Below are 72089 nucleotides of genomic sequence, written 5' to 3' on the forward strand. Positions count from 1 at the left end.
GTACAAGACGCCTTAATCCACTTGACCATCACGACCAGACATAATGAGGTGATAGCCTAAGCTATTTGAACCACCCCACCGCCGGCACTCGGATAGTAATCTTGGGCATAGCATTTTACCAAATCACCTCATTCTTTGGGGCACACGTGAGGAACACAAATGCGAACAAGCCTGAATGGTCCCCAGGACAATATGCAACTGAAAACTCACACCCCAGAAGTGACTCGAACCCATACTCCCAGAAGCAACGCAACTGGTATGTACAAGACGCCTTAATCCACTTGACCATCACGACCGGACATAATGAGGAGATAGCCTAAGCTATTTGAACCACCCCACCGCCGGCACTCGGATAGTAATCTTGGGCATAGCATTTTACCAAATCACCTCATTCTTTGGGGCACACGTGAGGAACACAAATGCGAACAAGCCTGAATGGTCCCCAGGACAATATGCAACTGAAAACTCACACCCCAGAAGTGACTCGAACCCATACTCCCAGAAGCAACGCAACTGGTATGTACAAGACGCCTTAATCCACTTGACCATCACGACCGGACATAATGAGGTGATAGCCTAAGCTATTTGAACCACCCCACCGCCGGCACTCGGATAGTAATCTTGGGCATAGCATTTTACCAAATCACCTCATTCTTTGGGGCACACGTGAGGAACACAAATGCGAACAAGCCTGAATGGTCCCCAGGACAATATGCAACTGAAAACTCACACCCCAGAAGTGACTCGAACCCATACTCCCAGAAGCAACGCAACTGGTATGTACAAGACGCCTTAATCCACTTGACCATCACGACCGGACATAATGAGGTGATAGCCTAAGCTATTTGAACCACCCCACCGCCGGCACTCGGATAGTAATCTTGGGCATAGCATTTGCTATGCACTATCCGCTAATTAGATTACTATCCGAGTGCCGGCGGTGGGGTGGTTCAAATAGCTTAGGCTATCACCTCATTATGTCCGGTCGTGATGGTCAAGTGGATTAAGGCGTCTTGTACATACCAGTTGCGTTGCTTCTGGGAGTATGGGTTCGAGTCACTTCTGGGGTGTGAGTTTTCAGTTGCATATTGTCCTGGGGACCATTCAGGCTTGTTCGCATTTGTGTTCCTCACGTGTGCCCCAAAGAATGAGGTGATTTGGTAAAATGCTATGCCCAAGATTACTATCCGAGTGCCGGCGGTGGGGTGGTTCAAATAGCTTAGGCTATCACCTCATTATGTCCGGTCGTGATGGTCAAGTGGATTAAGGCGTCTTGTACATACCAGTTGCGTTGCTTCTGGGAGTATGGGTTCGAGTCACTTCTGGGGTGTGAGTTTTCAGTTGCATATTGTCCTGGGGACCATTCAGGCTTGTTCGCATTTGTGTTCCTCACGTGTGCCCCAAAGAATGAGGTGATTTGGTAAAATGCTATGCCCAAGATTACTATCCGAGTGCCGGCGGTGGGGTGGTTCAAATAGCTTAGGCTATCACCTCATTATGTCCGGTCGTGATGGTCAAGTGGATTAAGGCGTCTTGTACATACCAGTTGCGTTGCTTCTGGGAGTATGGGTTCGAGTCACTTCTGGGGTGTGAGTTTTCAGTTGCATATTGTCCTGGGGACCATTCAGGCTTGTTCGCATTTGTGTTCCTCACGTGTGCCCCAAAGAATGAGGTGATTTGGTAAAATGCTATGCCCAAGATTACTATCCGAGTGCCGGCGGTGGGGTGGTTCAAATAGCTTAGGCTATCACCTCATTATGTCCGGTCGTGATGGTCAAGTGGATTAAGGCGTCTTGTACATACCAGTTGCGTTGCTTCTGGGAGTATGGGTTCGAGTCACTTCTGGGGTGTGAGTTTTCAGTTGCATATTGTCCTGGGGACCATTCAGGCTTGTTCGCATTTGTGTTCCTCACGTGTGCCCCAAAGAATGAGGTGATTTGGTAAAATGCTATGCCCAAGATTACTATCCGAGTGCCGGCGGTGGGGTGGTTCAAATAGCTTAGGCTATCACCTCATTATGTCCGGTCGTGATGGTCAAGTGGATTAAGGCGTCTTGTACATACCAGTTGCGTTGCTTCTGGGAGTATGGGTTCGAGTCACTTCTGGGGTGTGAGTTTTCAGTTGCATATTGTCCTGGGGACCATTCAGGCTTGTTCGCATTTGTGTTCCTCACGTGTGCCCCAAAGAATGAGGTGATTTGGTAAAATGCTATGCCCAAGATTACTATCCGAGTGCCGGCGGTGGGGTGGTTCAAATAGCTTAGGCTATCACCTCATTATGTCCGGTCGTGATGGTCAAGTGGATTAAGGCGTCTTGTACATACCAGTTGCGTTGCTTCTGGGAGTATGGGTTCGAGTCACTTCTGGGGTGTGAGTTTTCAGTTATATATATATATATATATATATATATATATATATATATATATATATATATATATATATATATATATATATATATATATATATATATATATATGTAGTTGTGCCAACCAAAAAAAGAAATCAATCTCTCACCTTACACTGCCAATATGCAATCAAGCATTCCCTCAAACACCTCAATGTGTCCATATGATCTGTTCTATTCCTCGAGGCCCACTATTAAGAACACCTATATGGGTCCTCAAAATCAGGTAGGTACTCCTGCAGTTCGTCCAATCTGTTGCACATGAAGTCCCACTCAAATGTCAGTGAAGCTCTTCCAAACGGATTCACAAAAGAAACGTGTAGCTCCCCTACACTCAAAGTTCCACTATGCCGATGGAGTTCTATTCCTCCCTTGAAGTCCTGCTCAACACTTGAAGTTCAGCTCCCACTTGGAGTTCAGCATATACTTTTCTTTAGACGAAAAGTTCCTTCATTTACTTCTCCCATACAAATCTGTAATTCCATTATCAATCCATAATAACATGTCCTCTTAATAAAATATAAATAAATGTATTTACAATAAATAAACTTCTTGGTTCGACATCCAATTCAACACTCCGGCTGTGCCGCAATGGGTCCTCCCCCATCCTCGGGAGAGTCCACACCGAAATTAAGCTGCGCAGGCCGCTCGGGGCTCCGCCCTCTCAGTTGCTCATTGACCTTCAGCGCGTGAGGATGTGCTGCTCCTCTTTCCAGCATGTACACTTATCTCTAACTCCTTATATACCTACCCTATATTCATATACGTTCTCTATGATCGCTGGGCATACGATCAAGCACTTACAAATATTCTACCAACTAATTAAATGAGCTTACCACAGAATTCCAGACATGAGGGCGTCCACCCTCTGGCGTTCCAAGATGGCATCACTCTCGGCCGCCCAACAAAATCACTTCAAGAATGCCTCTCACAGTTTCTCTCCTCCTGACTTGAGCACACAAAGTCACCTGGCAGGCTCCACACAGAAATACCTGCTTACTCTCCTCCATTCGAGGATATAACACATTAAGAGTCCGTCCTCCTAAGGGTTTCCCACTGTCAAGAAAATGGTCAATTTAAAGTGGTCTCTCCTAACCTACCGGAAGACCCACAACAGAAAACGGGACGGTACGTCACTTTCGCCAGCCGCTTCCATTTTCTAGTACGACCATTTTTTACCCTTATGTAACACATACGAGCGAAAAAGCGACGTTCTTTGCAGGGGTTAAAAAAAAAACAGTGCCGAACGCTTTAACTACAAACGTATAGTCATACCACCGACCAATCCAAGCCCCGATCACAAGACTACCTGCCAACAGTATTTAGTACAAGATGACGAGGGCCAATAATGGGTCAAATTATCTTTTGAGGAGTGATCACCCTCACCGTCCCACTAACTACCACATAATACAGCCAATCACGGTCGCAAGTGAATGAATTAGCACAAAATCCTGAGCACTATTAACTCTACAATTCAACAATGAGCCAACAGTTGGCTAATTACGATATATCGAGTTAATTATTCTGAACCTACATTAATAAACTTGAATTATGTATTCATAGCAATATGCTCTATGTCTGTCAACGTATTGAAGCATGAATTAAGCTTTGCAAGTATATATGTGTACATTAATACGATTATATGGATGCATATATATATATAATATATATATATATATATATATATATATATATATATATATATATATATATATATATATATATATATATATATATATATATATATATATATATATAATATATATATATATATATATATATATATATATATATATATATATGTATATATATATATATATATATATATATATATATATATATATATATATATATATATATATATATATATGTCGTACCTAGTAGCCAGAACGCACTTCTCAGCCTACTATGCAAGGCCCGATTTGCCTAATAAGCCAAGTTTTCATGAATTAATATATTTTCTCTAATTTTTTTCTTATGAAATGATAAAGCTACCCATTTCATTATGTATGAGGTAAATTTTTTTTTATTGGAGTTAAAATTAACGTAGATATATGACCGAACCTAACCAACCCTACCTAACCTAACCTAACCTATCTTTATAGGTTAGGTTAGGTTAGGTAGCCGAAAAAGTTAGGTTAGGTAGGTTAGGTAGCCGAAAAAACATTAATTCATGAAAACTTGGCATATTAGGCAAATCGGGCCTTGCATAGTAGGCTGAGAAGTGCGTTCTGGCTACTAGGTACGACATATATATATATATATATATATATATATATATATATATATATATATATATATATATATATATATATATATATATATATATATATATATATATATATATATATATATATATATACACATAATCTGTGAGCATTAATATGTGAAGTGTTGTTATGTTGACAGATAAGGTGGTAGGAGTGAGGGCGTCGTGGGCGCCAGGTGGATTCTACACCTTCCTCGGGTGGCCATGTGGATTCTACAGCTTCCTGAAGTGCGGCAGGTGGCTTCTACAGCTTCCTGAAGTGCGGCAGGTGGCTTCTACAGCTTCCTGAAGTGCGGCAGGTGGCTTCTACAGCTTCCTGAAGTGCGGCAGGTGGCTTTCTACAGCTTCCTGAAGTGCGGCAGGTGGCTTCTACAGCTTCCTGAAGTGCGGCAGGTGGCTTCTACAGCTTCCTGAAGTGCGGCAGGTGGCTTCTACAACTTCCACCACCACACCAAGCCTCCGAGGCTTCCCAGAGTTCCTTGTCTGTATACTCTGAATGGTTGACACACTGAATGACTTATAGATCTGTAGGAAACGTTTAAATGTGTTCAGTTTGAATGCAGTGGTGTGCCTGTGCGTGTGTGTGTGTCATTGTACGTACATTATACGTCGTATTGGCTTTCTTACCAAACATTAGCAGAAGTCTTCACATACAAGGTTGAGCTCTCTTTCTCTCTCCTGTATGTAACTCACTGACAGGTTGTACTCGACTCTGGTGCCTTTTTATACTATGTATATGGGTCAGTTTTATCTGGCTGGACTCGAGCTTCATATCAGATAGGTTAAGAGCAGGTAGGAGGCTTTAGCCAGCCAGCAAGCACCGTGTTGACCCTGGTTCGGCCTTGACCTTCCGCTCGCAGCTGACCTGCTGCCCTCTCAGCGTGTCAGCTGCAGGGGGCGCGCTAACACAGCGGGGTTGTAAAAAAAAATTATATGATGTGTTTACAGGTTTCCTGCTTAAGCTAAGGCGTCGAACTGGCACCTCGTAAGATATGTCGTACAGCCGGCAAGGGGAATAGGTGAGTGGGTCTGTTATACTCCCCTGTGGGTCTGTTATACTCCCCTGTGGGTCTGTTATACTTCCCTGTTGATGGCAGCGCCAATATAACGATTCCCAGCTTGTAAAATACTCTCCAGTAACGTTTAATCAACGTTTCAACAACTGTAGTTAACGTTGATTCATTGGTACATTAACGACTTGTCTTTCCCCCAGAAATACCCGGGAATAACGCCCATCATCACAAGGTCTTACTGACTGAGAATGCTCTTCTACAGCAAAGATATAACATACTGAGGTGGAAACACATTACCCTTTTAGAATATTCACAGTTCCTAAACCGAAGAGATCATATATATTTCAGTCATTTCTGCGAGGTGGAGTAATATCTACGAGGGGACAGATTTATTTTTGTTTATATATACAAGAGTTCTTACATTCTTGTACAGCCGCTAGCACGCATAGCGTTTCGGGCAGGTCCTTAATCCTAATGTTCCCTGGAATACGACCCGCCAAGTTGTTTAACAGCCAGATGCGTCCCGCCCTTCTCTGCTAGTCATGTTGTGTTGTGTGGCCGTGCTGGTGTCAGTTGTAGTGGGTGTCCAGGGGGTAGTGTGCTCTTCTGTGGCTCCTTCACTTCTGTGCTGCGGTGCTCTGACGGCTGGGGTGTGACTGGCGTCTGTGGTGTGGCTCTTGGATCCTGGTTCCGTACAACTTTGTTCGTCATACGCACCCAAAGGTATCTGAACTGTCTTTACACTCCCCGCCCCAGGCTTCTTCTTTCTCTTCCTCCTCCTCTTCTTCTTCTTCTTCTTCTTCTTCTTCTTCATCATCTATTCCTCCTCCTCCTCCTTCTCCTCCGCGACCCCCTCTTCTTCCTCTGTGTATTTCGTCGTGGTCGTCGTCGTCTGGTCCTTCACACAGTGAAGACTCATCGTGTCCCTCTAGCTCTTCGTCCTTTTCCTTTGATTCATCCACTTTCCCTCCATCTTCATCTTTCTCCTGTTCCTCCTCTTCTCTCATCTCTCCTTCATTTTCTGACTCTTCCTCCTCCTCACTTCCTGCTCCACAAAATGTCCATTCAGCTTCTACGACACGTGTGTGGGCCAGTGATGACGTGGGTGCTTGGCCCCGTAGCCCCTCTAACGCTCCCTCTAACGCTCCTTCCCGCTCTTCCCCGCCAACTGCTTCTCTTGCCTTCCTCGCCGCCCGGGCACCTTCATCTTTCATCTTCACTTGCCTTCCAAACTCGTGTGATCTCTTACCCTTGTGTCTCCTGGCTTCTGCTGTCGTAGTATTGATCCTCTCATCTTCACTCACCTTCCTACTAGTGTTACACTCCTACCTCACCTTCCTCTTGGCCTGGTCACTCTCGGCTCTGTCCTGCCTCTTCATCTGCGCTGCCCTCGGTGGCTCGCTCTTCTGCGCATGCTGCCTCGCTCTTGTCGTGGACTTCATTTCCTGCATCATTCTTCACTCGCTGTTCCTGCGTCACAGTGCCAAGGATGCCTTGTCACTCAGGTGAGAACTGGACTGGCATGAGCCTCAGCCGAAGGATAGTTTTGACCCTTAGCTGGTATACACGTGTGTACGTTAATAACAGGACACAGGTAGCAAAACTCCCACCACAACAGGGTTGAAGGATCAGGTAGCACCACAAACTCCCACCACAACAGGGTTGAAGGATCAGGTAGCACCACAAACTCCCACCACAACAGGTTGAAGTATCAGGTAGCACCAGAACAATATCACGGCACAAAGGATGAGTCAAGATTGGCACAGCTGGTTGACAGATGGTGGGGGCGGCCGTGGTGGTGAGGACAGACAGACAGACACGCGCGCCACCTGCCCGGCCTTGCCTGAATCACTGCCTTCAACTGAATGCCTTACAACTATGTAGAGTGTACTGTATTTTCTATACCATGTAAGACGCATTCTTTGCCTTTTTTTTGCATGCTGTTTAAATGTTCTTGAATTTTATATATATGTGTATACAAGGAAATTTTTTGTATTAAGTTTGTGTATGTGTTTGTGGCATAGTATGTTAAGTGACTGGTGATAGCACTGTATTAAATAGTAAAGATACTGTGTAAGACCAGTTGATATTCAGAGTATCTGCTTTATCAATAAAGTAGCTAATGTCAGCTTCGCCCATTTTTATGACAATATTCTGCTTGCCAATAAATTTATGTAAAAATCAACATGATTCTTTTACTTCCCCGCTCAAGAGTAATAAAATGGTACTACAGTTATTGTTGATTATTTGTTTACCTCCAATACAGTGATCTCATTTTAGCTGGATGGACTTAAGGGTGTAGTCTGCTGTAGTCTTATGGACGTACTTCTTTGTATCTGTCACTGGCTAGGCTCTCACACAAGGGTAACTGAGTGCCATTGGTTTGGCTCTCACACAAATGCAACAATGAGTGTCACTGGCTTGGCTCTCACACAAATGCAACAATGAGTGCCACTGGCTTGGCTCTCACACAAATGCAACAATGAGTGCCATTGGCTTGGCTCTCACACAAATGCAACAATGAGTGCCACTGGCTTGGCTCTCACACAAATGCAACAATGAGTGTCACTGGCTTGGCTCTCACACAAATGCAACAATGAGTGCCACTGGCTTGGCTCTCACACAAATGCAACAATGAGTGCCATTGGCTTGGCTCTCACACAAATGCAACAATGAGTGCCACTGGCTTGGCTCTCACACAAATGCAACAATGAGTGCCATTGGCTTGGCTCTCACACAAATGCAACAATGAGTGCCACTGGCTTGGTTCTCACACAAATGCAACAATGAGTGCCATTGGCTTGGCTCTCACACAAATGCAACAATGAGTGCCACTGGCTTGGCTCTCACACAAATGCAACAATGAATGCATCTGGCTTGGCTCTCACACAAATGCAACAATGAGTGCCACTGGCTTGGCTCTCACGCAAAGGCATCAACAAGAAACTGTAACTTGCAAGAAGGACTATCTCAGGAAGCGTGAAAACACGGTAGAGTTGAGAAGGCACCTTGCCAATTAGCCCAGGAATGTTCATCCCATCCAGTGGACACAATATTCAAGAGCAACGCCGAACCAACGTCATCAGCGTTGATTTAGCGTCGAACCAACGCCACACTTGGATATTATGCCCACGTGGGATAAGGCAAAACATAGTCTAGTAACGTTTAATCAACGTTGGATCGGTATTTAACGTTGAACCAACGTTTTCAATGTCGATTCATAATTACATCACTCATATGATATGCCGAGAGGGGAGGCGGCAGGCTGCTCGGGCAAGCAAAGTTACACTCAAGACTAAATTGCAAATTCGTTTGTAAAACATCAGTGAAAATGCCTCAAAAGTACAAAAAAGCACAGAATGGAACAGACAAGTAGAGACAGGGGCGAGATAAGTGTCATAAATGAAATATCAATTGTAAACAAAGCCTCAACTGTGCTAGAAATCATCCTAGCCACTTAGTTATACGGTTTTCTGGAATTCAGAATATTTTGGAAAATAATCATAAACAACCACTATTTTGTTCTTCATTTTGTGTAAAGCAGAGAGAGGTAGTTGGTCCAATACCCAACCCATATCCTGTAAAACAATTAATTTACCCTTAAGACCTGTTGATTAACAACTAGTTAGGAAGTTCAGCCTAGTAAAGCCTAGTAGAGCTTAGAGCTTTAAGACCTAGCCTAGTAAAGCTTACGGTTCCACCTATGAGGTCAATGCTTCGGTTTATGCCTAAAGCTGGTTTATAGGAGAGGTACTGGGATTGGAAAAACAATTTGTAAGCCCTGGATTGAAAGACCGGGTTGTAGGAGAGATTGGAATTGGGAGACCAATTTGTAAGATGGCTTGACATATATGAATGAGATTGGGTGGATATAAATAGGAGGTGCCTCTTATGGGCCAATAGGCCTTCTGCAGTTACCTTCTTCATTCTTATGTTCTTATGAATTGGAAGTTAATCTTGGATCGGAAGGCCAGTTTGTAAGATAATCTAGGATTGGAAAGCCAGTTTGTGAGATAATCTAGGATTGGAAAGCCAGTTTGTAAGATAATCTGGAATTGGAAAGCCAGTTTAGAAAGCACTATGAGTTGTAAGAAGAGTGAGAGGAGCTATCCTGCCGGCTGTGAGTGATGACAGGATAGCGTAGCATTATAGTGAGGCCCCTGGGCTTAGTGCTGCGGGGTCGGCTAACAATTATAACCTACTTTAGCTGATCAATGTGAACTCTTCAGTGGTGAGACGACATATGTTTTTCATGTGATTTAAACAGAGGCATTTGGTAAAAGAAAACGCGAACTCGGAATCCTCGATTGTGAGTCGAGAACATAAAACGCGGTACTATCTTATATATACGGAAGCTTTCAGCGTGTGGTGGTAGAAGTTAAACCATTCAGGTTGTTTTAATTATTATAAATATTCTGGATGTTAAACTATGAGGACTATAGCAGGTTTGTTTACGTTTATAATATAACTATTTACGCAAGATTCCGCTGACGCAGGAGAATGCAACACATACAGCTGACGCAACATATGCAGCTGACGCAAGAGACGGCAACATTCACAGCTGACGCAAGGAATGCGACACACTGCTGATGCTCTCGGGACAAAAACACCCACGTAGTTGTTTTTGTGTCTGTATGATAACATGCATGTTAAGAAATTTACGCAAGTCTCATCATTCTAACCTTAATCAATCAACTGAAACGGGTGTTTCAGTTGATTGATTTCAGTTTCAGTTTCAGACCCTATAACCAAGGGTCTAGGGGGATAAAAGAGGTATTGGTGGTATGTGTTAGTGATGGGGGCAGGATGGTTCAAGGGGTATAGGTGGTATACAGTGTATTTTAATGGATGTTATGGATGTAATTATAAGGGAAAAGGGCAGACTTATACTATATGAAGGCACAGACAATATGTATGAAGGGAGTTTGCACATAGCTCATGTTCTCATTTCACAAGTTTGATATATCAATAAGTTGGGTTGTGATAGGTTGGCCTGGGTGTATGGGGTGTGTATGTGTATAGGGGTTATAGGTAGGGAAGGGGTAGGCAGGTTCAAGTTCAAGTATGTTTATTGAGACAAGAAAGAAATACATCTCAAAGGGATAGAGTAGCTTAGGCTACTTCTACCCCCCTCCCCCCCTGGTAGGCAGGTGCTTGGGGGTTAAAAGGATTAAAAGATTCAATAGCCTCTCTGAACACCCAAAAACAGTCAACAATAACCAATGTTTTCAGGAGGCTACTGGTTGTGGAGATGATGTATTTTTATCAGCAATCACTGGGACTGGACAGTAGAACAACGGTCTCACTTCTTGCAGGTCGGCGTTCAATCCCCGATGGTCCAAGTGGTTGGGCACCATTCCTTTTCCCCCTCCCTCGCCCAAATTCTTATCTTGACCTTTCCATGTCCTATATAGTCATAATGGCTTGGCGTTTTCCCATTTTGTTCTATTATTACTTTACTCACATGCTGTATGATAATGGCATAGTGCTTTCTCTTCATAATTACCTTACCTTACCTCTATTTCATTTAAATTCTTAATTTTTACCATTCCTCAGTATAGTATCTGGAATCTATTACTGTTAACATAATCTTTAATTGGGGAAAGGAAAATAACTATCAGTATCAGCATTTACTTTTTCAACTTCTCTGTAAAATAGTTTTCAAGCTGATTTTTGTATTGTCTAGCAAGGATAACATGAAGGTGTGACATGTGTTTGTGTCTGTGTGTATATAAGAGAGAATGTCTGCCTATGTGTTCAGGGCTGGAGGCCAGATGCTTGGGTCTAGCCTCACCAAACTTAGCAGAGTGAATGGTCTGGAGTACGGGACGGACATAGGCTGGTTGGAGTCAGTCCTATTGGTGCTCTGAAGAGGCACCTCCCCCCCCCCCCAACATAATCAGTGAAAATTCCAAGCCAACTTACAACTTCATTTATCTTGCTAAATACTAGACACCTTCCTAAGATTCATTGAACATACTATATTCAACATGATTAAATGTTAGCTTATCTTATGTAGTTTATTTATTGATGGCGACAGTGTACAGTACATTGAAGATACTGTAGTTACAGTGATGAAGGGAAAGTTATGAAAAGTAGAGGTGAAAGGGTGGAAAGGTAGTGATGGGTAGGGAAGATGAGGGTGAAGGTGGTGGTGATGAGCAAGGAAGGTGGTGTAAGGTAGGATGGGAAGGTCATGAGGGTAAGGAAGATGGCGAAGGGTAGGAAAGGTAATGAAGGGTAAGTTAAGTGGTGAATGGTAGGGAAGGTGGTGTAGAGAGGGAAGGTTGTAGAAGGGAAACCCAGCAGTGCCCTGGTAGTGATGATGGTTATAGAGGTGAAGACAGTAGTTAATGAAGATGGTTACAGTAATGTTGATAGTCCATGTGTAGTGTAGTTTGTGTTACAAGTTGTGTATAGTGAAGATGGTTACAGTGACGATGGTTGTGAGTTAATTAAGATGTTTATAGTGGTGAAAATAGTGTAATGTAAAGATGATTAGTGATGATGGTCATTTGCAGTGAATATTGATACAGTATAATAATGATGGTTGTGTATTAAGAGATGATAAAAGTGATGAATATAGCGAGTAGTAAAGATGCGCAGAGATGAAGCTCGTTCGTAGTAAAGTTGTGGTCATGCAGACAATGAATGTGAATGTAGTATTGCATTTTTTGAGACAAAGACAGAGGAGAGAGGGGGTGGTAGAGGAGGGATGTTAGGGGAAAGGGAAGGATAGGGGGAAGAGAGGGGGGGGGGAGGGGGGAATATTCTAATTTACAGGAAATTGAAATATCTATCACCCTACTTTACCTATTATTGCTAATAATCATATTTTATGAGCCATCATTCCATGATGACATTTATCAAAAGCTTTGTAAAGTCCGTGTATATCACATCTGAATTTTACTTGTTGAGTAATTGCAAAATTCAAAATCTTCCTGCTCTTCATCCATGTTGACTTGGGTTATGAAGTTCATTGTTCTCCATGAAATTAGAGATTTGACTATTGATCACTCGTTCAGAAACTTGATTTATGTCATGATGTTAGTGCAACTGGTCTCTAGTTTTTCAGCTAATGCTTTGCACCCTCTCTTATGTACTGGAGCTGTATCTACAAATATATCTATTGCTGGTGCTTCTGGTATATCCCTGTATATCCAAGCTTTTTCCTCCAAACTACACCGATATTCAAACCTCCATGGCCAAGACAGTAACCTATACACAGCAGTCAAACAGTTGCATGGTCATGTGAAATCAAAGGCGACGGCGACGACATTCTTTCCAGCGAGCAGCGATATGGTCTTTGATCCCGGGTCTGAAATATTACCTGTCGTCGGTGGAAGCGAGGGGTAATATCAGGCCTCTGAAGGACTCGTCGAGGAAGCCATCTTGGTCGACTGTCTTCTGTTTCTCGTCAAAGCGATGTTGACACGACTTACGTGGGGTGCACGTTTCGAGTCGTAGCTTCGAACATGGTCACGTCGGCCATAAGTCAAATATTGCTTTAACATACCTAAATTTACCTGAATTTATCTGAGGGTCACTAATACTAGTGGCCCTGATGAGGACAGGAAGCCGGTGGCTTGTCAAAGGCCCCCCATTTGCCCTGATGATCTTTTCCAGCTCTATTTTAAAACCCAGCAGAGTTTTAGCGCTTGCGGCCTCGGCGGGTAGGCGGTTCCATTTTTTTTCCCCAGGAGCAGAGTTGACGAGTGTGCCGTCAGGTGGTGCCACCTGGTGAGTGATACCCTCACCTGTACCCTGCCTCGTGCCCTCACCTGAGGGCATGAGTGTTACAAGTGTACAACCACTTATGAATAAAGTTTTTGGTTTTATTTTTTGTAATTTAAACTATGTGAAGAAGAGCTGGGACACATTCTCCATCACTATATCTGTGACTGCTCTGTTAGCTGTCACTTCAGACCAAATGGTAATTTGAGCGCTGTAATTAATTCATACTCTCGCGAATTTTGGAAGATATTCTTATGCTTTACCAAGAGTTTACTAGTACGGACTAGTATATTAGACTAGCATCTTATGTTTCTTCTCATCCCGTGTATAATAATAATTACCATGTATAGCAATAATAACCATGCATAATAATAATAATAATAATAATAATAATAATAATAATAATAATAATAATAATACTAATACTAATAATAATAATAATAATAATTAGCATGTATAATAAGGTAGGTAGTTATCAAGGGAAAGCGCCAAGCCATCCTGACTATATAGCACTGGAAGTTACGGGCTCACCATAGCCCATGCTACTTGGAACTTGTTCCGAGTAGCTGAATCTATAACAACAACAACTTGGAAAGGGTCAGGATAAGGAATTGGGATGGGACGGGGGAATGGTGCCCAACCACTTGGACGGTTGGGGATTGAACGCAGACCTGCATGAAGCGAGACCGTCCAGTCAAAGTGGCTGGGCATGTATAATACTAATTCATTGTGTTGTGGGACAGAGAGCCAGTGTATATATACATGTTAGGCTTATATCGAGGTCTCTCTTAAGACCCTCCCAAGGATGCAACACCACAACAGTTGACTAACTCTCGGGTACCTATTTACTGCTGGGTGAACAGACGCATTAGGTGACAGGAAACGTCCCCAGCCATTTCTGTCCTGCTTGGGCTGATCTTGGCAGTTCCCGTGGCGCAGTGGTAAGACACTCGACCGGCACATCGCGAGCACTTTGGCCTCGGTTCGTATCCTGGCAGCCCGCCAAACACACACCGAAACTACGACGTTGATACAACGTTCGAACAAGTTTTAACACTTCCTAACCAGTTATAACAAAAAATATAGCAAGTTGTAACAACGTTCTAATACGTCATAAACACGTTAAGCCAAGATGTAACAACTTTATTACATGTTGTAACAAGCGGAAAATAGAGACAGTTTCGGTTTGTGTTTCCAGGGAGGGGAGGATTGACTAGGCGCTAATCCTTAACTGTAGCTTCTGTTCACCCAGCATGATTTGGCGGGGTCATATTCCAGGGAAAATTAGGATTAAGGACTTGCCCAAGACGCTATGCGTGCTAGTGGCTGTACAAGAATGTACGAACTCTTGTATATATAAATAAATAAAAAAATAAAACGCCTCTAATTCCTGAGAGATGGTGGATAAATAGATAAACTCATGGCTAGCTCTTGATCTATACTCTGTAATCCATCATATAGGAGAGGGTAGCAGCAGCATTGCTGTGTCTACCTCAGTTTGTTAATAATAAAACAAAATTGATTGAAGGTTGAACTAAAACATGTGACCGGCCCAAAGTATGCCGGAGAGGTTAAATATTATCCCTCAACAGACGTCTATTACTTACATTTACGCTTCTATTAAGCATTCCTATTGGATTTATAAATAATTAATTAAATTTAATTTGAATTTTAAATTAATTTGAAACTGTTATGTGTAATATATTGTGTGTAAGTATATTAATTCCAACTCATGGGAAGAGAGTTTGGGCCAGCTGGCGCCGGGCTACCAAATGACAACACTGGAGCAGGCGATACTGAGGCGGCGAGGTGAGTGGCGGCCCTTGTAGCCCTCAACCCTCACCCTAGGGTGGGGCTACACACTCACCCTAGGCGGCTACAGCCACACCTTGGTGTGGTACAGCCTCACCGTAGTGTGGCATAGCCACACCCTAGGGTGATATAGCCTCTCCCTAGGGTTCTGCACCATCGCTCTAGGGTGGTATAGCCTCACAGTAATGTGGTACAGCCACACCCTAGGGCGGTACAGCTTTACTATAATGTGCTACAGCCTCACTTGTGTGGTATTGCCTCACTTGAGTGGCATAGCCTCACCTTGGTGTGGTATAAGCCCTTTCTTGGTGTTATAGCCTTACCCTTACATGGAAAAGTTCAATCCTAGTTTGGTACAGCCCCACCCTAGTGTGGTACAGCCCCCACCCTAGTGTGGTACAGCCCCACCCTAGTGTGGTACAGCCCCACCCTAGTGTGGTACAGCCCCACCCTAGTGTGGTACAGCCCCACCCTGGTGTGGTACAGCCCCAATCCTGGTGTGGTATAGCCTCCACCCTGGTGTGGTATAGCCCCCACCCTGGTGTGGTATAGCCCCAATCCTGGTGTGGTATAGCCCCCACCCTGGTGTGGTACAGCCCCCACCCTGGTGTGGTATAGACCCCACCCTGGTGTGGTACAGCCCCCACCCTGGTGTGGTATAGCCCCCACCCTGGTGTGGTATAGCCCCCACCCTGGTGTGGTACTGCCCCCACCCTGGTGTGGTACAGCCCCCACCCTGGTGTGGTACAGCCCCCACCCTGGTGTGGTACAGCCCCCACCCTGGTGTGGTACAGCCCCCACCCTGGTGTGGTACAGCCCCCACCCTGGTGTGGTACAGCCCCCACCCTGGTGTGGTACAGCCCCCACCCTGGTGTGGTACAGCCCCCACCCTGGTGTGGTACAGCCCCCACCCTGGTGTGGTACAGCCCCCACCCTGGTGTGGTACAGCCCCCACCCTGGTGTGGTACAGCCCCCACCCTGGTGTGGTACAGCCCCACCCTGGTGTGGTATAGCCCCAACCCTGGTGTGGTATAGCCCCCACCCTGGTGTGGTACAGCCCCCACCCTGGTGTGGTACAGCCCCCACCCTGGTGTGGTACAGCCCTCACCCTGGTGTGGTACAGCCCCCACCCTAGTGTGGTGCAGCCCCCACCCTAGTGTGGTGCAGCCCCCACCCTAGTGTGGTACAGCCCCACCCTAGTGTGGTACAGCCCCACCCTAGTGTGGTACAGCCCCACCCTAGTGTGGTACAGCCCCCACCCTAGAGTGGTAGTCTCAGTCTCTCGGTTGGTACAGCTTAATCTTAGGGTGGTACAGTGTCACCTTACAGGAGGGTACAAATAGCCTAAGCTACTCTCTTCCTTTGAGATGTCTCTTATTATCTCAGTAAACTTGAACTTGTGTCACTTTATTGTGCTTCTCAGTCAATCAAGTGGTGTTGGCTTTCATTGGAACATTACATTCCACTGGGGGCCATTTTTTTATGCTTCATAATTGTTATTAATGCAACCATATTGCATGTTCCTCTTTACCATTTGGTTTTACTTAAACTGTAGACAGGGGTGGGCTTCCCTGAAGCCAGCTTGAATTTTCTTGTACCTCACTACAGATACTTGCTTAGAAAGATGCAAGCTTCCTCTACAAGCTTTAACCGCTCGAGTTACCTCGCTTCCAGGTGGTGCGAGAGGCTTGTTTTTCCTGCAAGCTTAAGGATGGGAAGATGTTGTCTTTGGAATGTGTGCTTGTGCATATAAATGACTTGCCTGTCATGCTCGTCTCTGTTCCTGGTGCATATTGGGATGCTTGGGGCAAGAAAGCATGTCCTCATGCTTTGCTTGACCAGTTGCACTAACATCACACATAATAAAAGTGTTAGTGATTAGGAATCAAATTTCTAGTTTTATGGAAAATAGTGAGCTACACAATCCAGGAAAACATGGATTTAGAGCAGGCAGATCCTGTCTGTCACAGTTACTCAACCACTATGACAAAATCACAGAAGCTCTAGAAGAAAAGCAAAATGCAGATGTTGTATACGCAGACTTTGCAAAGGCGTTCGACAAATGTGATCACGGAGTGATAGCACACAAAATGAGGTCAATGGGAATAACTGGTAAAGTAGGACGCTGGATACTCAATTTCCTGTCGAACAGAACACAAAGAGTAACAGTTAATCAAATAAAATCGAGCCCAAGCGCAGTTAAAAGCTCTATACCTCAAGGTACAGTCCTTGCACTGCTACTGTTCCTTATTCTCATATCAGATACAGTATAGATAAAAATACAAGTCATAGCTTTGTGTCATCCTTTGCAGATGACACAAAAATCAGCATGAAAATTACCTCTGCTGAAGACATTGAAAAATTACAAGCAGATATCAACAAAGTTTTTGATTGGGCAGCAGAAAATAACATGATGTTTAACAATGATAAATTTCAGGTACCTGTACTCAGGTACGGCAAAAATGAGGATCTGAAACATAATACAGGGTACAAAACACAATCGAATCTGCCCATAGTAGGAAAACAGCATGTCAAGGATTTGGGAATAATGATGTCCGACGCTCTAACGTTTAGGGAGCATAACCAAGCAAATATTGCGTCAGCCAGACAAATGATAGGATGGATTACGAGAACTTTCAAATCCAGAGATCCCATCACAATGGTTGTACTCTTCAAGTCACTTGTGTTGTCCTGTCTCGAGTACTGCTCAGTACTCACTTTCCCCTTCAGAGCAGGAGAGATTGCTGAAATAGAGGGAATACAGAGGACATATACGACACACATAGACGAGATAAAACACCTAAATTATTGGGATTGTCTCAAAGCTCTCTAAATGTACTCTCTAGAAAGGAGATGAGAGAGATACCAAATAATATACACATGGAAAATACTGGAGGGCCAGGTCCCAAATCTACACAGTAAAATAATAACGTACTGGAATGAACGATATGGAAGAAAATGCAGGATTGAGCCGGTGAAGAGCAGAGGTGTCATAGGCACAATCAGAGAACACTGTATAAACATCAGAGGTTTGCGGTTGTTCAACGTCCTCCCAGCGACTAAAAGAAAAATTGCCGGAACAACCGTGGACATCTTCAAGAGAAAACTGTACTGTTTTCTAAGAGAAGTTCCGGATCAGCCAGGCTGTGGTGGGTATGTGGGCCTGCGGGCCGCTCCAAGCAACAGCCTGGTGGACCAAACTCTCACAAGTCGAGCCTGGCCTCGGGCCGGGCTTGGGGAGTAAAAGAACTCCCAGAACCCCATCAAGCAGGTATCTCACTGAGTGATCTTGGTCGGGATTCAGTGTTTGACTGAAACGCTGTGCGTATTAGTGGCTTTAGGCATTGTATGTATTAGCTCTATCTAGAAATCCAACATTGTTTATAAATCATCTTTTATGTATGTACTTTTACCTAAATAAACATTTTAATTTATTTTATTTACTTTGCTGAGATACTTTCCCTGTGCCTAGCATGACTGTCTATTGGTGTAATGTCTGTGCCACTGATGTCCCTCATCAGCTAATGTAGAATCTGTTTGACTTGTATACATTATTAGCCAGTCATTATGGCTTCCCCATCTGATTCTGTAGCTGATAACTTTTTGCAGTTTCTCAGGATATTTTTGGTCATTCCTGTTGCCTGTCATTCTGGCTGTTGGGTTCAGGGATCCTTTCACCCATGGGTGCATGCCACCTGTTGGTACTCGACTTCTGTTTTGGCCAAGCCACCTTCTCAGGCAACTGCCTTTTGGACTGCGGTCTTTGCTGTACCAGATGTTGAGATACAGGTTCTTGCGGCTGCTGTTAATAGAGTGGTGCCAATGTTAATCCTCTGCTGTTTTACGAGTGTCTGGTTTTAGATACATGTTCCAGGTGGTCAGCATCCTCTACTCCTACTTTTGTTCACTTGGTATGTGTTCCTTGTTGGTTTGCGCTCCTAGGTGGTTTCTTTCTGCAGGGCTGGCGGAGGAAGCATCAGGGATTGACTTCTCTGGGAATGTGATGGAAGTTAGGGGGGCCTCTTATATCCGATTTGATTTCCTTGTCTCTTTGGGTTGGGCCAAGGAAGTCAGCTTCCTGAGGTTCAAGGGTTTCCTTGGCTGTCTGTCTGTTTCTTCTGTTGAGGCTACAAGCTCCAGTGGAAATGTAGGCTTCCTCTCTGGTCCTTCCAGTGGCCGCTCATGGGGAAAATGTTGCCAGATGTAGCACTGATAAATAATACACGATTCTACAGCATAAAACCTCTATTTTTATCTAATTTTAATGAAAGATTTCAAAATTCAGTTAAAAATATATTGAAGATAACATACAACATACTTTTCATTATGACACATTTGTTAGTTAGTATTCTAGTGTACTCGCCTAGTTGTGCTTGCGGGGGGTGTTCAAACCTCTATTTTTATCTAATTTTAATGAAAGATTTCAAAATTCAGTTAAAAATATATTGAAGATAACATACAACATACTTTTCATTATGACACATTTGTTAGTTAGTATTCTAGTGTACTCGCCTAGTTGTGCTTGTGGGGGGTTGAACTTTGGCTCTTTGATCCCGCATCTCAACTGTCAATAAACTGGTGTAGAGATGTGAGGTTGATGGTGTTGTTCACCTGGCAGCGAGTGTCTGGGTGGGACTGCAGCTCGGCAGCTCCTGTGGGCAAGCTGCCACTTTTTTTTTTTTTTTTTTTTTTTTTTTTTTTTTTTTTTTTGAGATATATACAAGAGTTGTTACATTCTTGTACAGCCACTAGTACGTGTAGCGTTTCGGGCAGGTCACTGGAGTACAATCCCCTGCCGCAAAGAATCGTTTTTTCATCCAAGTACACATTTTACTGTTGCGTTAAACAGAGGCTACAGTTAAGGAATTGCGCCCAGTAAATCCTCCCCGGCCAGGATACGAACCCATGACAAAGCGCTCGCGGAACGCCAGGCGAGTGTCTTACCACTACACCACGGAGACTGTAAACGGTTCCACGGAAGACCACGGTTCTTCTCCTTTGTAGCATTGTATAGTGTGCAATCACTGCACCTATTTTAATATATTTGAATATACTGTATTGTCGTTTGTTATTGACTAATCTAATATAGTGCTGTATAGTACTAGTACTCAACTGTATTGTCTGCTATGAAGTTTTAGGATACTGTATCTTTGATTCCTTGTTTCAATGCAATGAAACTAGACCTAAATCTGATTAGATGTTCTTTTTTCAGATTTTTCCAAAAGGTGACATATAACATTTTAAAGTTTGAGAGATTATGTACAGTATATACATTGCATTACAGTACAGTACTGGAATTATTTAATGAGTTAAATTTTTTATTTCTCCTCTTTTTTTTCAGAAACATGAGACGTTATTGCTGATTGATAAAATGAGTAAAACACTCTTTTTTCTCAATGGACAACCAGTGATTTTAACAAATGATGGGACGGATTCACAAATCCCAACAAATACAGCTCTCGCTGCAGCAGTTGAAGGATCGGGAAGTGTGGAATTGCACGATGATTCAAAAGGTGTCATTAATCCGAGAGAAGGCAGCAAGGATTCCCAAACCTTGGGATCAAGATTGGGAGAATCTGAAAGCATTGGAGACGGTTTAAGATCTAACTTTGTACAGGTCAAAGTGAACGGTAGAGAAGTGCCAGGGTTTATGCTTTCACAAAATAAGGCTGGAAGTGTGCATAAAATAATAGGACAGCCTCTACACCATCAAAAGCTGGAGTATGATTTATTGTTCCCAGATAAAGCTGTTAATATTGATGGACCTGAAAAGGGTAATGAAGTTGAATCGGAAGGATTCTTACATTTTCACGATGCCTCAGTGCAGAGAGCATTGGCTAAAAATTCTAGTTTCGGTGATGGGGAAGAGAGCTGTGGGAGTGATATGTTTGCACTGGCAGCCAATACTGAACTTTTACACACTCAGATAGAGGGCAGTAGTCAGGAAATGGGCTCAGTAGACAGCCTCCAGAATCTTGTTAGACTTCCTATTGCTTCAAACCGTATGCAAGTTGATGCACAAAGTGTAAATGTAACTACAGATCAAGGCCAAGTTTTGCAGGTAAGTGCAGATGACAGTCAGGTTCATCATAGAAATTTGTCTACAATAGTTGCCATCATCCAGGGAGAAGATGGTAGTACCCAAACAATTGAGCTTTCACCAGAAGAGGCTTGTAAGCTGAATCTTCCACAGCTGTTGGCTGGAAATGTCACTGTTGAGCAACAACCAGTTAATTCTCGTCCAGATAAAATTGATGAACTTTCCACAGTCCCAAATCTAGAAAATGACCAGAAGAGCCGGTTTGGAGTGGGTGAACACAGCACTAAAGACTCTGAAGGATACGCTGCATCTGTATTCCCAGGAGAGGATAGAACTGATGGAATCAGTGTGAATAGCTCTTGTGATGTTTCAGCAAATGATGCAGATGTTAGTTTAGGGCCTTTCCTCTTTATCCCTGAGTATAATGATGATGGCAGTATCTCCATCCTCAAGATAAGAGGTTCAGATTCTGATGTTACAGGTAAAGTTTCAGTTGATGAACCCCCAAATCTAAATTCAGTTTTGCTAAATAATTCACAGATTCATCATGTAGCAGAGACTTCTGACAAAACTTTGTTGTCATTTCCACGTCCAGGTCAAAGTGTACAGAAGATAAGTCTGCCTATAAATTCCACTCAGCAAATAAAAAAGTACACCAACATTAAGCCCAAGCACATTGACTGGAAGACTGTTGCTACCAAACCAGCACCTAAAGTTCCTGGAAGTATGTACTTGCGTAATATAGCAAAGAGGACAAAGTTTAGGAATTTAACTTCTTTTTTGGACACAAAACAAATTCATCAGGATTGTGAGGTAATAACGAAGAGTCATGATATAGAAACTGTGATACCTTCCAGCACATTCAGTGCATCAATAGCAGGGTTGTCTAATGCGGCAAGTTCATCAACTCAAACCTTGGTTATGACATCGGCCAATGGATTCACTTTGGGCCCTGGTAATGAGCTGCTCAATCAGTCGTCACTTTTGGCCGAGAGAGAGGTAACAAACCAACTGAGCATAGAAGATATGGCACTTCATCACCCATCCAAAACTGCTTCCATTCTACATTGTGAAACTCCACCCAAGTTACACCAAGGCTCGGTGGTGTCTGGTGATCGAGCACTCACCATTAAAGTTAGTACTGGGCCTATTTGTGTGACCGGCTCAGCAATCCGTACCATGGCTCCATCCACTACATCAGTTCCCTCCATCAAATGTGCAGGTAACTTTAAAATGTGAATTCTTTTGAAAATTAATTATTAAATGGAACATTACTTACTGAGTTACTGTACATCTCATAAACAAAGAGAGACTTTCGAGAGCTGATTTTTTAACTTGTATCAATTCCTCATTGACTCTCATCACTCCTCATTTACCACATGAACAGTCTGGAGCACATTATTTATTTAAGCTACAATTTTAGTACAGTAATTTGTCATTATATATTGGTTTAGAAATTGATTCCTTCCACAGTTTTTTAAAGTTCAGTACTATTTTTAAATTGCTAAACTGTCCCTTGATCAAGTGATTATATTAAATAAAATACTAGTATATATTTATTTGGGTGTGAGCATACCCTGTTGGGGACAGTCAGCCTTCAGTTGGCTACTCAAGGTCCTCCTAGCTGCGGGTGAATATTTTCAGATGGAAACTCATCAGTTACTGACCAGGCCAAACAATGCTTAATTATATTCGAGCAATGCACACCTTATTAATAACATCATGCTGCTTTGATAATTTTTGTAGAGTTGCTCTGTTTTATTACCGCTTGTTGGACTTGTCTGTGTTGTGTCCACCCTCAGATGAAGTATATATATAAGTTAATTAATTTTATTATCTTTCCAGAACCTAGCGAGTCATTGAGTAGCTGTAGTCAGTCTAACTCGGACTCGCCAAGCTTGACATCTATTGTGTATTGTTCATCAGGTGGGGATGAAACTCCATTCACTGTACACCTTCCTGGAGGTGATAATACCAAGCCTCTTGGCTCTAGTGAGAACCCGATACAGCTGGTGCAACAGGTAAATCCCTTATCTTCCCTTATCATGTCAAAGCCTTTAAATTAACCTCAGTTAAATTGTTTCGTAGAAAAATATGTACAGTAATGATGTTCAAAAAAATATTTTACTCTAGGAAAAAAAAAAAAAATGGATTTTACCCTTAAAGTTTATTAAGTGTAAAATATTAATCCGTCCTCTTTACATACGCAGCTGCATGCAGTAGTGTGTGTATGAACCCGTTGGATAAGTGCACACTTTCACTTTTATCAAGTTTCTGCTTTTGTTTTTCTTGTCTATCAAATGAGGTGGGTTGTGACCCCTGACACAGTTCAAAATGATTATGAACATATGAATGAAGGAAACTGCAGAAGGCATATTGGCCTGTATGTGGCAGCTCCAATTTATATCTAACCAAAATGTTCATATACATGTATGTTATGTATATTCACATTTACTGGTTTTACATAATTGTATGTGTCTTGAGCATATTTCTCTTGCCACCACAAGTCTTTAGGCACTAGATTTTTTTTAGATTTAGCCTAGATTTGTGTTTCACCGATTATCTTTCTTGCTTATTATTGCCAGATGCTGATTTATTAGTTCCAAGTTCATTAGTCTATTATTAAAGTAGTAATTTGGTGCTCTCCCTAGTGGGAATACCTTAGTGTTTTCTTAGAAATAATTTTAGTTCACAAATTACAGTATATGTTGTGTATATGTGACATCTGAAAAACTCCACCTGTTAGCAACAAGAATGCTTTAAGTTGGTGCCAAGAAGGTCCCAATTATTACCGAGTCATGTAGCCCTTTGGTAAAATATTTTTACTGATTTTAATGTTTTATGGATGGGAAGACCTGGAATAATATATTGAAAGGCAAATAATGGGCCTAGCTGTACCAGAATTCTAAACATTTGCCTTAATTTCAGGAGCTATTTCTTGTAGGTTCATTTGCAAACACCCTAATATTAAGTCCTCCATTCTAAAAAAAATTATTCTCAATCAATGTTATTGCTCAACCAATGCAATGTTTACAGTGTTAAGTAAAGACATAATTAGAAAGTGATATCCTTAGGACAACTTAAATCCAAGAGTCACAATATTATAATTCAAACACCTGCGACACTGATGAATAATTTAATGTAAACATTTACTCAATTAAATTGGCTGAATAATGCCCCTGTACTTGTCACAATGCTTCCTGTATGTATCACAATGCCACCTGGACATGTCACAATGCCCCTGGATGTGTCCCAGTGCCCCTGGACATGTCCCAATGTCCTCTGGATGTGTCGCAATGCCCATGGATTTGTCACACTGCCCCTGGAGTACTCGCATATCGAATATAATGAGTTTTTAACCAAGTTGGTGCAATTAATGCATTCATTGTTTTTGCATATTATACTTTGAAAAGAGTTTCCTATATACCATTTATATATATACTATATATATATATATATTTTTTTTTAGGGTAACACATTTCAGGCTTTGCAACCAGTTCAAGAGAGACAGCTGGAACAAATTACGGCCTTATTGCAGCAGCGGCGCATCACGGCTCCACCAACCACCCACCATGACCACCATGAGATATATGATCCAAAAACTAATATGAAAATAGTATACAAGGTATTGTATATGCTGAACTTACCATACTTCTCACAATTTTTCTGAAGTGTGTTTTATGTATACTGTATATAGTACAGCTTTTTCACAGCATGGTGATCATGAAGCCATAAATACCTGCTAAGTTATAAAACATATTTTAACCCTTGTGTTGCTAAGGGCTAATTAGCCTTTGTCACCCACAGGTGCATAAAAAAAAATATTCTTCCTGACCTGTTAAGTTGTGTTCCCTGACCACGAGAAAAATATAAAAAAATTTAACACTTTCGCGCTATCTGGACGCGCCGGCGCGTTCGGTTTCGTCTAACGTAAACGCATAGTGGACATAAAGTTATGTCTACTTTTAAAATATTTGTATAAAATTCAATTATTATCCGATTTACTTTGGGTTTGTTTCAAACTGCGCGCTATGAGGCTCTCTTTCTCACCACTAGGCTGCATGGTACAATAAGTTCATGAAAGGTGTGGATAACTTCGATCAAATGGTATTTTGTCCCAAACGGGTTGCAGGTGGGTGACTTTAGCCGTTTATACTGGTAATTCTTCCCCCATATCATGTATTATATGCATATGTCTGTTTAGGGAATTTTATTCCGATCAATATACAACCAAAAATAACTGTGTGCAACAAGTATAATCTTGACAAACATAACAAAAGTAAAAATATTTCGTGTGTGTTTGACGCTCACTGATATGTTCCAGCGTTGTTTTATATTTGTCGCTATTCTAACTTACGCTTTGTTGATATTTTTTTCCTATGGGCACATAGAACATTTTATTGCGAACACATTGACATAAAAATGAATGACATACATAGAAAATTAATGTCATGAGAGTGAAATAAGTATAAACTTTCAAAGCGCCGTGCGTCGTCCCGTCACCGATACCGGGTAACAATTTCACCACTTCCCACACTCTTGCGGGCGGGCTGCATCATTATTCTACGCTTATATTCATATCACCGTGTTGGGAATTTCATTGCGAGTCCATTGATACCAAAATTAACGCTGTAGAACAAGTCTGGAGGTGATTACAATCCCAAGAGTAAAAACATTTTGTTGCTGATGGGCGCTCACGGCGAGTCATCTACGTAGTTATTTATTTGGTGCTGGTATCCCTATATGTTTCGTGACTTATTTTACTAATGTTCTTCTAAAGAATTTTATTGCGAACACGTTGGTACCAAAATGAAATACGTAGCATGAGAACTAAGGTCAGAAGAGTAAAAAGAGTATACACATTTTTGTTTTTACGCTTAAGCGATAAAAACGCAGCGCGCACATTCGGTTGGCTGAGTGACCTTTGTGGAGAGCGCCAAAGTGTTAATTGTACTTACCAACGACGTAATTGAGCCAACAATATGGGCGATGACGTCACAACCTGCATGTTCGCTCATGCAAGGTGCGTCCCGGAGGCGTCGTGCGCGGTCTTCAAGCAGCCAGAGTTGCCACGCATTTATTTTTGCGGCATTATTTACAGTGTCTAGACGTATTTTATCACTAATATTATTCACTAATTGTGTTGCATATAATGTTACATCATGGTCAATGGCAATAAATGTTGCATACATCGAGTATACACATGCGCACACAAATGTTTTCCATTATGCCAATATAATATGTATTCACATTGTTCATTATTATATTTACACACCCATGCATGTACTATTTACAGGTTTTTGCACAATTATTGCACATTTAGAAGTCTTGGAGAGAGTGGTAGTTGTTGAAGCAGTCGACAGCACACACAGGGACTGCACATACTTCACACCATGTTTGTACAAGTTTACATTTCTGATCTCTCCTTTTTGTTGTTTTACAAGCTAAGCAATCACGTTGGCCTATTGCACACTTTCCAGCTGGTGGCAAATGTTTTAGTCTGTGTGCTTGAAAGGCCTCCATGTGAGCGAGCCTGGGTGTAGCAACATGCTACAACACTGGGTTCATGATGGGTCTTTGTATGCCAGGAACATCTTTGTCAAACTTTGCTAATAACTGTGTCCCAAGTGTAAAAGCAAACGAACGGAAACTTGGTTTACGTCCAGTTTTCACCAGATACATATTGTAGCAGTTCAGCATGCTCATGTCAACAAGATGAAAAACACTTTTTTCATCCACTTCAATGTTTTCCACACACACTCGACATTGCCCACCATCATGTCAGATTTATCAACCAAAGGTATGTTGATATTATAGTCAAGAACACAATCTAGCTTATATACTGGATCTTGCGTTACTCAGTTCACCTTGCCACTGTTCACCATTGTACCATCATGAACGGTTGTCAGCAAGTTCACTTCTCTCTTGTCTTTCCACCTAACTAAGAGTATTTGATCACATTTTCTTAGCTCGAAGTCACCAACTTCAAGTTTATTGTCAAACACTGGCATTTCCCTTCTTCTTGGCTTTACTGTGCCAACCAATCCAGTTCTATTTTCAATCAGGAACCTAGCTAGCAAGGGACTTGTATAGTAGTTATCCATGTACAAAATGTGGCCCTTGTTCATCCATGGTGCCATCATTGACTTCACCACACTACCTGAGAAACCATGTTGGTTGTTTCCGGGAATGTCAACATCGCTAGCAGAATACAGAATCATGTGTAACACGTAACCTGTTTCACAGTCACAAAGAACAAAGAATTTCAATCCAAATCTGTTGCTTTTGGATGAATATACTGCTTGAATGTAACACGTCCTTTGAAAAGCACAAGGGATTCGTCAATCACCAGCTTCTGTGCTGGTACGTAGAAATCTCTGAACTTTCCAATCACTTCATTCATATAGTGCCTGCCTCGCCAAAGTCTATCATCCTCTGTCCTGTCCTCATTACTTGCAAGATGTAGACACCTGAGGAGTATCTGAAACCTGTCTCGGGACATATATTTCCCGAAGAAAGGTGTTGGAATAGTCTGGTGTTTGACACAATGCTTCATCAACATACATATTGCTAAAAATACATATATCTCATCTACAGTTGTGTTTTTACAACACTGCAATCGTGAATATTCTGTTATCTCTTTTTCCAATGAGATGAGCCTGTCCTGTACGGGCTGCCAGAGGCCTGGTCGACGACCGGGCCGCGGGGACACTAAGCCCCGGAAGCACCTCAAGGTAGCCTCAAGGTAGCCGCATGAAAGTTCGTTTGGTGTACAATATATTCCATCAGCGGCTCATCGTAAAATGCTGTAAAAATCCATAAAATGCTATAAATCCATTTCACACATGGATTCACCATTATCCGGGAAAAGGTCTGTAATCCCAACGTCTTTATTGTCAAAGGCAGGAATTAGAGGAATAAAATCGTCACCATCACTCCACACAAGTACACCTGGTGTCCTGCGAGACGCAACAGTGGCACGATGGCGAGGAAGCGTTGCACACCGTGGACCAGAAGCTGAAGTCCGTCTACGCAAAGTACGGCCGCTACGTGAACGTGAGGTGAAAGCATGTGAAGATGAGGGTCTTGGTTCCTCATGTGGTTTCCATGAGGTGGCGCTTGGCTGGGCGAGACGCTGCTGACGCGACAAATCCTCGCCCGTTAAAATCACTGGTACTAGCAACAGGCACGGTAACACTATGCTCTGAATCCACTTCACTAAATCCAGAAAATGAGTCACCTTCCTCTGGCTCATTGCCCAAAATATCCTTATACTCTAAATAATCACAGGAACTGTGTGGTCGTGGGTGGATTGGAGTAGACACTGGGCGAGGTGGCACGGGTGAGTGTGTAGGCCTCGTCATGGGAGGAGGCTGTATTACATTTTCACTGTCTGTGCTACTATCATCGGTCAATTGTGTATAGTCCTTATCATTGTCAGAGTCATCAAAATCACTTTCCTCACCATCAGAAAATAATTCACTAGCTATTTGCTCTTGGGTAAGTGATTGCGTGGTGTGTGCCCTGGAGGCGTTTGACCGTGCGCTTGCCATGATGACCGCTGGGTAACTGAGGCCTCCCACGCGTTGGTAGCGTGAGCTGGATTTTTTACAAAATGGCGGCTGTTTACTATAGCCCCTGGGCAGCGTATGGAGGCCCCCCTACCCCGCTGGCCATTCAGATCTTGTGCGGTACTCCAACACATCATATGACATGATGCGCAATTTATTGCAAGTTACTTAACACGTCATATGACGTGTTGCGCAGTTTAAGGGTTAATTTTTCTTGGCTGTGAAGTAGGATTTTATATAGCCAGTATACTAGTATGTTTGTATAGTGTGAACTTTGTGCCACAGTTTGCAGTTGATATCATGGCGTGGATTTGGTACAACTGGAGTTGGTGCCACTGTGTGAGTTTGGCATTTAAGTGTGAATTTGGAAGTACAGTGTGGATTTGATACAATATGGATTTGGCACAACAGTACTGATCTTGTACCACTGAGTGAACTTGGCAACACTGTAGGTTTAGGACCACAGTGTTTCATTGGAACCTTAATGGTGATTCTGTACTATAGTGTGGATTTTACACCACATTTGGTTTGGTGCGACAATATGTAGATTTGGCACCTGTGTGTGGATTTGGTGCCACTATGTGAACTTAACACCACTGTGTTAAGTTGTTGGGGCTGACATTCCTGAAGCACATAGGCTACCATTCACACAAAAACTACCAGAAATATATGTAGATTGTGTAAAAACAGCAACGAACACGGAACACAATCCAGGGACTGATAGTTTAGAGAGCCAAATTAGCAATGTGGAAGGACATTGTGTCGAGGTATACAAAAACAACAGCAATATTGAAGAGCAAACCGGTAATATGAACTGAGAGCAAAAATGAGAAAGACGAGCAAACATGTACGCGCTAGAAAGGAGATGAGATAACAAATAATATACACAAGGAAAATACTGGAGGGCCAGGTCCCAAATCAACACAGAAAAATAACAACTTACTGGAGTGAACGATATGAAAGAAAATACAAAATAGAACCAGTGAAGTGCAGGGGTGCCATAAGTATAATCAGAGAACACTGTATAAACATCAGAGGTCCACAGTTGTTTAACATCCTCCCAGTTAGTACAGTATAAGAAATATTGCCAGAACAACCGTGGATATCTTTAACAGAAAACTAGATAATTTTCTTTCAGAAGTGCCGGACCAATCGGGCTGTGGTATGTAGGCCTGCGGGCCGCTCCAAGCAACAGCCTGTTAGACCAAGCTCTCACAAGTCAAGCCTGGCCTTGGGCCGGGCTTGGGGAGTAGAACAACTCCCAGAATCCCATCTTGATGTTATCTTGAGATGATTTTAGGGCTTTAGTGTCCCCGCGGCCCAGTCCTCGACCAGGTCTCCACCCCCCAGTCCTCGACCAGGTCTCCACCCCCAGGAAACAGCCCGTGACAGCTGACTAACACCCAGGTACCTATTTTACTGCTAGGTAACAGGGGCATAGGGTGAAAGAAACTCTGCCCATTGTTTCTCACCGGCGCCCGGGATCAAACCCGGGACCACAGGATCTCAAGTCCAGTGTGCTTTCCGCTCGGCCGACCGGCTCCTATCAAGCCAGTATCCATCCCATCAAGCAAGTATCAAGCTGTTACGGCCACAATGGGACGCAACCGGGTTCTTTTCAGGTGGTATGAAAGTTCTGGTATCCGGCCCCAAGCTAGTAGTGGCTTTCAAGGGGTGAGCTCAGTAATGCAAGTAAAACTAAAGAAGGAGGTACAGTACATTAAATACACCAGTTCGTCACTTTAACCATATATAATTATTCTTCCCATCACCATATACAATGGGGCCTCGACTTACGATGCTAATCCATTCCCAGAGACGGATCGTAAGTTGGAATATTGTAAGTCGAAGCGATTTTTCCCATAAGAAATAAAGAGAATTGAATTAATCCGTTCCCCACCTTCCAAAATATTAACATACAAATACATTTTATACTGAATACAATGTTTTTTCCCTAACTACAATACAGTACCAAAGTGTCTCTTACCTTTATGGAGGGCTCTTGATGGCGTATGGAAGATGGTGATGAGGGGGGAGGAAGGGAGTTGTTCCTGTTTGGAAGGGGAGTCCCCTTTCATTAACACATCAGGCAGTGATGTTTTCTCTGGGGTACTCTCTCTCCTATGTTTTGCCTGAATACCACTAGGACCTGGTTGTGGTTCAGTGCTTGTTTGTCTCACTACAAATTTGTCAAGAGACATTTGTTTTTCCCTCTATTTTAACATTTGTCTGTAATGATGCATCACAGTGACATTGAATAGGTTAAGGCAACGACCTACTGCAGCTTGATTTGGGTGACTCGTTTCAGCAAAGGTTTGCAATTCTTCCCATGCTGCACACATTTTCCTAATTGTTGAGGAAGAGACATTCTGTACTCTTGTTTCTGCTCTATGGTCATCCTTACATGGGTTTTCATATGTTGAGCCTTACCACTGACTTTCCTGGGACTCATGGCGTGATATATAATAATTACTTTAATGTTTAAAATGCAAAAAATCACCACAAAAGCGGAATTTCTTATAGGCGCGATCGTCACTAAGCGGGCAGCTGTAGTAAACGAGGCAGGTCGGCCCGTGACTGGGAACCACACGCTTGGTCGACCCGAACGTGTACCAATAAATATCGGAAGTCGACGACATCATCGGATGTCGAGTTGCATTTTTCTATGAAATTTACATCGTAACTCGAAATTATCGTAAGTAGGGGCAATCGTATGTCGAGGTGCCACTGTATATATAAAAGTCTTAAAAGGAAGTATTGCTATACTATGTACATCATCGTCTCTCTCAGAAGACACTGAACACTCGGTGAATCTCAATCCGTGCAGTCTTGTACCGTGTTTCCTTATCCGTGGTACTACCCTCAGCAGGCACCAGGAAACAACGATGAGTCTACCCTGGCCACGGGCCAGCCAAACCACAATTCCACTAGGTGCCTCTTCGTGAAGGCCCACAACCACAGTCCAGCCTGTTGCTGGCAGGTACCAATCAGCCTCACGCTGTTAGGCCACTTCACAAGCGAATACTAGGGTTGCGAGCCCTAGGCAGGAGCTTCGTGTAACTCGCTGGTTACTCTCCTTTTTTGGCACCACAGTCGGTTGTCTCTTCCACCAGCCAGCCCCGGGTACGGTGAATCCCGTCACTGCCACTCCTCAGGCAGACAGTTGAACACACTACAGTTCTCGTCCGGCAGCAGCTCCCTGCTTCTGTAAAGCAGACTGGTGTAGAGACCTTGGCTGCCTTGGGTAGACTGATTTATCTTGTATCACAGCAGCCCTACGATGACTCTGTGAATACAGACACGTCATCAGTACACTGGGATACTACATGGGGACCACTAGGACATATCACTTACTGGCTTAGCCACAAACGTACACCCTTTTGCTCCATAGATGGCGCTCATTGTCTAAGCGCCACCTCACCAGAGATCAGCACCGGCTACCTCTCGAGCCGACTAGGACAGGTATCCAGCGCCTATTGCCGGTATATTCCCGTCATCACTAGATGGCGTTGCCCATGTTGTGGTTTTTTTTCGGGAGATGGCGTTGATGTCACTGCTCCGTGTTCCGACGGTGGACTTGGGTTCGTAACACAAGCAAGCAGTGCCCTAGTGTTCTGATGCAACAGTGTGGGCTTCCTGCCGTGTTTTGAACTTGCAATCACTTTGTTGTGCTAGATGACCCATCAGTCACTTAACATGCATTACATCACCTGAAGAAATCTATGAAAGAGGTAAAGAGGACAAGTTGACTAGTTTAGTGGTTAGCAAGGAAGAAATTAGTAAATAAATAGAAAAATGAAAATTCAACAAGTCCCCAGGGCCAGATAAAGTATTTGTATATAATGATAGACATCCCTGTGTATTCTACAATATAAATGTGCAATACTTGGGTACATTTTCCTCCTAGTGTAGCTGTTACCTCAGTGTTAGGAGTGACCAACACTCCATTCCCTTAAGGAAAATGCAATAGGTTGCAATTTTAGAAGAACAGTTCAATTTCTCATTCACTTTCTTTTTCTCTCTCATTTCCTTTTTTTTTTTTCTCTCCATGAGATTCATTTCTGTATATGCCCATGTCAACTCGGTGTGTACAGGTGCAGTTATTATGTTCAAGGTTGTGTTTCCTGAGGACATCCTCCATGGGGACGACGACGACGATGACGAGGGCAAGGACGAGCACCTCACGTGGGAAGGACGACTGGGACTACTGGAGAAGAGGAAAGGGAGAAAATCCAAGGATTGGAGAAAAATGAAATTAATTGAAGAGGAGGAAGTTGATGTGGATACTATATTGGTAGGGCTTTAAGAATTTCCTTTATCAGTATGTTACAGGACTGACTCATACAAGTACAGGTTTCTGCAGTACTTGTTTTAGTCATACCAAGAGAGGCCCCCTTGGTAGACTCCTTTCCCCTCAAGTTAAGCACTGGTCCAGCTAAGCCTAATGACAGGGAATACGTGAGGGGGGGATCACTGGGGCACACGACAGTTCTCATAATGTTGGGGCTTTGGAGTTGTCCAAAATCTGTTTGTAGAAAGCATCCCAAACAAATTTCTAAATGCTAAACATGTCAAGGGGTATATAGAAATAAAAATATTAAGTACAACTGACATTGATGAAGGAAATTAGGTGTTCAAAGTAACGAAGCAATCCTTCATTGTCATGGTGTAAGCACGCTATGATCTCTGATCCCCAAACTTACCTTCATTTCATAGAGAGAGAGAACCCAATTCTGGTTCCAGCTTCTGGTAGACAAGGGTGTATTTCGGAGACCTGATGCCCACCTTTCATGGGCTTAGCTGGACCAGCACTTACCCCAGGGAGCTTCTGAGAGCCACACCAACGAAGAGCATATCGTTACAGTATAGTGAACTTGTGACTTTTGCCGCTTATTCATTTGCAGTTATAATTTTTTTTTCTCTAAAAGTCAGACCTTCAGACATGATTACATCCAGGTTCTCAACTAATCAGCCTTACTTGCAGTGTCTTCAGGCTTTGCTTGTGTTCTTACTCAAGTTGTCTTAGATATATTTGGAGAAGTGGGGTTGACAATAAACAAAGCCATTACATAATTTTATATATTAAGTAATAGCAGGTAGAAAAATGAAGAAGTACAGTTGTGGATTCCAGGGACCCATCAGCGTCTAGATAGAATATAACGTAATATGATAATACTTAGGTGTGTGCATTAAGGCTTTTATTCTATTGTAATCCCTTGAGATCGTAGGGAAATTAGGTGTCTACTCCAATCTCTGCTCCTTATACCCCAGTCTGTGCTTCTCTATCAGTGCTTACCTACCAGTGACTATGGAGGCATAAAATCTAGCTCTTTATGCCCCGCCTCCTAGTTTGAACACTATCTAGTTAGACCAATGTAAATAATTGTTGAGTGAAATAAATATTTCATGAGCTCAACGTCTCATCAGGATGAAAATGAAGAAAGAAAGAAACTAATTTCTCGGACACGTTCTGGCCGCATCTCTCGACCACCCCGTCACATGATGAAGGATTTCAAGCATCTCCACCCAATTAATTTTAATGATGACATTAAGGACAAGAATGCCCCTGGTGTTGGTTATTGTGACTACAGCGATCACGAGCAACCTGAACCCGAAGAGAAGCCGCAGCCAGGTGAGTAGTGGTTGCTGTCATTATATTTCTGGCTGTGGAATTTGTTATATATATATATATTGTGTTCAGTTGCTAGTATATGATTAATTTTTGAGAATTATGAGAATTCTTATGATAAGCTTTGAAAGTAAATTAACCATTCTACTGCTTCATTTATTTGTGGCTATACCCCATGTGTGGATATTTGTTACAAAATTCTGCTATTGATTTTTCTGGGTCTTGTTGTTTTTGGAAGATGTGAGCTCTCATTTGACAGTCGCCTGTAATCACAAGCATGAGCTTGGAAGATTTTTTTATTTTGTTGTGAAAAGACTTACTGGATGTAATTTCCAGGCTGGATTAGTTATTCTTTTTTTTTTTTTTTTTTTTTTGAGATATATACAAGGGTTGTTACATTCTTGTACAGCCACTAGTACGCATAGCGTTTCGGGCAGGTCCCTGGAATACGATCCCCGCCGCGAAGAATCGTTTTTTCATCCAAGTACACATTTTACTGTTGCGTTAAACAGAGGCTACAGTTAAGGATTTGCGCCCAGTAAATCCTCCCCGGCCAGGATACGAACCCATGACATAGCGCTCGCGGAACGCCAGGCGAGTGTCTTACCACAACACCACGGAGACTGTTAAAATTCTTTAATGACTCCCTCAGCACACAAAGAGACTGCTGTGGTGCTTGAATATTCTTGCAGTACCATGTTGTATGTGGCCCCTGCTTTACTGCAATAAATATTCAATAACACAATGAGAACATGTATGAAGGTACAGTCAAATGATACATCTTGGAAATTAGCTTTTCATATAAGTTTGAATCCTTATTAATATCAATGCACTTTTATTTCAGTTTTAGAGTTACCTGAACGAAAAAAGAGAGAGGTGCCCATTATAACTCGTCTTCGCTATACTTGCTTGACGTGTGGAAAACTCTATATGGGAAAAATTGAAGCCCATTTTAAAAAATTTCCAGACCATCGCCGAGAACGCCCTCTCACTTTAGATGACCTAAAGCAGTCATATTCTGCTATTAAAACATTATCAGATTCTGTCAAGCCCATGGGTGAAGAAGGGAATGAAATAAACAAGTCTGTATTGAGCCCTACGCCTGGTACTCAGGCTTCAGAAACCAGTGGAGAACCTAGTTTACCCATGGAAACTCTTACTACCCAACCCCTGGACACACAAACTGCCTTGCCCACACAGCAGCAAGCAGATGTACACTCCCCGCAATTTGACATTCCATATGAGCTGACTCCTGTTCAAGAGAGTCGAGGCAGAAACCGGCGGACAAAAAGAGGGCGTCGCAGCAGAGGAAGGGGATCGAGGGTTAGATCAGGTGCCAGATCTTCATCAGCAAGAGCCCACATTCCAGCCCCAGGGCCTACTCCCTCACCTTTGAATATGCTGGAAAAGGTGAGCTGTTTTGCTGAGTTACCCTGTTACATTTCTTTGGTAGATTTATACAAATCTGTGTCATGTTTAGGGTTTGGTAGATTTATACAGATCTATGTCATGTTTAATTTACTATGTCATGTTATGTTATAGTTATGTCAACAGTAAGTTGACATAACTATTTTGAAGAATTAGAGGAAAGAAATGTTGTAATTATCATTAGTTAAATAGAACAATTTAATTAAGAAAGAGAGTGAACAAGAGGAGGATTTTATAGATCATATAGTACCCTTTTCCCCAGTAGGCTTATCAAATTTATTAAATATATTAATATTATTATAGTGTAGTTTCTTATATTCACTCTTAACAAGGTTAATCTGTCTTGAAATGTTCTTAAGTCGTAGTTCTTGCCTCACTTAGGAATTTACTTGAAAGATATATCTTGAGAGGGGCACACATCTGCACCTCTCATCTTGAGAGTTGCAAGGGAAGGTGGTGGCTAGTTATGATCCAGTCAGGAAACATGCAAACCTATGTCTCCAGCCAATTTTTGAGTACACTACATTATTGGGCTGTACATCCCAGATTGTTCCGTTTTCTTAACTTTACAATTAACACAACCATCTATATAAACTAAAGAATAATGTGTGTTGGTGCACACCAATATTTTTCATGGATATGGTGTAAACAGTTCATTTGTGTAGGGAAATTCTCAGAACTGTTTCAAAGATGGCTACAACTCTTCTTAACAGCAAAAAGAGGCCTTCAGTATGACAAACACTGCAGTCACGGCAATATGGAAGTCACTACAAACAGTGAAATCAGTCATTACAAACCCAACAAGCAATATAAACACTACCTTCACCACCCTATGCTCATTACTCCAGCCTGTACACATTCCACACCCTGAACTTGTTATACCCTTCTATAGACCAAATGGGAGCCAGTCGGCCGAGCGGACAGCACGCTGGACTTGTGATCCTGTGGTCCTGGGTTCAATCCCAGGCGCCAGCGAGAAACAATGGGCAGAGTTTCTTTCACCCTATGCCCCTATTACCTAGCAGTAAAATAGGTACCTGGGTGTTAGTCAGCTGTCATGGGCTGCTTCCTGAGGGTGGAGGCCTGGTCGAGGACCGGGCCGCCGGGACACTAAAAAGCCCTGAAAGCATCTCAAGATAACCTCAAGATAACCTCTACTCATTAGATCTGTGTTTCACTTGCTGTACTTGTTGTGTCATTCTGTTGGTGTCCTGAGATGTGTCAGCCAAGGGATACTTTTCCTGATCATTCTCGTATAATTCTTCCATATCTTGAGTTAAACTGATTATGACATTGCAGGTAATTTTGTAAGCAAGTGTAATTGACTGTCATCTCTTTGTCTTATGTTAGAAAAAAATTGTCTCACTTTTAGATTCAGTATATTTCCTTGCCTAAGAAAGGAATTGATTTTTGGTAAGCATTTACTTAATTCTGGTTCACTGTGTATACGTATAAATGTTCCTCATTGCTTACTTGGGAACGAAGTAGGTTTGGTGTATGAATAGGAAGAAGTATACAAGCAGGAATACTGTACATTCTTACAGACCTTATATTCATACAGATTCTTAGTGGATACAGCTCTGAAGATATTCAGGAGGCTGTTGGCAGACGTCTGGTTCAAAATTTGACTCCATGGCAACTACTGTGCTTTCAAGCTGTTGGTAAGAAGGCAAATAATGCAGAGTGGTCATGGCAGGACAGGCTTTCTACATTGGAAAGCCTTCTCATAGACTGCAAGGAGGAGTTTCAAAGACAAATGGTACCTCAGCAAGAAGAGTCATATAATACTTGTCACAAGCAGAAACCTTCTAATTCAAATGATATGGAGTGTGGCAAGTTGAATCCAGGAAACGATATGCAGCAGTCATCTGTAAAGTCGGCCACAGGGGATTTTCATCCATTGTTGGACGGTGAAGAGACTGCTAGTAAACATTTCATTGAGAAATGTTCCACAAGTATGGCAAATGTCAAGGTAAGGTATATTTGTGTTGTAACATTATCTAGTTATGGCAAGTTAATACAAAATGCTCCCACATAGTGAAGTTGAGCCGAGGTACTAATTGGGTCATTATATTTAGTGTCACTTTTGTAACTGGTCTGCAAATACAGTACAGTACTGAATAATCTGATGTGGATCACCATTTTGAATAAAGCATAAAATGAACAATGTGTGGCACGAGATGAATTTTTAAGGAACAGTAATGAAAATACATGCCTTCTGTATTGTGACATGCGGTATTAAACTAATAAAATAATACTCTAAACATGAATAGATACAATATTTAAAAAAAAGAATTCTGGGGGGAGCCCCACGGGCTTCCTAGAGCTATAGAACTGATATTAGCTATATTAGTCTGGGACTTCACTCATATGGAGTTGTCATGCCTACCAGAAACCATGAGCCAGAACCTGGTTTCCTCAAGCGCAGGGAGCAATGGCATACGAAATTCCACTCTTTGAGAGTATGCTCATGACTGTCATCGACCGGGGCTGGGAACTCAGAAAGGTAAACGCCCCTAAACAGACCCCAACTGGTAGAAAATTGCAATCGGAGACCAAAACAGAGGCTAAGACCTCCCCTAAGAAAAACAAGGAAACAAGCAAATCATCAGCCTGATGCGCCGCTCATGCCTCGGTTTTGTGCCTTGTGCTCCCCAAGCTGCCCAGGGGCGGTGGGCTTCTTTGTTCTGTGGGGCTCACAGCATGGTGCTGGTGTTTCCAGCGATGTGGCTTTCACTGTGACAGATTCGGCTAGCTCAAGGCTTTGCGTTCTGCCTCCATTCGGACTGCACCAAGGTGGTTCCTCGCCTGAACCACAGAGGGTCTCTTCGGTCCTTAGCTCTTTGGGGCTGGACGCTTCGAGTAGGCCTTCTGCTGTGTTCTCGGGGTTTAGCTCTCTGTGCGGTTCACCTTTAGGGCGTCCACCATCCTGGCGGTCGGCCTGTCTCGGTTCTGTCCTCTGTCCACGGACTGGGCAGTCGATGCCGTCTCCTTCAGTTGGCTTTGCCAAATGTTCGGGCACCTGGTGGTGGGCCTCTTCGCGTCGGCGTGATCATGGTGTCTTCCTGTGTAGGTAGTGCCCTTCCCCAACTGCGAGGCTTTTTGGCAGAACTGGTTGTGGTGGGGAAAATTGTACCTCAATTTCCCAGTCCAGTGTAACACGGGGGGGGGGGGGGGGGGGGTCCTAGTTTATTACACCAGCTGCTCCGGTTCTGGCTCGGCTGGAGTTCTATCGAAAAGCTTTTCCTTTTAGCCCCATTGTGGCTAGCCCAGCTTTGATTTCAGACACTGCATGCTTGTTGTCCAAACCTGGGGCATTTTCCACAGCTCCGCCTCTTCCAGCAGATCGGACCGGTACGATACCTTGGTGGTTCGATCTACTCTTCCGCTCTTCGCGACTTGTATTTCTGACACGTGTGTATTACCGCTTGGTTGGTGATCAGGTGGTTTCTCTTATGATGTCCCACTTGTGGTATTCTTTGCGGCAGCAGCATGAAGTCTCTTGGCGTTCTTTTTGCTATTTCCTTTCTCTTCATAGGTTGTCTTCGGTGTCTGATTGTGTAGATTGTCCTTCTTTCTTGGTTTTTCAGGACCAGCTTCTGATGTTGATTATGATTACTGTCGCCTCTTATCGTTTGGCGCTGGCAGAGCCACTCCAGCTTGCGTTCGGGGTGGATGTCACTTCTGCTCCGTTTTGAAAGCTTTCTCATGGGTTTTTCCACCTCCTCCCTGCTCATGCACTGCCTGTGCTGTCTTGGTCGTTGGACCGGGTGCTCTATTTTCTCTCTTCTCCATGGCTTGTGGTGGCCCTGTAACACCCATGACCCCCCCCCCCCTCCTTAGAGTTCTCACTCAGGGAAGCCTTCTCCAAGAGGTCAGCCCAGATGACCTCCGAATTATCTTGTATGTTGATTAAAAATTCCTGGGTTAGTCTTAGTCAGCATAGTTTCAAGTATGTAATATTTCGTGATACTCTTGTCAAACATTGCAATGGAATTAGACCCCAGATTCTTATATGTAAACATCCATGGATCTCCCCCTTTTGGCCAGGTCAGAGGTCAGTCACACGTAATTAATAACTCCTCTCTTGAAGAGTGTATGGTGAATGTCAAACAAGTTTAATGAAAATTCTTGAGTGTTTGTACACGTGTGGCCGATCTCTTACATTCTTGGTGTAGGTAGCAACAGCAGATCTCCCCCCCCCCCTGTGGGGGTTGTATATAGAGGTCCTGTAGGGACTTAGTAAGAACAGAGTGCGGTACACCGGGATCGAGAGTGGGTCTGTGAAGAACATCTCAGCCAGGGAGAGACAGAGGTCTTAAGGTAATGTGTGTGATCTCTGAGGTTTTGTTCCATGTCCAAATTTCTTAACTTTTTGCCAGTGTTAGAGTAGGATTTATAAGTGGTGATTGACGTAATTTTGGTCTCAATAAACTCATGTTAAATTTCCCGTCTGTGTCAATTGTTGAATCCTCTTAGCCTTTTGGATATAGTGGCTGACAACCGTTTTCATAATTAATGACAGTCATAGAAAGTACTCTCCAAGTCAAGCAATGTTTCTTGCCTCATTGCTTGATATAGTCTCAATGGTCAAAGGCAGATGGTGGCAGCGTATTTAATCCTGTGTTAGCATTTCCTTGTTGGCAGTGTACCTTTTAGTTCCGGTGTAACCATCATATGTCAGCTCATAACAGTGTTACCAAGTGCAACCGATGGGGAGTGTTACTCAGGATAAGTAGTGTTTACATTATTAGTTTAGTATCCATTATAGTGGTGTTATACATTATAGAGCGGTGTTACAGCCCCTTCAGTTCATGTTTGCTTTCCATGGGCTTTGTTTTTGTTGGCTTTGGCCTCTGGGGGGATGGGTTGGTGTGCTTCCTGCTCTCCCCTGACGCAGGGATTTCTACTCTTTCGATCCTGCTGGCCATTGTATTCGTTTGCGGCCGTTTCATTCTGTTCTGGCAAAGGTTGAGATGGCAGGCATCCGGAGGGATCCTGGGTTTTTGCAGCTTGATTGGTCCAGCCGGAGGTGCATCATGTTTTGTGTCTGGTAGCGGCTTTACACTGTTACCTGCACACCTCGGGTTCTGTGTATGGGGATGCACTTTGGGTTAATCCGATGTCCCTTGTTCCCTGTTCTGGGGCTCAGGTCGCAGATCGTCCACATAGTTATAGAGTCTAGCCAGCTTGCGGTCTACCCTCGTGCCCATGATGTTCCAAAGTTTGCGGCTCTTGCTGCTGTGCTTGGGAACATGTCTTGGGCTGGCATTAAGGCACGGGGGTTTTGGAAGTCGTACAGGGTCCTGGCCGTCCGTTATCTTGTGACCATTCCTGACCCTCAGCGGTCTTGTGTGGCGTTGGGCAGTCGCTTGCAACCAGTGGTCTCATCTTCATCATGAAACATGCAGTGCTGCCACCTCCCGGGTGAGTCCCTCTTTTACTTATCTTTGGATAGCTAGCTACCTCCAGGAAGCTGACGGGGCTCCCCCTCAGAAAACCAGCGTTGAATGTAATGAAACCCCATTTTCTGGGCAATTCCCGGAGGCTCCTTGGTACCCTCCCTCCAGTCAGCGGTTTTTCTTCCATTTGCTCAGTCTCCAAACTGGTGGCCAGATGGCCGGCACGAATGATCGGCTTGTCAGGTTGATGACAATTTGCTGTTTCCTTGTTTTTCTTAGAGGGAATTCTTAGCCTCTGTTTTGGACTCCGGTTGCAATTTTCTACCAGTTGGGGTCTGTTTTGGGGTGCTTACCTTTCTGAGTGCCCAACCCCAGTCGATGACAGACATGAATATACTCTCGAAGAGTGGAGTTTTCATAGGTCATTGCTCCCTGGGCCTCTCTGAGAAAACCATGTTCTGCTCATGGTTCCCGGTAGCATGACAACTATACTTAAATTAACCTCCTCCATCCTTTCCAAACCCTTTGGACATCTAAGCAAAAGCATGGCAACTCCATATGACTGAAGCCCTAGACTAATATAGTTAATATCAGTCCTATAACTCTAAGGAGCCTCTGGGACTCGCCTAGAAGATGGTGTTTCATTACATTCAACGCTGGATTTTTTTAAAAGCAGAAACATTAATGAATTAATGACCAAACTACAACTCAGAAGATAGAGAAACGACAATGTTTTGGTCTGTCCTGGACTATTATCAAGTGGTGTGGTCCACACCACTTGATAATGGTCCAGGACGGACTGAAACGTCACTTCTCCATCTTCTGAGTAGTGGTTTGGTCATCATTTCTTCAGCCACATTATTGTGACTCATCATCTGCATTAATGAATTACTTTTTGCTCTCCAGTGCTGTACTTTGTTTAAATATTTATAAATTTACACAAATGGATGATGCCACAAGAATACACATTTAAATAAGGGTATAGATCCCAACTAATTCAACCAATTGGTACATTTATGTTGTACTGTGCTAAGTTGCAAGTGCAGTTGGAAATTTTGCACTAATTTAAAACTAGCTTCAGTAATGGTACCTTTTACCCACAGAGGAACACCCACACAAAACCGAGCACATTAGTCTGTGTTCAACCACAGAGGCACACTAAACAGTAACTCATGTGATTACATCTTGTTGACTTGTGGTTTTATCTATTTCTTATATCTGTTAAAAATATGTTGTAAATAAAAAATGATAAATAGGTAGGTGATAATACTTGCCAAAGATGCCAAAGATAAAGAATAAATTTAAGTATTAAGACAAAATATTAACAGTTGACAAAAAGTATTAGAGCAAACCTTTTCTATTAATCTTTCAATTAAATTTATTTTTCAGGTGTGTGACTATCTTGCCAGTGTCCTTGGAATTACAAGAGGTGTTTACAAACACAGGGAAGAGTTAAACGTTCACTCGCCTCCAATTCCTTGTTCTGTTGATTCTGTTTCAAGGTTAACAAAAGACAGTCTATCAGAGCTAATAAATACTGTTGTAGTTAAACGAGAGTTGGAGGTGGATAATAGTTCTATTGGTGAAACATCGAACAAGAGAAATCGGATAGGTTTACAGGAGAATGAACAAGTTTTGGCTCACAAGTCCAACATTGTACTGAATGCTGATCAGAGAGCACACTGTGATATTACAGGAATTGATATTAGTACATATCCCATCAAAGCTGACACTGATAGTGTGAGCAAAGCACTTGAGGAGGCAACCCATAACTTGGATCTGTCTTCTTATAGCCTCTCTGTACACATGTCTTCTGAGCCTAGTTTAAACCCTAGCCAGTTACAAACTTCCATATCATCATCATCATCATCATCATCATCATCATCATCATCATCATCATCATCATCATCAGCATCAGCATCTGTGTTGACTGCATCAGAAGGGACCACAAGTTTATCTACACTGCTTTCATCGCCGCACTTTAGCATACCCATGAGCAACGAGTGTGTGTCGAGGAGCAGCACCACCTTGACCATGAGCCACGCAGCACCATGTGTCACGCACACGTCAGCAGTCACAAGTGTAACCTCTAGTCTACCTCTTGAAGTTTGCCACTTTTCAAGTCATAACCTTAATTCAGATTCTACTATATCTTCTTGTTTGCCATTGTCAAATATTGACGCTTCCCTCATTCCTACCTCTACAATACCTCAGGTAAATACAATACAACAGATGCCTCTTGGTGACTTAGATATTACAGCAGAGGATCTACCACGGCTGTTGAGTGAAGGAACGGGATTAGTAGTTGGTGGCACTGGTGATGGAGAAGCATGTGATGCACCCAAACTTTTGGACACATCAGGAGACACATCTGACCTAAGTGAAATGCTCTTCAAGCTCCAAGAAGCTACTGTAGGTATTAGTCAAAATCAGGATCCTAACCTAGGTCCACCTGCTTATCAGGAACACAGTATGACATCTTCACAAGTAAATGGTAATAGTAGCCAGTTAATAGCAAACCAGAGTCTTGATGTTCATTCTGGAGTTGCTCTTCCTTCCCGAGGTTATAGCGCCGTAGGGCAAACAAATTCCCATTCTACACCCAATTTGAGCCTAAAATTAGACATATCGCAGCCTAGCAGTGAACCATCTATGCCTATCCTAACGTTTACAGGGGCTTTAGATACTAATTCTGGTTTTAGTAATACATCTTTAAATCAACCAATTAATGGCACTAATAGTGGTGGCAAAGTACAGCATGCTTTGCTTCATCAGGCAGATGATCAACAAGAAAATGTGAGTATTGGCCAGAATGAGACAATTTTAGAGAGTGAGAGGGAAAGGGTCAACATTGGGTTTAGTGTGTCAGGGCTAGGAAGCAATGAGTTTGAGGACCTTCTTAAAAGATAGCATGTGTGAGTGTGACTGTGTTTGCATGTGTAATTACCAAATTGTAGTTGCAGAAAGAGAGCTGTGCTTGTGGTGTCCCATTTTCTCTATACATTTTGTGATTTACCGTTGTCAGGGACAAGACGCCTATTAGACTTATTGAGGTTTCCCTAGACCAACTACTGACCTACCTCAGGATGCATCCCAGAACAGTTGCCTAACTCCCAAGTACCTATTTACGGCTAGGTAAACAAAGGCATCAGGCGAGAGAAAACATGCCCGGACATATTGTCCTGCTGCAAGAATGAACCAGGGACCTTTCTGTTGTGAACCAACTGCACTGGCTGCTGCACTCAAAAGTTCCTCAAATGAGTCTTAAAACAAGCAGTAGTATTATTACATACAACTTTCTCCTAAAGATTGTTTCGTCCCAAAAATACTCAATAACTGAACCCTTTCCAGTCCGTTGCCATCGTGAGGGGGGCTTAGTGGGCGGCTGCTGAAGTGTGATGCTCTTTGGGGGACAGCTTGTCCTCTGTCCTTTTGACGCCTTATGCTTCTGCTGTTGTCTTCTTCAATTTTGCTGGTAGTTTTTTTTCCTCTTCGTCTTGTTTCGTTTTTCTCTCCACCGCTTCTTCTTTCAGAGTGTTCCCTACCTGCCGACTTTTTGTCATTTTTTAATGTTCCTTCTGATGTTTTGTTTTGACGCCGGGTGTGTGGGGAGGTACACACTCACCTGTAGAACTGTGGTACCTGACATTGGCAAGCAAGGGGATGCGTTTATTGTCAGATTTTGCCTTCATTGCTGAGCCCGATCTCGACAGACTGATGGCTCATATGGTGACAATTGCAGGGTGTATATCCACAATGTGGATACACTTCCAGGATGTGTGTAATTACCTAATTGTAGTTACAGGATGAGAGCTACGCTCGTGGTGTCCCGTCTACCCAGCACTCTGTCATATAACGCTTTGAAGCTACTGACGGTCTTGGCCTCCACCACCTTCTCACTTAACTTGTTCCAACCGTCTACCACTCTGATTGCGAAAGTGAATTTTCTTATATTTCTTCGGCATCTTAATTGATTTAAATCTATGACCTCTTGTTCTTGAAGTTCCAGGTCTCAGGAAATCTTCCCCGTCGATATTATCAATTCCTGTTACTATTTTGTATGTAGTGATCATATCACCTCTTTTTTCTTCTGTCTTCTAGTTTTGGCATATTTAATGCCTCTAACCTCTCCTCGTAGCTCTTGCCCTTCAGTTCTGGGAGCCACTTGGTAGTATGTCTTTGCACCTTTTCCAGTTTGTTGATGTGCTTCTTAAGATATGGGCACCACACAACTGCTGCATATCCTAGCTTTGGCCTAACAAAAGTCGTGAACAATTTCTTTAGTATTTCTCCATCCATGTATTTAAAAACAATTCTGAAGTTAGAAAGCGTGGCATAGGCTCCTCGCACAACGTGCGAGGATCCTATGCCACCAGCTACCAGCTTTATGTGGTCCTCGGGTGATAGTTTTCTATCTAGAACCATCCCTAGATCTCTTTCTTTATTAGAATTCTTTAAAGATTTCTCACATAATTTATAGGTTATGTGGTCTATGTTCTCCTGTTCCACATTGCATAACATGGCATTTATTCACATTAAATTCCATTTGCCAAGTGGTTCTCCATATACTTATTTTGTCCAGGTCTTCTTGAAGGGCATGACAATCATCTAAGTTTCTTATCCTTCCTATTATCTTAGCATCATCAGCAAACATGTTCATATAATTCTGTATACCAACTGGTAGATCATTTATTTAGATAGTGAACATCACCGGTGCAAGAACTGAACCCTGTGATACTCCACTTGTGACATTTCTCCAGTCCGATACATTGCCTCTGATTACTGCCCTCATTTTTCTATCAGTCAGAAAATTTTTCATCCATGTTAGAAGCTTACCTGTCACCACTCCAATATTTTCCAGTTTCCAGAACAACCTCTTATGTGGAACTCTGTTGAAAGCCTTTTTTAGGTCCAGGTAGATGCAGTCAACCCAACCATCTCTTTCCTGTAAAATCTCTGTAGCTCGATCATAGAGACTGAGTAAATTCGATTCACAGGATCTTCCAGATCAAAAACCATACTGTCTGTCTGATATTATATCATTTCTCTCCAGGTGTTCTACCCATTTAGTTTTTATTAAATAAATTAAATATTAATAAAAATATTAATTTAAATATTAAATTAATAAAATATATTTAATAAAATAATATTTAATAAAATATTAAATATTAAATGACAAGTGTGCATCTTGCTTCCCGACTGTCCCTTGATAGAATTCTTGGTGAATCGGATACCTTTGATGCTGCTTGCCGTGTACGCTTTTATTCTCGTATTGGCATCCGTAGTGATATTTAGCGCCTTTTGAATATCCCGCACATTTGACGGTGCTACATAGCCTTCCCAGCTTGTTGCCTCCTTCTGATAATTATTTACTCTATTACTGAAGATCAAGAACTTTGATATTCTTTGTAATTCATCATCATCAATTATCTCCAATCATATTATTTTATGTGTGTTGATCATGACCACACAGATTCTTCTGTCTTACAGTTTAGGAAGCTGTAGGAAATCTTTGTATAAGTTAACTGTTTTGAGTTTCAAGATATATTTTGTTGCATTTGATGTCTTGCTTTTATGTGTGCACCACACCACTGCTGCCAACATTATTCTGCCTCTTGTCTGCAGAAAAGTAATAACAGGTTTCATCATTTCACCGTCCATGTACAGTACTTTAATGCTATCTGAAAGTTAGCTAGAATTGTGTAAGCCTCATGCACTTTGCCATTTATAGATCATGTGTATTTCTTGTAGCAGTCACTCTAAGGTGTCTTTTTCTTGTCTGATTTCATTAGAATAATGTTCCATTAACTAGGTAACATGGGACTAATGTCCACTCCTTCCCTCCTACAGTGCATGGCATTTTTTACATAAACTAGGCCATTGTTCGTCCCCATCATTTTGAAGTATGCTGCAATCTCTTAAATTTTTGATTTGCTTAAGTACTTTTGCAGACAAGTTTCTTTTGATAATTACTTACATGAGTACTTTAACATAATTTGCAAACTTATTCATGAAATTCAGTATTCCATTTGGCGGGTCATTGATTTAGATAAATATCATTGTTTGAGTTAGATCCTTGTGAATCCCTGCCCCCCCCCTCCCTCAATTATTTCTCTCCAGTTTCATAATCTGCCTGTGACTATTGCCTTCAACTTTCAGTCTGCTAAAGGGTCCTTCATCCAATCCAGAAGTCTCCCTTACACAATTTCAAGGTGTTCCAGCTTCCAAAAAGTGTCTTTTTGTATGGAACTTTGCCAAAATTTGTTTTTGAAACTAAAGGTATATTTGATCTGTGCATCCACCTCCCTCTTTCTTGGATTATTTCAGGCATACCTGGTTTGATACATATGACTCCTGGCCTGAACCCAAAATGCGTATTGTTAGCATGGGATTTTATTCATGCAGGCCTGTATGGCAGCTGAACTCAGTTGCACATTCTCTCAGTACCCAAGATGACATTCATCCCATCAAACTAGTTCGTTTCTGTTGAGGTCCATGAGCAGATTCTGTACATAATCTCTGGATATGAAAATGTGTTCTAAAGTATGCTGAGGCACGTGTATGAGTGTTGATATCATAAATGCTTGTTGCTTCACAAATACACTTAAGAACATTGCATTGGGTGCTTCTGACATTTCTTCCCTGTCCAAAAATATGTTGTCAACTCCAGCCTATTGGATTAATTCTTTAACTTTTAGTTTGCTTTTAATATACTTCATGAAAAGGTTTGAATCTGACTTACTTTTGTCCATAATCCCATTTTAGAGTTTTGCCACTCTGCTCTTCTTGACCTAATATTTCTGGCTTTGTACTGTTGATATATTTGGGAGGGTTTGTTGTTTACTGTAATGCTTTCAGGGTTTAATATTTTTCTCCATGGACTTTAATATTGGACACATTACTTGGGTACACACTGTACTCACGAGTATCATTTTCATGTCTCGCTATACATTACACTGACACTGGTTCTTTACAACTCACGTTCCCACTCAATATCTCTGAAGTTCCTTTAGTTCCGTATATTTTCCTTTCTTCTAATTCGATTTTAATTCTCTCTTCCTTCTGCTGTAATATCAATCAGTTCTTAACAACACACATGAGAATGTGGTTGCTCTTCCTAACAAAATCCCAATGCTGGATGGATGAAAAAGACGTTTCTTCCTCTCAATGATAGCCTGTACAACACGCTGGTGCAAAAATGCTTCCAGGAATGAATTTCAGAATGTCAATCTACCCCTTTGTTGCTGTCACATATGCTTCCCAAATGATCTGTTTCCAATTAAAATGTTTGAAGTTAAATAATTTTAATTAGGGTAGATATGTGCTCCCCATTTGTTACGAAGCTCTTCCTCTGTCCAGGTGTAATTTACCGGAAGATTGTATGCATTCACGATGAGCATTCTATGCTCTCAAACTCTCCTGCTTACTGTTTGCCACTGCATCCATTTTTCCACAACATGACATTCATGTGATCTTCAAAGAAATTTTTAAATTCTTTAAATTCTATGTCCATTTGATGATGTTTGAACCTTGCAGCTTCCAGGTAAGGCAGCACACTGCCTTACCTGGATAGTGCTTCAAACTCATCCAGGAACTGATGTGTTCACTCTAATGTAAACAAAGATTGCCACTACGTAGTTGCTGGGCCAGTGTTGATTTTTAACCTTGCAGCATTTTATTTAACAATGACCAATCAATTACTGGGACACCACTAACATGCTCCCAGATACCTGCCCACATTGTTAGTTTTGATTTTATCTTTTAACTTTAATCTAATGGCACAAACATCCTGCTCAGTGTGTGTGTGTGTGTGTTTCTGTCTGTGTCTGTCTGTATGTGTTTCTGATGCCTTTTAGGCAGATTTTTTTTTTTTTTTTTTTAAATTAAGGACTTGGAAATTTTTTAATTGAAATCAAAACTACCTTAGTAAACTAACCTAGTTAAGCCTAATATTGCCTAACACTGCCTATCAGTAAAGTTTGGCCTGTATTTCTTTGCGCGTGCACACACACACACACACACACACACTATATATATATATATATATATATATGCAATTGACGATCACAAAACACTGATCATTTTATGCGGAAAATCCACAGAGAAATATGAAATGAGGTGAACGTTTCGGCTTGTTAAAGCCTTTGTCAACACCAGACTGACATGCAGTCAGTCTGGTGTTGACAAAGGCTTTAACAAGCCGAAACGTTCACCTCATTTCATATTTCTCTGTGGATTTTCTGCATATATATATATATATATATATATATATATATATATATATATATATATATATATATATATATACACACATACATACATACATACATACATATATATATATATTAGTATATTTTGGTAGCAGTCTTTCCTGTAGACATATATTATTAAATATGAGCGAAAAAGTAAGATTAATAATTCAAAGATCAATTCTCCAAAATTCATTTTTATTTCTAGTCTGACGCGACACTTGAGCGCGTTTCGTAAAACTTATACGTAAAACTTAAAACTTATAAAATAAATAAATAAATAAATAAATTAAATATATATATATATATATATATATATATATATATATATATATATATATATATATATATATATTTATTTATTTATTTAATTATTTAATTAATTAATTAATAATAAAATTTCAAAATGTATGTTATACCTAGAAGTCAGTTACCTAAAAATCTAATTTCCAACAATGTTAAATTTGTCCAAAAATTTATCTTGTAAAATATTTTATATTTTTATTTTATTATAGATGATATAGATTATGTACTTTTTAATTTGTGTTGTCATTAACAAATATACAGTATGTATATACAGCACATAGATACATGCCTACACACACAGTACACATGCAGAAGCTGAAGACCCAAATGAGTAGAGTTCATAAACAACTTCTACAGCCTAAGTCATGAATACAGTAATTGTTATGAATTACATGAAGTTTTTATGCTAATTCAACACTCAGCTTTAAATGTAAATATGAAAAGAAAAAGTAGTGACTAGTCATTGCATTAAACTACCGAAAGGCTGATGATTAACCCTGCAAGCACGTTTAGATGAGTACCTAAATGAATGCATAGTATACATGTATGAATTCCAGAAATATTTGTAATATCAACTCTCGTTAACCCTTATATGGCTTCAGTTGCCATATGTGACCCATTATTCATTTAATTTGTTTACGATTTTTAGATATTCACACATCGATGTACTGTATAAATAGGTGTACAGTTTAGGGGTTAAATATGCCTACAATACCCTGGAGATTTTTCAGATAATGTACATTCCTTTATACTGTTACTGATATTAATTTTTCACTCCAGTTAGCTTTTATGTATTACTTTTCTGGAAGTAATTCAGGGTTACCCAGTGGCTCCCTGTAGTTAACCACTCTGGTTAACTCCATACCTATAGAAAAACTCTAGGCCCTTGTGAGTCAATAGAAGTCTACCAGGGACCAGATGACAAAATCTGGCTCTCTCTCAGAGGCAGAGGGAGTAGTAAATCTTCTTATCCTCACCCAAGAAGTAACCTGAAAGGGAGAGCAAAGCAAAACCGACAACAGCAAGGCAAATATAAAGAAACATCCTGGTAATCTATCCACCCAGCAGTTAGGTCATTTATTCTTATTAGTAGTTGCCCACCACCAGGTGGCAGCACTGGGGAGCTACAGGCTCCACCAGAGACCCTCTTCAGGCACGTACCTAGTGTTGGCTATGACTGATTGGCTCCTAGAGTCGCTCCAATCACTTCAGTGCCGAGATTGTTTTCCAGATACGTGTTGACCATCCTTTGAACTTTGTCCTGTGGATATATGCATGTGTATTGTTCCAATCTTTAGTGTTTGCTTCATGAGCATGTGTTTACTAGCTCCACTTTTGTGGACTTTAAGGAATGGTTCACCTTGAGCTGCATGTGTGTAGCATGTGCCTTCCTTGGGTGCTCACTTTGTTGCCTCTGCTCTAACAGGGTTACCTTCCTTGGTGGGGTCCGGTGTCCATCCCCAAAAGGCCGGCCTCCTGTGAAGGTTACTTCGCTCTGAGTAGTGCATGGGTCTTTTGTCTACTGTATGAGGCTCTAAAGTTGGGGTAGTTGAGGTTTCTTTGTTTGGGGTACATAAAGTTATGTATGTTTGTACATACCAAATACTATGACTAACACCCTTAGCAACAGCATTTGTCCATTGAACAAGGTTCGTTGCCAGTTCCTTTTTGTTTTATTTTTTTATTGATACTACATTTAAAGGCAAGTGGCCCTTCCAGAAAACCAGCATTAAGTGTAACGAAATGCCTTTTTCTAGGTGGGGAGGGTGGGGACACCTTGGTGCCTTCTTTTGGCAATTACTGTATTTCTGGAAAGGAGGGGTCTTCGGTGACTTCCTGAACCCTCCCGTCCTTTTCCAGGTGTGTCGGTTTGCTTTTGGTCAGCCCTTGACTTCAAAAAATTCTCCAGTGAATCCAGTAGCTCCTCATTGCTGCCACCTTTGGATAGGCAGCTGCTTTAGAGGGTGAACTACTAGGTGGATAGTTTGCCGAGTTTATTTACATTTGCCTTACTCTTGACCGTTTTGCTTCACCCCTTTTCTGGGATTTGTTCCTTGATCACAGATTCCTTGCTCTTTGCACATCTGAGAGGGAGGTAGGGGTAGGTTTTGGCCTCCGGTCCCTGGTTGGCTCTTATTGACTCGGAAAGACCTGGTGTGACTTAATAGGTATGGAGTTAACCAGAGCAGCTAGTTGCAGGGAGCCATCAAGGTCTACCCAGGAGGAGGCATTTCATCACACTCAATGCTAGTTTTATTCAGTCATCTTATTTATTTTTATGCTCAACATTTTATAATTCATCTCCTAACACTGCAGACATTGTTCTCATTCTTTACTTTCTGTATCACATCCATTGCCTCGTCTTTCTGATAATATGTGGAGGGAATTGAATATGTATTAATATGAATTAAACATGTATTTAATCTTCAGCCTGAATAATTTATTCACACTAATCTAGCTAATCTAGCTAGCTTCACACTTAATCACATAAGGGGTATAACTGGCAATCCCCTCACAGTGTTCAAGAGAGAACTGGATAAGCACCTCCAAAGGATACCTGATCAACCAGGCTGTGACTCATACGTCAGGCTGCGAGCAGCTGCGTCCAACAGCCTAGTTGATCAGTCCAGCAACCAGGAGGCCTGGTCGACGACCGGGCCACGGGGACGCTAAGCCCTGGAAGCACCTCAAGGTAGGTAAAGGTAACCTCAAGGTAGCTCAGCTGACATTACAGATGAGCTACCCATAATACTCCAGATAAATATGTAACATAAATTGAATGCTATAGAAGTTAACACTTTGCATAACTTGTCTTGAGCCCTCAGGTGCAGCAGTTTATTTTTATGAACTGTTCATTCTTTATTTGCAATAAGTAACATTGCATGCATGCATGCATATACAGTGGCACCTCGATTAACGAGTTTAATCTGTTCTGGCACCGAGCTAGTCATATGGAAAACTCGTCTTCTGAAACAACAATAAAAACTGTCGTCTGAGGTGTCCGAGAACCAGCGGGAACGCTCGTTAATCGAGGGAAAGCTCGTCAGTCGAGACACATTTTCTGCGAGTGGCTTGCTCGTAACTGGAGCCACTTGTCACTCGAGTTTCCACAGTGTGTGTGTATACATACTGTATATATACAAATTTTATTTTGATATTGATATTGAAAACAACAACTTCAGGAACAAGAGATGTCATAGATTCAAGCTAAGGAATCAAAAATTGAGAAAAAACATTAAAAGGTACTCCCTTGCAAACAGAGTGGTAGATGGTTAGAACAAGTTAAATGAGAATGTGGTGAATGCCAAATCCGTCAGTGGTTTCAAAGGGTTATATGATAAAGTGCTGGAAAGACGGGATGCCATGAGCATAGCTCTCACCCTGTAACTATACTTGGGTAATTACATACTCAGTGGGTCCTCGCTGTAATGAACTGCCCCACCCCCCTATTGAATTACTGCATGGTTCGAACAGTTGTGTTCAGTGTAAACTGTTTAGTAAAATATACGAGTAAGATTGTTCGCCTGAGTTGTCACTGTGGCCAAGCATCAGGATACGACTGTTACAGCATCCACCCAGTCCATTTCTAAACTATTGTATAAGTGCTTAAAAACTTTTAAAAGAACCTACATACACTATATTATTTTACAAATTATATTATTAAATACTAATATTTATAAAAATACACACAAAACTGTCAAATGTTAATCTATAAATACACTATGTATTAGTAATGTTTGACTTTGCCTGAAGGAATTTAAGTGTGAAGTTCATATATTTATAAAATGTGTAACAAGTTTAACAAAAATACAAATTTATGACAAGTTATTATACAAATGTTGTTATCGGACAATAATAACTCAAAATTATATCAAATTATTCTAAACCACAAATCAGTGTGTGTTCAGTGATAGTTTGTTGGCTTGGTCAAAGATGTTATTTTTAATTATTGCACTACCTGCACTGTAATTTTCCTTCTTTATTAACCAAATGTCTTACTGCAGCAGTTGTGGTGCTGAAGATTGTAATAAAAAGTTAAAATGTATTTTCATTAGACTGAAAATTTGACATACGAGTGTAGCATTAACTGGTGTTATCATGCAGGCAAGTGTACATCGGTCGAGTGGCAAATCGGGGGTGGTGGGAGCGAGTCGATTCCTCTCGCCACGGTTTGATGAGAACGTTCTTATACATATAACTGTACTATATATGTTTTTATAACTTTTACACCAAATTGTTTGCTATGTCATACGACATGGTCAAAATGAAGACTGCTTAAATAATTTTTATAATTTTTTTATTTTTATATTGTTTGAATGTCTAAAGCTGGGTCATTACATAATTTGTTCTCACTGAGTAATTGACATATGATAGTTTTGACATGGAACTGTTTGCAAATGATTGCTGTATCATATGCCATGGTCAGAACAACAACTGCATAATAAAAGAATTTTATGTGATTTTTAATAATACTGTATATCATTGAAGAAAGTTGTGGGTATGATGGATTTGTACTGACCTGAATGTGCTTTAGTGTTAATAAGACATTTCACTACTACTCTCCTGATAAGGTAAGTTACAAACCTTTATATGTATTGCACTGGCTTTAGGCCCTCTGAAAACGTTTTTGTTTTAAATGGAAGGGAGGGTTGCCTGGCGTTGAACGGGTTGAACGAAATTCCTTATTAAATGAATTGGCCTCGCCCCACACAGTTCGCTCAAACGAGTTCACACCATGTACAGTATACTGTATATACTTGATGTACATATGTTCTGAAAGGATCGAATTTCTGAAACCCAGTCCATTGATGGCCCTGACAGGGAAATTCGGTCCATGGTCCTGGCTCAGATCGGTTTGGGCCAGGACCAAAGTGGGACATCAGTCAATTTTTAAGCAATTCTAGATGGTCCAACATTCGTCAGTCATTTTATTAATTTTGAACTAGAAAAGGACTGCTAATTAAGGTGGGTTATTTACAAATAAAAAAAAAGTGTTTACAATTTGATATAGGAATAAATTATGGCACCCAATAGTTATTTTAAAAGTCATTTATTTACTAATTTAATTTGCATTTGCATAAAAATGTTAGCTGATGTTCTAAGATTTAGGCTATCATCAACAGGGGCTTTTTTCCCAACTGGCATTGAAGAACGTGTTCATAAAGTTTAAGATGCCTTTTCCTTCCAGTGCTGCCGTAGAGAAAGACTTTTCTTTGAGGAATGACATCTTCAAGATCTCTAAAGAGATCAGGGTTCCATGATGGCCATATTGAAATGCTACTTTTCTTGAAGGGAAATTTTATTATAGTTTTCCTAGTTTCTTTATGTATTATTTTGAATTTAATCCTTTAATCTACCCAAATTAATTATTAATGACTCGGTGTCTTCTATTTTTTTGTATAATTTTAATTAAATATTTCACTTACTGTATTTCCATGTATGTAATGCAAGGACTGAGAACCAAGTTGTTTTTACCATAGCCCCTTTCTTTTGAAGGGACTGTCACTGAGACTGTTGGTCCATTATGAGGCAAGGACCAGTACTGTCAAGTTCTTTAGGAAGAATGGGTGCCTACCTTTGTGTGTCTTTGTACAGTACAGTATATGATTTCCTGGAGGATTCGAATCCAGGCCACCAGGAGGGGGGTCTCCTCACCAACATTACTGGTACTGTATGTACTATAAAATCCAGACAGCAATTTTTTGTTTCTCCTAGTTTATGAGACAATAATTGCTGAAAGTGTGGGGTAAATTAGTATTTTAAGTTTTGAGTTTATGGAGATATAAGTCATTGGTTCCAATAATGAGGGCAGAAATTTTACTACTTTCAACAGGTTTAACTTTGGGAACTCAAACATTAGAGCACATATTGTATATTCATTAGAAATGTTGATAATTCACATCACATTCTTCTTGGCTTGCTATGTTTGAATGGCATGTATTAAAAAGGCTCAAGTTTTCAAGAGGGATGATGATTTCTACAGAATGCTGCTGATAAATTTTAAATGTATTGCTAATTATTTTGTAATGTCCTCATCTGCACTGGCTAGATGACAAGTCAGATGCTCAAGGATGCAGTACAGAATAACACTCAACTCTTCTGTCTCAGAAGAAAATTCATCACTAAATTAGTTCTTAGAACGTAATGGAATATCAGTTTTATTCGGTACACCATCTGAAATCCTTTGCAGTAATAGCATTGATTATGTATTCATGTAGTAAAGGTTGAATAGCAATCGAATAAAGTTTGATTATTCTAGGATACACAATCAGTAATTAAAAAAATCCTTCATTTATAGTTATATTGCCAGTTGTGTATTTTGCCTCATGGATAGGATAAAGAGCATTTTGGTGCAGCCAGATTGTTTACAGGTTGGGAAACTTTTACCCATAGTGAGCTGAAAACTAATATAGTGGAACTTCGACTTACGAATGCCCCTACTTACACACATTTTTTGGGAAGGGACTTCCCTTCCAAACAGTAACCATCTTCCATATGCCAACAAGTTTTCAACAAAGGTAAGATATACATACTGTACTATATTGTAGATAGTACAAAAAAAAGGGTAGTATTCAGTATAAAATGTATTTTTTAAGTTAATTTTTTAGGGGTGTGAAATGGATTAATTTTAATTTACATTAGTATTTCTTATGGGAAAATTAGTTTTGAGTTATGAATTTTCAAGTTACGACCCATCTCTGGGTAAATTCAAAAGTGGAGGTAGCACTGTACCAGTGAGGGTCTGCATGCTCTTGTGTTGTGAAAACTGTTTATGATATACTAACACCTGGTGTTATACTTTTCCATTTAAAATCTATTGGAATGGTTAATTTTGGCCATATATATCGTATAATACTGTGTGTATGAAATGTATTTCGTGCCCAATAGCCAGAGTTGCCTAACAGGTCAAATTATCTTAAATATTAATTTGTCTGTTATAATGATAGTTTTTCATTATGATGTAAGTGATAGATTTTTTTTTAATCAGTCTAAGAAACATGGTCAGATTTAAATTATAATTATTTCTGGGTAGTGCCTAACGTAGGTAAAACTAGAACAGTTAGAAATTCAAATTATCAATATAATTAGAGATGAATTAATATAATAAAAACTGAAAATATGCAAACTTGCTCCGACTCTTAAGCAAAATGTCTTGCTTACTAACCAAAGTAGTGGTGCTGGGAATTGGGTACAATTATAAAATCCACTTACAAAATGGCCTACAAATCCCTATTTTAGCTCGATGTCCTACTGTGCAACCCAATTCTGAAGTCCACACATGATGTACACTACAGTACAGTACAGTACTTGCAATGCACTATTTCATTGGTTTAGGGAGGAAAATTGCCTCAATAATGGCCGGTACGATGAATTGTTGGTGGTTCACCAGTGCCCTTGCATCACCACTGCCTCCTCCAGTATTTATACCTCTGCTCGTAAAAGCAGCATCAAGTCACATAATTCCATAATTCTAGGTAAATAAACAGCAGTTTACTACATTATTTGTACACAAAAGTTGGGTTTAATATTAATTTCTATTGGTCAAGGAACACAGCACCTGTATATATCATTGCATTCTTGGGAGATTTGGTTATTACGAACACTTGTTATGCATGCATCATATTCGTAAGTTGGGAACTGCCTGTATGTTTGTATTATTATTAGGGATAAACTTTTATTTTAAAGAAATATTGGAAAATATGCTTACATTGCAAGTGGTGTGGTTCTGGCTATTAGGTACAATATACTCACTCACTAAACTACATACTGTTGTGATCTTTCATGTATCATTTTTAGGTTATATGCACCATTTGTAGCTATCAAGGGCTGTGGTATTAAATATGTATACTTGTATTATCTTGAAAACACACAAATGGCACTCTTCTGCATAATAGCCAGAGGAGCATCTCTTCTAAAGAAACGTCTCGAAACGGACTGAAATATACTGTACTCGTTTCATTAGTCTTTTTGAATATCCCTCAACAATACTAAAGTTATCCTGACTTGGTACCATTGTTTCTGTCTCCTTACAGCAGGAATACTAGTAACCAAATAAAATAGGCAAAATTGATAATGAAGAAATCATGTTTGACGTAGACCCAATATGTATGGAGGACAAGGTGAAGTAGAAGACAGCCAGTTTACGAGAGGGGAAGTCGACACTGCAACCTCCACAGTACAAGAAAGTAAAGCATTTATACTTTGTGGATTTTATGTTTTACTGAGAAAAATACTAAATACAAACAATAAGTTTAATAGCAAAAACATATGTATAAATTTGTTCTTTCTGAGCGAGTCTTCGGTAGCTCCCCAAACCATAACAAATGCTACAGCTAAAATCTGCTCCTCCCTTTTAAGGTAAAGGATGCTTGGGTATTTAAGATACAATATCTTGTTTTGGGTTTAAGTACAGCAAAACAAGCAACCAAGTGCATGGACATATGTATTTACATTGAAAGCTACTTGGCAGGTAGCTGCTGCTGTTAGAAAACACAAACCAAATAAAGTACTAGGAAAAAAAGTAATTCAGCTGAACAAACTTATCACTACAGTAACTGAAATAATGTAACAAAGCACAAACGTAGACAAGAAAAAATAAACCGGTAATTGCAATGATTAATGTCCCATGGAGTATCAATCTGTGGTCTCTGTTTATTTTTGCAGTACAGTACGTGTGTGTACAGACGACTTTAGACAATCTGCTTAAAAAATTACTGGTCAAATAGCAGACATGGACAATTTGAAATGTGTGTATATAAACAAGGACATATGGTATGTCCCCAAACGAGTCAGACATCTGAAAGTGTACAAATTGAGTCCATCATAAAGAGGAGGCAGACTTCACACCAAGTGTATATACTGCATATATATATGTATGATGGGGGGAGGGGCACCTAGTAAGCTCTTAAATCAACCTTTGTACAGGTTCCATAGTTGAGCTTGACAAAATAGGCACTCAAAGGTAGTGTGTGTTGAGCAGGAGTAAGTGTTTGCATGTTCAAACTGAACTTCCAAAAAGTTTAGTTTTTTAAACAGTCCAAGAAACTAAATAGGATATTTGGTCTTCTCCAGAGGAATTTAAAATTTAAAGCACCTACCCATCATGTTTGAGTATATCTTAAGACATTACTTTTCTGCTGTCCCTCCAAGAACGTAAGAACAAAGGTAACTGCAGAAGGCCTATTGGCCCATACGAGGCAGCTCCTATCTATAACCACCCAATCCCACTCATATACATGTCCAACCCGCACTTTAAACAATCGAGGGACCCCACCACCACCACGTTACATGGCAATTGGTTCCACAAATTAACAACCCTATTACCAAACCAGTATTTACCCTTTGTAAATCAATGCCTTTGATATCACTTTTGGTGGTGCTAGTCTCTTGACTTTTGCACCTTCTTTTGATAATTACTTATGCTGGCATCCAGCAAAATTGTTATACATGCTTCCTTTTGACAATTATTGTACTTATGAACCACTATTGCTGCTGGAGAAGTAGTCTAATGGCTTAGTTTTGTGGATTGTTAGCATAATCGGTGGTCTGGTGTTACAAACTGCAAAGTTATGGGGGTACAAGGAAGGCCATGGATAACAGGCAGTCAGAGTGCCAATTTCTAAAATTATACCAATGCCTTTGACATATACAGTAATACCATGCCTGGAATACCAAGTGTCTAAGGATAGCAAGGAATATTTTTATCAATGCTTAGTGTGCAGAAAAGCCTTATTATTGTCAACTGTTCAGCTTGCTACCTTTTGTTCAAATTTTCATCAGGAAGAGTATTTATAGAAAGGGAGAAAAATGATGATTTGGGAATAAGAACGAATGGAATCTACCTAATTTAAGAAAAATACAATTTTGCAAATTTTTTTTATTTATACTCATGACAAAAGATGACCACAGTGTTTAGCGCTTTCTGCGGAGAGATAAAGTATTGTGCCTCAACCAGCAAGAGCGACGTGATCCTCCCTTTGTCTGGGAGTAGTGGAAGCCACGTCCTAAACCACGATGTTTGCGGCCTGCTGATGTCTTGCCACGCATCTCGCGGTGCTTCTGTGTATGCTTGCATATCCAGTTGAGTGAACCACTCTTTCGAATAACATTATGGCGAATGTCAACCAAAATCACTTCAAAGTACTTGTATGTAGAGTCTTGAGCAACCCAGTAGCTGTTTAGCACACGAAGTCCACCAAGCCTCCGACCAGTGCGCTCCTGGAGGAGTGGCATCGTGAGTTCATATTTTGCCATTCATTAATTAATTCAATCAAACTGTTTAAATCAAAGATTCTCAACAAAGAAAATTTCCAGTAGGGACAATTTTAGGGTCTAATATGGGAACTGGGACCACATGCCCTATTGGAATATTGATCTTTCTACAGACTACAATTATACAGTACATTACATAATTGTGGCAGATAAAATCAAAATTAATTTATAATGCATATTACTTTGAATGCAAATTCTGAGTAACCTTGGAAAGCAAAAAATTACAACAAAGAATTTAAAAAACTGTTCTTATTCCAACGGCACTGTAGAAAAATTATAGATTTCACAAGGCACTAGTTTTGGCATAACCAACAAAACATTTCCAACGGCAAAAATGCTTACCTCAGCCAGTGACTGCAAGTTGCGGGTTGGTTTCAGCTGATTCACACCATGGCTCTTTGGCTTACCATATGTGGCACCTTTGGGCACTGGGCGCTTACGACCACCCCTCCGAATACGAATGCGGTAGATCACAAAACCTACAAAAAAAAACAGAGTGCATTAGATTAAATCAAACAAAACCAAAAACCCTTATGCCTTTAAAAATTCAGAAAAAAGGGTATTGTTTTCTCAACCTAATCACTCTGCGTGGTGCATACATTCATCATAATTACATTAAATTGAAAAACGCTAAATTCAGTATTACAAAAATCAAAATTACCTTGCTTGGCCTTGTATCCCAAGCGACGGGCTTTCTCTGGACGAGTTGGTCTAGGAGCACGGTGCAGTTTGTTCAAGTGCCGATATTGCCATGCACGTATACGAAGCAAGAAGCGCATGACATCGCTCTGCTTCTTCCTGTATATCTCTTGCATATATTTATATGCACCCATCTTGATGCAGGTGGAACCTATGGGGAAAACAAATGTTTTAGAATGGAAATTTCAAACTCAATTTGTTTTAAGTGCCAATCAAAAATCAGTAAAGGATTTTATTAATCAACATGAACATCTGAGTGGTGCATGAATTTCATCATTTAAGTCTGTAATTCAATTAACCTTATTGCAAAGTATCACCCCCCCCCCAAAAAAAAAGTACAGTAACTTGCAAACATCCAATAGAACTACCTTTAAGGTTCCATTATATCCCCCCCACCACCACCACCATTACAAACATGCCACTAATGCATTATTTCAAGTTGTTGAGAAAGTTCCCAAACAATAGCTGTGGTGGGGCACAAGCACCCATATAAGCCTCCTGCTAGAAAAAAATTAAAAAATTGCTTTTTATCGATTTTTTAGGGATCCAGAAATGTATCAATTTACAGCACTGCATCTAGACAAAATATTGTTTAGTTATATATGGGATGCATTTGTAAACATCATAAGTTGTGAACTACCTGTACTGAATATCAAATAGCACCTGGCATAGATTAGTTTCATTGAAAAGCCCTGCAGTAGTTTGTAATACCTGTACTAAGCAAACAAGTCAACTACAGTACATTAAATTTAAAAAATTTAATTCTTTCCTTCGTGAAAGGAAGTAATTGTTGCTCTAAAAGTGTCCATGTGGGCAAATTTTTAGGAAAGTTGAAGCAAATAAATTTTTATCAGCATCAAACAACTCTAAACTCGTATTGTTATATTTGCAATGTTAATATGCTAGTCACAAATGAGCGAGTTTTATGGATTTTGCTTGTGGCAAAACTTACGCTGCACATTGTGTAAGAAATGGGTACATAGTATTGAAAAAAAGGGGTTCACAGTTTAAAGAAAGTTATGCAAGGGACAATATTATAAAACAAGTTTGGCAACTAGGCCCTGAGGTGGTGTTTGTCACTAGCATGCATGAAGAAAATATTTTTGTTTTCATTCTACCGAGAATGATGCAAATGTTCAGAAATTTTCATTAAACTTTTTACTCTATTTGCATTTTAAAATAATTTTAAAAAATACAGTATTTAATTTATATTGCCCATTTAACTATTTACTTCCATATACAGTACTCATCTACTTTTAAACAAATTCTATGAACTTTCATCATGCACCGACCTAAACCTGTACAAGGCCTGGGGGCCAAATTTAACAAAGATTTTATCAATTATGATTTTCTGTACATACTAAGCCCATTTATTCTAGATACCCACTTGCACTGAAACTTTCTGTAACCACAGAACAACAACCTATTTCTTTTCATTCCATAAACATTTTATATTTGGTGGAAGGTGGTTGAAACACTGGCAAGACCCTTATGTTCAGTGTTCTGTCCTCATGGCATCTTGCCCCTTTACTATTTACTGTACTCTGCACATAGTTATGAGGTCTGGTCGAGGATGCTAGCTCTGAAATCAACTCGAAGATAATATACTATTCCAAGAGTGTTCCATGTTAAACTTGTCTAATACTGTTTTTATTAATTTAACTTTTTGATTAAAACAATAACCATTGTTTTTTTATCAGAACAATAATTAAGACGTGTCAATCTATTTTACTTTGAAATTGTCTAAAAAAAACTAGTCTAAAATGTGAACACACGACCTTTCAACTTTCCTTTGACAAGTTCAAACTTTTTATTCTTTGCAAGGAAACTACATGCACTGAAATCACGACAAAGCACCACTGACATCATTGCTCATTTTTTCTCGACTTTAAAAGGATCTCATTTTAACCACTTAAGTACATGCAGTAACTTTCTGGATATTTTTACATTCTCACAGCACAGTATCATTTTTCACATGCATAAAGGTACATTTTAAACAATGACTACTGTATGCAAGATCCCTCAAGACCATTTGTTAGACATTCGTTACTTTATACTATATTTTTTAATTTACGTTACGCAGACACTCTTAGCTCCCCCCTCAAATTGTGGTTTTTGGTATTTCTATTGCCACTAGAAAGCAGTCCATAAAATTATCCAAAGAGTCTTAGAATTACACAAGAAATAACATTAACTTACTACAGTATGTTTCTTATTCTGAATTTGACAACCGACTTTAAAATCCTTGATAAATGCAGCTTCTAAATCCAATTCCCGAGTACTGTACATAGTTTACAAATACTGGAAATATTATAACTGGAAAATATACTACAAATTTGTGTAAACTCAACTGCAATGTATAAAACTTTTTACAAAACTAAAACATTTATGAATAGTTTCTTTCCATAGGCAAAATATCTATTGAATCAAGAAAATTAGGAAAACAGTTAAACTGCCTCGCTTATTAAACAGAAATTTGCTGTTAAATGTTTTATCTGATAAGATAGTATGGTTGATTACTGAAATAAGAGGCAGGATTATAGGTGGTTACTATTCAGCCAGCCACTCCTTAAAAATGTCATCAAGGGTTTGAAAATATAGAGACGGTTTATCATTAAGTCACAAAACTCACTTATGGGGTGTATATCAGTTAAAAGTAAAATATTAACTACAATGACTCACATTATGTAAACATTTCTTTAGTATTACCGAAAAGACAAACCCTAAATATTGTACAATACAAATACTGTTCCCTAGTGATTAATAATGAACCTCATTTTTATTTGTAACAACTGCAGATTCATGTACTGTATTTAAATTTTATCTGTATTTAACGCTTTATCACTCTTCGAACGCAACCTGCATTCGATTTCTCTCAAGTCCGAGCATCAGACATGATGTGCGTCCGATAAAAATATTTTTAATAAAATTAATTTATTATCCGATCGACTTCGGACTAATTTTCAAAATGAGTGCCTTTTAGAGTGTGCACAATTTGATACCAAAATGAAAGATGCAACACGAAACTATGTCAGAACACTTGAAAGATTACAAGTACTTTTTGGTCAAGATTTTAAAATGTTAAAGTTCTATTATGCTATTATTATAAGACTAGTTTTAAAATGCATGCCTTTAGATTGCAAACAATTTGATACCAAAATGAAAGATGTAACAAAAATTTATCAGATCACTGGATAGAAATAATTTTGATGAGCGGCCAAAATTAAAATATTTGTTAAAATTCCATTTATTGCTCTATTATTATCAGACTAGTTATAAAATACGCGCCTTTTTATTACGAACAATTTGATATCAAAATGAAAGACAAAAATTGATGTTATCAAAATGAACGAGTATACACGTTTGGCTGCGATGTGCATATTGGTGCTTGTTCACGAGTAAGTTTAGGCTTTGCTAAAGGGAGTCATGCTGGGTTTTTGGACAATATATGCATATACAACACCTGTAGGGAATTTAATTGCAAACACAATGCTACCAAAATGAGCCACTAACACGAGAATTACAGTAAGAAAACTGAAACGAGTACAGTACACACATTTCACTGATTTTGTGCGCTCACAGGTAACTTTTGCAGACTTTCGGCTTTGTTGTGGGGAGCCATGCTTGGCTTTTGGACCATATATGCATATACACCTGTAGGGAATTCTGTTGCGAACACAATGATACCAAAACGAACAACGTAGCACGAGAACTAGGGTGAGAAAACAAAATATTATACACAGTGTCGCCGAGCAGTCGCACGCACAGCCAGTAGTAGTTCATGCATATGCGCAGAGCACAGGCCTGGGGCGCAAGTGTTAACTTTTCTGTCAATGAAAATGAATTTTAATAATTTCATGTAGAAAGTTGAAAATTTTTTTTACTCTGAAACATAATAAGTCAGTGGGTGATGGCCACGAAAGTTTGAAGCAACAAAATCTTCGACTTTTCATAACATCTCCCACCACCAGCTTTGATCTTTAGTTACGTTTCAGAGAAAGTAACTTCACATTCTATATTCAGCTCTATTATAGTCGGCAAATGTTATAAAGTATTTGTTCTTTACTTACATAATTTTAAAAGGCCAAGGATAATTATATGGGTATTTCTTTATATGAAAATCAGATTATATACAAGTCACTGGTAAGAACACTACAAAATTATATAATTAAAAAAGGATTTGCAGTGCAGCATTTTTTATGGGAAAATCAAAGTTTATACTGTATTTGGATAAAAGCCATTTCCATTCGACAGATTAAATTTAAATACTGTACATGAAGACAAGTCTTCACAAATTAAAATAAGGAAATTCATTATTACTAGGAAACAGTATTTATATTGTACAATATTTAGGGGATGTCTTTCCAGTGATACAGGTACTGTACGAAAGAAAAGTTTACAGTGATGTGAAAATCGTATAGTTAATATTTTACTTATAAATGATACGCACCCCATGAATAAGTTGACAATGATAAACGGTCTTTATACTTTCAATACTATGACATGTTTAAGGACTGACTGACCGAATGGTAACCATCTATAATCCTCTCACCCTGCCTCTTATTCCAAGAATCAACCATACTATCTTATCAGATAAAACATTTAGCAAATTTTCCATGTTTAATAAATAAGGCAGTTTGACTTTTCCTAATTGTCTTGGTTCAATAGAGATTTCAACCTATAAAGTTAACCATTAAAACTGCTTTTAACAAGAACTTATAGAAACCTTTGGTGGCCTGGTGGTAGCACACTTGCCTCCTGACCAGTTTCGTATACAGTCCAGCCACGGACAAGGAGGATTAACTGGGCATTAATTTGTCTAGTAATTAGAAATGTTAATACTTTTTAATTTTCCAGTAATTGCTAACATTAAAATAGCATAAAAGAATTTAAAAAAAAATGGTGAAAGCAAAAACCAAATTCAGATATAATCTGGAATCATTTGTATATATGATTGAGTTATAGTCTTGTTGCTCAAGTTGTTTTATACAGTTGGAAAGCTAAGATTAGGATTGGAGGGTTATATAATCTGCTACAGTTTTGTTCCCCCATTGTATTGAACGAGCAACCAGCTAGCCTGGGCCTAACTACTTGCCTCAACGCCCCGTCCTGCCCGGGAGTGTAAACCTGAAGTACGAGGGAGGCCTTTACCACGGGTTTACTGGTTCCAGCCATGTTAATATTATTAGCCAGATGTTATTACGAGAGGTCGGAGTCTACACGTAGGGAGGGGGGGATTACCACAGGTTTACGAGCCCCATGTTAACATTACGAGGCACCAGAGTGCACAGAGCCGCTCACAGCCTTCTGGGCTCCCACTCTTAAGTCGCACCCACCAATATTATCCATGTGAACACGAAACGAGAGAGACACACAATGTTACTTCAATACCTAACCAACCTTAGACACAGTAATCATTACCTTAAGACAGGCTACGAAGACACGCATCTTGGCCCAGAGACTTGGCCTCAAGGTGCCGCTGACAAGCTCAAGTCTTCCACCACATGGCGCCATCACCAGTCTCAATAACACAACATTTTCCTACTACAAGTCCACTACATTTACAGGTGATAGTGCAGGCCATGACCAGCAGAACACAAGCCGCTGGAGAGGGTGGAGGACGGGTATAAGGTGGAGAGATAGAGAGAGTGGGACTCACCCTGGCCGGGTCGGTGTGTGAAGAGGGCGCCCTGGTCGGCCCGTCCGCCGCCTGCCTCTTGGTTCTTAACCACAACTATCTCTCTCTCTCACTATTATACTCTTAGCCCATATTCCTATCTCTATTTCTTTTTACAATATTTTCAAACTTTAATATTTTGTTATATATATTTCATCACAACGACCAGTATTCAATAATTTTATGATCAAGTACATTTATCCTAATAATTAGTACACTGCCATCCTATTTTGGTAAAGAAATTCATTTTCTTTCGCAAATTAAAATAAATTTCGCGCTGTTATGGACTATTTTCTACCCAAGCTACATATTATTTAATCTTATTAAGCAACTATAATACCCTTTTCAAATTGCTAGGCTCATGTCATGTAATATAAGGAAGCATCAACTTGCCGGACATAACCGAAAAGAAAGTTACGGTGACCGAACTGTTCAGTATTATGGAGCGGCCGGTGTTCGGATGCACTCCATCATGCATGGAAGGAGTGTGCATCATTGCATCACCACCTTTCTTACCCTGCACACTGAAAAGTCATATACCACCTTCCTAGATCTCAAGTCTGCCTTTGATATTGTAAATAGACATGTTATCTTGAGTGAGCTTGCAAGAATGAATATTGGTGGTCGGCTTCTTTCTTGGATCAGGAGTTACTTATCCAACAGGAAATCATCTGTATTTTTCCAGGGGCATAGGAGTGTAACAAGAGACTTTGAACTAGGTATCCCGCAGGGAGGTGTCCTCAGTTCTACCTTATTTAATATCTTAATAAACACGCTGTTAAACTCTGTACCGAGCGTCCACATCATTAGCTATGCTGATGATATAATGATACACACCACTGGGTATGCTAACACGCAGAACACTCTTAACTCTGTATTAGACTCATGTCAGGACCTAGGTTTAGTTATCTCAGGAGAAAACAAAGATACTAAATCGGCGCCCACCCAGGCAGGGAGGAGCTGTTCGCAAGATGCAACTGTCTGATGGCTCCCAGCTTGACTACGTAAACAGATTCAAATACCTTGGCCTTGAGGTGCCACTGTATGGTCCTGTTGTATTCAGACTCTGTCGTCAGTATATAGAGAGGCTCCGAGCTCTCAAGGCTGTTGCAGGTTATCACTCAGGCTATGGGGCCAATGTCAGAATTGTCAAAATGATGTACCTTGCATACATCAGATCTTTAGTGGATTATGCTGCACCTCTGCTTGTTTTGATGCCTGAAAGAAAGCCTGGAGGGCTTGAAAAATTGCAGAACGAAGCCTTGAGGATAATCCTTGGGTGCCTCTCGTACCACAAAGATACTTAATATGAACATAAGAACAAAGGTAACTGCAGAAGGCCTATTGGCCCATACAAGGCAGCTCCTATCTATAACCACCCAATCCCACTCATATACATGTCCAACCCACGCTTGAAACAATCGAGGGACCCCATCTCCACCACGTTACGCGGCAATTGGTTCCACAAATCAACAACCCTGTTACTGAACCAGTATTTACCCAAGTCTTTCCTAATGACAATGACAATATTTATAATGATAGTCGGATAATGACAACATAAGAACAAAGGTAACTGCAGAAGGCCTATTGGCCCATACGAGGCAGCTCCTATCTATAACCACCCAATCCCGATCATATGTGGCATTCTTCCAAGAAAAGGAGTGGGAAATGAATGGATGTCGAGGGCACTTGGTGTCAATTGCCGGCTGGAAAGATATTGCAAATCAAATGCAATATCTTTCATAGACAACTGGGAACACTTCTATGGAAGAAATGAAATGTATGCTCGTGATGGGGTGCATCTATCGAGGGCTGGGGTTGTTGCTGTTGCGAACTCGTTGGAAGAAGTGGTTAGAGGTGTTTGTTTGGGTTTAAACTGTTAGTAGATAGAGGTATGGGAATTGATTTGGAGGAAGGAGGTAATAAAAGTATGTGTTTGTGGGAGAAAGGAATTGGCAAAATGATCAGGGAAAGAGAAGGGCCTCAAAATAACAATTCACTTAGGGTATATTACACTAACCGTAGAAGTCTAAGAAATAAAATTAACGAATTAAATGCTCTTGTCTGCACAGAAAAAATAGATATTATTGCACTTACCGAAACATGGATGAATGTAGAAAATAGAGAACTATTAGTTGAATATCAAATTAATGGATTTAAACTATTTCACACAGATAGATATATTAGACGAGGAGGTGGAGTAGCCATATATGTTAGGGACAATTTGAAATGTAGTCTCAAAGAGGGAATCAAAACTGAGCCACACACAGAAACTATTTGGATAGAATTAAACGAAAAAGCTAGTAATATTATAATAGGAGTTATATATAGGCCACCAAATTTAGACAGAATGGAAGCAAAGCATCTATGGGCTGAAATATAAGAACATAAGAACATAAGAACAAAGGTAACTGCAGAAGGCCTATTGGCCCATACGAGGCAGCTCCTATTCTATAACCACCCAATCCCACTCATATACTTGTCCAACCCGTGCTTGAAACAATCGAGGGACCCCACCTCCACAATGTTACGCGGCAATTGGTTCCACAAATCAACAACCCTGTTACTGAACCAGTATTTACCCAAGTCTTTCCTAAATCTAAACTTATCCAATTTATATCCATTGTTTCGTGTTCTGTCCTGTGTTGATACTTTTAATACCCTATTAATATCCCCCCGGTTATGTCCATTCATCCACTTGTAAACCTCTATCATGTCACCCCTAACTCTTCGCCTTTCCAGTGAATGCAACTTAAGCTTTGTTAATCTTTCTTCATATGAAAGATTTCTAATTTGGGGAATTAACTTAGTCATCCTACGCTGGACACGTTCAAGTGAATTTATATCCATTCTATAATATGGCGACCAAAACTGAACTGCATAATCTAAATGGGGCCTAACTAGAGCAAGATATAGCTTGAGAACCACACCAGGTGTCTTGTTACTAACGCTGCGATTAATAAATCCAAGTGTCCGATTTGCCTTATTACGAACATTTATGCATTGATCCTTTTGTTTTAAATTCTTACTAATCATAACTCCCAGATCCCATTTCAAGGGTTTTGAAATGGTCAAAGGATTGGCAGATGCAGTTTAATGCTGATAAATGTAAAGTTCTGAGGTTAGGTAATGATGATAGAGTTACAAGATACGAGCTAGATGGTGTTGTGATTGCGAAGTCGGATTGCGAAAGGGATCTGGGAGTTATGATTAGTAAGAATTTAAAACAAAAGGATCAATGCATAAATGTTCGTAATAAGGCAAATCGGACACTTGGATTTATTAATCGCAGCGTTAGTAACAAGACACCTGGTGTGGTTCTCAAGCTATATCTTGCTCTAGTTAGGCCCCATTTAGATTATGCAGTTCAGTTTTGGTCGCCATATTATAGAATGGATATAAATTCACTTGAACGTGTCCAGCGTAGGATGACTAAGTTAATTCCCCAAATTAGAAATCTTTCATATGAAGAAAGATTAACAAAGCTTAAGTTGCATTCACTGGAAAGGCGAAGAGTTAGGGGTGACATGATAGAGGTTTACAAGTGGATGAATGGACATAACCGGGGGGATATTAATAGGGTATTAAAAGTATCAACACAGGACAGAACACGAAACAATGGATATAAATTGGATAAGTTTAGATTTAGGAAAGACTTGGGTAAATACTGGTTCAGTAACAGGGTTGTTGATTTGTGGAACCAATTGCCGCGTAACATTGTGGAGGTGGGGTCCCTCGATTGTTTCAAGCACGGGTTGGACAAGTATATGAGTGGGATTGGGTGGTTATAGAATAGGAGCTGCCTCGTATGGGCCAATAGGCCTTCTGCAGTTACCTTTGTTCTTATGTTCTTATGTTCTTATGATCCCTTTCGCAATCCGACTTCGCAATCACAACACCATCTAGCTCGTATCTTGTAACTCTATCATCATTACCTAACCTCAGAACTTTACATATCTAGAGCATCTAGATCTAACAGTATTTATGTCATGGGTGACTTTAATTTTAGTGGAATAAACTGGTTGAACAAAACAGGGAATAGTGAAGCAGAAGATTTTCTAGAATTAATTGACGATTGCGCTCTTACGCAACACATTAAGGAACCAACGCGGGAAAATAATATTTTAGAATTAGTGTTAACTAACAGGGAAACACAAATTAATGACATCGAAATAGGGAGTGAGCTAGGGAACAGTGATCACAAGGTAATCAGATTTAGCATAGAATGGAACAGACCTGTAGGAAACAGAGAGTTAGTATAAATGGGGTTAAGTCAGAGTGGGATAATGTTGTTAGTGGAGTACCTCAGGGTTCTGTCCTGGGACCTATGTTGTTTATAATATATATAAATGATTTAGATTCAGGTTTGAGTAGCAACATTTGCCGATGATACGAAAATCGGTAGGGAAATTAATTCGGAGGAGGACTCACTATCACTTCAAGTTGATCTAGATAGGGTTTTGAAATGGTCGAAGGACTGGCAGATGCAGTTTAATGCTGATAAATGTAAAGTTCTGAGGTTAGGTAATGATGATAGGGTTACAAGATACGAGCTAGATGGTGTTGAGATTGCGAAGTCGAATTGCGAAAGGGATCTGGGTGTTATGATTAGTAAGAATTTAAAACAAAAGGATCAATGCATAAATGTTCGTAATAAGGCAAATCGGACACTTGGATTTATTAATCGCAGCGTTAGTAACAAGACACCTGGTGTGGTTCTCAATCTATATCTTGCTCTAGTTATGCCCCATTTAGATTATGCAGTTCACTTTTGGTCGCCATATTATAGAATGGATATAAATTCACTTAAGAACATAAGAACAAAGGTAACTGCAGAAGGCCTATTGGCCCATTCGAGGCAGCTCCTATTCTATAACCACCCAATCCCACTCATATACTTGTCCAATCCGCGCTTGAAACAATCGAGGGACCCCACCTCCACCACGTTACGCGGCAATTGGTTCCACAAATAAGAACATAAGAACAAAGGTAACTGCAGAAGGCCTATTGGCCCATACGAGGCAGCTCCTATTCTATAACCACCCAATCCCACTCATATACTTGTCCAACCCGTGCTTGAAACAATCGAGGGACCCCACCTCCACAATGTTACGCGGCAATTGGTTCCACAAATCAACAACCCTGTTACTGAACCAGTATTTACCCAAGTCTTTCCTAAATCTAAACTTATCCAATTTATATCCATTGTTTCGTGTTCTGTCCTGTGTTGATACTTTTAATACCCTATTAATATCCCCCCGGTTATGTCCATTCATCCACTTGTTAACCTCTATCATGTCACCCCTAACTCTTCGCCTTTCCAGTGAATGCAACTTAAGCTTTGTTAATCTTTCTTCATATGAAAGATTTCTAATTTGGGGAATTAACTTAGTCATCCTACGCTGGACACGTTCAAGTGAATTTATATCCATTCTATAATATGGCGACCAAAACTGAACTGCATAATCTAAATGGGGCCTAACTAGAGCAAGATATAGCTTGAGAACCACACCAGGTGTCTTGTTACTAACGCTGCGATTAATAAATCCAAGTGTCCGATTTGCCTTATTACGAACATTTATGCA

At 40.6% G+C, this 72089-nt stretch overlaps 3 protein-coding genes across 4 annotated transcripts; 1 reads left to right on the forward strand and 2 right to left on the reverse strand.

The window, feature by feature from the left end:
- Positions 1 to 5041: 5041 nt before the first annotated feature.
- On the reverse strand, positions 5042 to 6899 carry LOC138359519 (acidic leucine-rich nuclear phosphoprotein 32 family member B-like). The gene is made up of 3 exons (XM_069318856.1): positions 6403 to 6899; positions 5929 to 5941; positions 5042 to 5197 (listed from the first exon to the last, which is right to left on the reverse strand). Exons 1-3 carry the CDS (start codon positions 6897 to 6899, stop codon positions 5042 to 5044), a joined length of 666 nt encoding a protein of 221 aa, XP_069174957.1.
- An 8245-nt stretch (positions 6900 to 15144) lies between these two features.
- Positions 15145 to 44912, forward strand: LOC123773942 (uncharacterized). The gene is made up of 9 exons (XM_045767925.2): positions 15145 to 15228; positions 20573 to 22493; positions 23117 to 23292; positions 24741 to 24896; positions 32957 to 33136; positions 34270 to 34474; positions 35316 to 35881; positions 37461 to 37871; positions 42691 to 44912. Exons 2-9 carry the CDS (start codon positions 20603 to 20605, stop codon positions 44209 to 44211), a joined length of 5106 nt encoding a protein of 1701 aa, XP_045623881.2. The 5' UTR covers positions 15145 to 15228; positions 20573 to 20602; the 3' UTR covers positions 44212 to 44912.
- A 14806-nt stretch (positions 44913 to 59718) lies between these two features.
- Positions 59719 to 66620, reverse strand: LOC123773943 (large ribosomal subunit protein eL15). 2 transcript variants are annotated; one of them, XM_045767926.2, is made up of 4 exons: positions 66487 to 66620; positions 60790 to 60978; positions 60471 to 60607; positions 59719 to 60074 (listed from the first exon to the last, which is right to left on the reverse strand). In XM_045767926.2, exons 2-4 carry the CDS (start codon positions 60959 to 60961, stop codon positions 59769 to 59771), a joined length of 615 nt encoding a protein of 204 aa, XP_045623882.1. In that variant the 5' UTR covers positions 60962 to 60978; positions 66487 to 66620; the 3' UTR covers positions 59719 to 59768. The 2 variants fall into 2 exon arrangements, with proteins under 2 accessions (XP_045623882.1, XP_045623884.1); XM_045767928.2 differs by lacking the exon at positions 66487 to 66620 and adding an exon at positions 66249 to 66380.
- Positions 66621 to 72089: the final 5469 nt, after the last annotated feature.

This window comes from Procambarus clarkii, chromosome 91 (genome assembly GCF_040958095.1).
Source record: "Procambarus clarkii isolate CNS0578487 chromosome 91, FALCON_Pclarkii_2.0, whole genome shotgun sequence".
Taxonomy (NCBI): Eukaryota; Metazoa; Arthropoda; class Malacostraca; order Decapoda; family Cambaridae; genus Procambarus; species Procambarus clarkii.

Bases quoted from the DNA above. Each gene is read 5' to 3' on its own strand.
- LOC138359519 (XM_069318856.1), bottom strand. From the start codon at position 6,899: ATGAAAGATGAAGGTGCCCGGGCGGCGAGGAAGGCAAGAGAAGCAGTT.
- LOC123773942 (XM_045767925.2), top strand. From the start codon at position 20,603: ATGAGTAAAACACTCTTTTTTCTCAATGGACAACCAGTGATTTTAACA. The intron at 22,494-23,116 runs GTAACTTTAAAA...TTATCTTTCCAG, and splicing joins TCCCTCCATCAAATGTGCAG to AACCTAGCGAGTCATTGAGT. The intron at 23,293-24,740 runs GTAAATCCCTTA...ATTTTTTTTTAG, and splicing joins CGATACAGCTGGTGCAACAG to GGTAACACATTTCAGGCTTT.
- LOC123773943 (XM_045767926.2), bottom strand. From the start codon at position 60,961: ATGGGTGCATATAAATATATGCAAGAGATATACAGGAAGAAGCAGAGC. The intron at 60,608-60,789 runs GTAATTTTGATT...TTTTTTTTGTAG, and splicing joins GGGATACAAGGCCAAGCAAG to GTTTTGTGATCTACCGCATT. The intron at 60,075-60,470 runs GTAAGCATTTTT...CCACTCCTCCAG, and splicing joins ACTTGCAGTCACTGGCTGAG to GAGCGCACTGGTCGGAGGCT.